Here is a 72,089-nt window from a genome sequence, read left to right as displayed (position 1 = left end):
AAAACTGTGATGGGCATTAATGGAGGCTAGCTACTGCGTGGGGGCACTTTTTGGGGAATTAAAGGGGTACTCCGGCCCTAATACATCTTATGCCCTATCCAAAGGATAGGGGATAAGATGTATGATCGCGGGGGGTTCTGCCGCTGGGGACCACCACAATCTGTCATTGTCAGGCTCCAAGTGTGTAGCGTGACGACCACGGGGCCGGAATATCGTGACGTCAGGACTCTGCCCCCGCTGTGACATCACGATACTCCGGCCCCATGGTCGTCATGCTACACACTCATTGACTCCAGCGCTGCAGAGAGCTCACAAAGGTGGGTGCAATCATACATCTTATCCCCTATCCTTTGGATAGGGGATAAGATAAATTAGGGCAGGAGTACCCCTTTAACTACTTTATGGAGGCTAACTACAATATTAAAGGGGCCCAACTACTGTGTGGGTGCACTTTTGGGGGTATAACTACCATTTAGGGGCACTATTGGGGGGGGGTGACTACTGTGTCACGACGGAAGCGGTGTGCAGGTGTTCAGCTCACCTCCGTGTCCTGCTGCGCAAGGACTATTTCGGACTGCCCTAATATGTAAGCTAGGGACAAAGAACAAGGTCCAGCGCTGCTCACGTTAAAAGTAGCTTTTTATTGCATGATTCACCACAGGTACATAGTAAGTAGACGCAGGTGACGCGTTTCAGCTCGTCAAACAGCCTTAGTCATACAGAGTAGAAGAGACAGAATGAATCCTTTTATAGGGAGGGAAGGAGGAGCTCACCTTCCATTAGGGAGGTGCAATAGTATCCTATTCCTCCAAGGTTTCAACATGCAGGTGCAATGAGTATCCCTGCAGTGCGGAAACCTGCAGAATTCATTATATCCTCAAAAGAGACACATCAATGATTAAAAGAAAAAGCAGCACTGGACCTTGTTCTTTGTCCCCTACTGTGTCAAGACGTCCCGCCTCAGCCAGTGGTTGGTTAAGCGGCAATGTGATTGTACTGTTCGCAGCTCTGGGAAGTAAAGTGCGACATAGACCGGGCGCCATGATAATGGAGGCTTTGGGGGTCAAGGGAGGTAAGTAAAGGCTTTTTTTTATTTTATTTTTTATAAGACATCCTGAGCACAGTTCTTTAAATAAAAGATTTTCTGGATAACCCCATTTTATAGGCGTCTGCGTCGTTTAATACATTTTAGCACAGATCGCTATAACTATGCTAATTTGGGAAAATATAGGCCATGGCTGAGGCAGCTGTGTATGATATCTGTCTTTGGTGTACTTTAAATACCTGGGTCATGCTCCGCCCCTCAGGCCCTATATTTGTTTTCCCTGGAGTATTTCCTTAAACAATGACCCATTACTTTGCTACAGTAGCCTCAGTTTAAATTGCTTATTATATGTGAAACTTATGTACATATTCACATGGCTCTAAATAATCTCCAGATCTCTGGAGCTGCTATAAGCTGGTAGGAATTGGAGTGATGTCACATTAATACACACCTCTGTGTTGTGACTTTTAGAGGATCAGGGAGAGATGCTGGGGCCGTGGGAAGAGGAATCCTTATTGATTTTGGCAGCAGAAGGTTTGTATTGATGTGTCCTAGAGCCCGCAGTGGGTTATTTTAGAATAACAATAAACACATGCACGCCCATACACATAATTACCAGAAGTGTTGGTTTGGCCCGAGCTCCCGCTGTCAATGGGAACAAAGTGATCTGGAATTTAGACCATTTGGAAACACTATTGTTACTCCATAGGAAGATATTGCTACATAGTAAGGAAGGTGACAGAGCATTTCACATAGAGTGGACATCCATTGGTCAGTATGGAAAGATAGACCTGACCATGAGCTCGCCCCTCATTCATACCTGTAGTAATCACAATTGGGCCTTAGTGTCTCTAGAGGCCTACAGGCACCTGTACCACATAAACAGTATTATAAATGGAATATTATACGTGGGGCCTTGTTACAAAGTTTGCATTTGGTCCTAGTAGCACCTCTGTTTTTCTTTGTTTCTCTTTATTTCCTATTTTGCTTACTCACTTTTTGCTCTTAAAGGGGAACTCTGGTATACAAAATCTTATCCTCTATAGGGAATAAGATAGAGCATAGGGGATAAGTGTCTGATCGCAGGGGGGTATGAACACCAGCTATTCTCTTGTTTGGAGTGTCAGTGGTCTACACGCCCCCTCCATCTATCTCTATAGGAGAGCCGGAGATACAGCGCTCTTGTATCTCCCATAGAAATACATGGAGAGGGCGTGTTGACCCGTGCATGTGGAGAGCCAGGGCACCGGGCAGTAGATCGAAGGGGGATCCACAGGATAGGGGATAGGATGTTGTGTACCGGAGTTCCCCTTTAATCTTTTACCTACTCTGTTTCTTTCACCTTTTCTCTCCTCCTATGCTTTTCCTACTCCATCACTCTCTCTTTCTTGTCTTTTTTCCCCCTCCCTTGCTCTTCTCCTTCCCTCTTTCTTTGCCCTTTCTTCTATCTGTTTTTCCGTCTGCATCTCACTCTCTTGTCCCATTTCTAAAATTTTTGAAAGTGATAGAGATCATCCCCACACTGACAAGAAATAAACGGATTACATGGCTGGAATTTCACATGAATTTGCACTTGCTTTACAGCAGTTGGCATTAACGTACCATGGCCACAGCAGATCTACCCTAGGGGTTTTAAAATCTGATCTTTTGGTGGAATTGTGACATTGGCAGCAAGGTGATCTCGCCCAGGTGAACACATAGATAGACCACTGGTGCTGGATTATTCTTATTGCAGGCAGAAGATTTGCTGTAATTCACATGGTTGTTTCCAGTCAAGCAGCAAGGAAGATGAAGGTCACTCGCTGCCTTCGGGGTGGTCACATCGGAGCCGATAGTGTGTGCTTATATGACCTCATTAGTTTCCATGTGGCTGGACGCAGAGACTTGTAGTATTTTTTATAGACAGAATATGTACTGTAGCAATGCTAATCTATGCCATGGAGATCTTTTCACTAGGGAAATATAGTAACATGTAGAAATAAAAACATCTATTTATCCATTTAAAGAGGTACTCTAGTGTTATACTTCTTATTCCCTAGATAGAAGATATGTAGCTGAGTATGGTGAGTCGCAGCACTCAGATCTCCTGGATGACACCTTGACTATCCTCGTGCACGAAGCGAGTTGACACGCCCCTTCCATGCATTTCTATGGGAAAGATGGAAATACATGAGTGCTGTACCCAAAACTCCCATAGAGATGCATGGAAAGAGAACATCAGCCCCGTGGGGGGGTTGAAGTGGTTGGACCTCCTGGGATCAGACATTTATCCATTGCCCTGCAGATGGGGGATAAGAAGCAAAATGCTGGAGAACCCCTTTTAATGCTAAAGGCAAAATTAGTTAGCACCTCCTAACAATGAGAAATAACTGATCAGGTGCAAATCTACTGTGAGTGCGGAAAAGCAAAAACACACCAAGATGCACCCTGGGGAGCGCTAAGGCTCTGTACACACTTCCATTAGAGGTTCAATCTGGAGCCTCCACTGGTACTTCCATCCAATTTGATGGGGGGGGGGGGGGGGAGACATCATGTCAAAATAATAGACATCACAATATGATCCAAAGGATCCCATAAGATCACTGTGGTTCTCCAGGCACAGTTGTTGTCCATTGTTTGACACATTCAACACTGCTCTTTCTTCTCTGTAATGAAAGCCATGATGGCAGTATGAACAGAGCCATATGCTCCCTTCACATCTGCAATGGAGCTCTGTCGAGGTTGGCTTTGTCACAGATTCCAGTTAAACAGTGTGACCTGGGTGGACAAAGAAATGCTGCAAATCCTGCTGAATAAACAGATGCCAGATGGAAGCCTGACAGACCCCATTTAAGTTTATGGGAATAATCAGGATCCATAGTTGACCTTTATGTAATGGATCATCTGTCTCTGCTTTCCAGCCTTGAATGGAATCTACAATGTAGGTGTTACGCCGAGCGCTCCGGGTCCCCGTTCCTCCCCGGAGCGCTCGCCTCATCCTCGTTGCTGCAGCGCCCCGGTCAGATCCACTGACCGGGTGCGCTGCGGTACCGCCTCCAGCCGGGATGCGATTCGCGATGCGGGTGGCGCCCGCTCGCGATGCGCACCCCGGTCCCCGTACCTGACTCGCTCTCCGTCGGTCCTGTCCCGGCGCGCGCGGCCCCGCTCCCTAGGGCGCGCGCGCGCCGGGTCTCTGCGATTTAAAGGGCCAGTGCACCAATGTTGGTGCCTGGCCCAATCTTCCCAATTAGCTTAATTAGTTTCCACCTGTGCACTCCCTACTTATACCTCACTTCCCCTGCACTCCCTTGCCGGATCTTGTTGCCTTAGTGCCTAGTGAAAGCGTTCCCTTGTCTGTTCCTAGCCCGTGTTCCTGACCTCCTGCCGTTGCCCCTGACTACGATCCTTGCTGCCTGCCTCGACCTTCTGCTACGTCCGACCTTGCTTCTGCCTACTCCCTTGTACCTCGCCTATCTTCAGCAGTCAGAGAGGTGAGCCGTTGCTAGTGGATACGACCTGGTCACTACCGCCGCAGCAAGACCATCCCGCTTTGCGGCGGGCTCTGGTGAAAACCTGTAGTGGCTTAGAACCGGTCCACTAGCGCGGTCCTCGCCATCCCTCTCTGGCACAGAGGATCCACTACCTGCCAGCCGGCATCGTGACAGTAGATCCGGCCATGGATCCCGCTGAAGATCCTACACTGGTCGCCCAGCTAGCCCTAAAGATCGCCCAACGAGATCAACAGCTGGCATACTTGACCTCCGAGGCACTGCGTCTTCAGTCACAGATACAGCAGCTGCAGCCGCAGATACAGCAACTTCAATCACAGCTACAGCTGCAACTACCATCTCCTCCGCCGGCTCCTGCAACTCCTCCGCAGCAACCGGCCGTTCCTAACCCCTGCTTGTCCCTGCCGGACAAATTTGGCGTAAAGATCGCCCAACGAGATCAACAGCTGGCATACTTGATCTCCGAGACACAGCGTCATCAGTCACAGATACAGCAGCTGCTGCCGCAGATACAGCAACTTCAGTCACAGCTACAGCTGCAACAACTATCTCCTCCGCCGGCTCCTGCAACTCCTCCGCAGCAACCGGCCGTTCTTAACCCCTGCTTGTCCCTGCCGGACAATTTTGATGGGGACCGCAATGATTCTGCCACAGCCACAGTCCAGTCCTTCTTCGCTGAGGTCCGTGGTGTCTTCGAGGAGCCTGCCCGAGCTTCTTCTGCCGAGATTGCCCTGCTGAACCTGGCCCAGGGTGTTTCTTCCGTTGGCGAGTACGCCATTCAGTTCCGTGCTCTTGCTTACGAGTTGTCCTGGAATAGTGAGGTTCTCTGCGCGACCTTTAAAAAAGGCCTATCCAGCAACATTAAAGATGTTCTGGCCGCACGAGAGACTCCTGCTGACCTACATGAACTCATTCATCTTGCCACTCGCATTGACATGCGTTCTTCCGGATGGCGTCTGGAGCTCCGCCTGGATATGGACTTTGTTCGCACGAAGCGTTTTTTCTCCCCGGCTCCTCTCTCCTCTGGTCCTCTGCAATCCGTTCCTGTGCTTCCCGCCGCGGAGGCTATGCAAGTTGACCGGTCTCGCTTGACACCTCAAGAGAGGACACGACGCCGCATGGAGAATCTTTGCCTGTACTATGCCGGTACCGAACACTTCCTGAAGGATTGTCCTATCCGTCCTCCCCGCCTGGAAAGACGTACGCTGACTCCGCACAAAGGTGACACAGTTCTTGATGTCAACTCTGCTTCTCCACGCCTTACTGTGCCTGTGCGGATATCTGCCTCTACCTTCTCCTTCTCTACTATGGTCTTCTTGGATTCCGGATCTGCAGGAAAATTTTTTTTGGTCTCTCTTATCAACAGGTTCTACGTCCCTGTGACCAGTCTCGCCAGACCCCTCTACATCTATTGTTTTTACAATAAAAGATTGGACTGTCTCGTGCGTTTCCGCACAGAACCCCTCCTAATGTGCATCGGACCTCATCACGGAAAAATTGAGTTTTTTTTCCTCAGGTTCTTTGGCCCCAAGAAGAGGGGGAGACCCAAGGGGGGGGGTACTGTTACGCCGAGCGCTCCGGGTCCCCGTTCCTCCCCGGAGCGCTCGCCTCATCCTCGTTGCTGCAGCGCCCCGGTCAGATCCACTGACCGGGTGCGCTGCGGTACCGCCTCCAGCCGGGATGCGATTCGCGATGCGGGTGGCGCCCGCTCGCGATGCGCACCCCGGTCCCCGTACCTGACTCGCTCTCCGTCGGTCCTGTCCCGGCGCGCGCGGCCCCGCTCCCTAGGGCGCGCGCGCGCCGGGTCTCTGCGATTTAAAGGGCCAGTGCACCAATGTTGGTGCCTGGCCCAATCTTCCCAATTAGCTTAATTAGTTTCCACCTGTGCACTCCCTACTTATACCTCACTTCCCCTGCACTCCCTTGCCGGATCTTGTTGCCTTAGTGCCTAGTGAAAGCGTTCCCTTGTCTGTTCCTAGCCCGTGTTCCTGACCTCCTGCCGTTGCCCCTGACTACGATCCTTGCTGCCTGCCTCGACCTTCTGCTACGTCCGACCTTGCTTCTGCCTACTCCCTTGTACCTCGCCTATCTTCAGCAGTCAGAGAGGTGAGCCGTTGCTAGTGGATACGACCTGGTCACTACCGCCGCAGCAAGACCATCCCGCTTTGCGGCGGGCTCTGCTGAAAACCTGTAGTGGCTTAGAACCGGTCCACTAGCGCGGTCCTCGCCATCCCTCTCTGGCACAGAGGATCCACTACCTGCCAGCCGGCATCGTGACAGTAGGCCCCAAACCGAAGCTCCGACAATTGTGTGAACAAGGTCTTAGATATGTGCAAGTTTAACATTTTTATTATTTTATCATTTTGAATGTTACTACTGCTACAGTGGCATCCTTTGGAATTAACTACTTTTGAATTGATTATTAATAAAACATGATCCAATTGTTATTCAAATTACAATTAAAGACAAACACAATCTTACAAAACTAATAACACGCAGACAATTGTTTAACTCATTTCTTTTGCTGAGAACCTTAAACATCCACAGTGCAGGGAGAAGTTATAAGAGAGAGTCAGAAGAAAACAGAAACTGAACAAGTTAACTGTAGTAGATTCACCCTATTACATTATTTGTAGCCTAGACTGCCCACTTCCGCTTGCAGTAATTGCTGACACACTTCAGCCACATGAGGTCTAGCATTGTCTTGCATTAAGAGGAACCCAGGGCCAACCGCACCAGGTAATGCCACCCCACACCATTACTGACCCACCACCAAACCGGACATGCTTGAGGATGTTGCAGGCAGCAGAACAATCTCCACGGCATCTCCAGACTCTGTCATGTCTGTCACATGTGCTCAGTGTGAACCTGCTTTCATCTGTGAAGAGCACAGGGCGCCAGTGGCAAATTTGTCAATCTTGGTGTTCTCTGGCAAAAGCCAAATGTCCTGCATGGTGTTGGGCTGTAAGCACAATCCCCACCTGTGGATGTCGGGCCCTCATACCACCTTCATGGAGTCTGTTTCTGACCATTTGAGTGGACACATGCACATTTGTGGCCTGCTGGAGGTAATTTTGCAGGGCTTTGGCAGTGCTCCTCCTGCTACTCCTTGCACAAAGGCAGAGATAACGGTCCTGCTGCTGAGTTGTTGCCCTCCTACGGCCCCCTCCACGTCTCCTGATGTACTGGCCTGTCTCCTGGTAGCGCCTCCATGCTTTGGACACTACCCTGACAGACACAGCAAACCTTCTTGCCACAGCTTGCATTCATGTGCCATCCTGAGCCACTAGGAGCTTCACTACCTGAGCCACTTGTGTGGGTTGTAGACTCCGTCTCATTCTACCACTAGAGTGAAAGCACCACCAGCATTCAAAAGTGACCAAAACATCAGCCAGAAAGCATAGGAACTGAGAAGTGGTGTGTGGTCATCCCCTGCAGAACCACTCCTTTATTGGTGGTCTTGATAATTGCCTATAATTTCCACCTGTTGTCTGTTCCATTTGCGCAACAGCATGTGAAATTGATTGTCAATCAGTGTTGCTTCCTGAGTGAACTTTGTGATTTCACAGAAGTGTCATTGACTTGGAGTTACATTGTGTTATTTAAGTGTTCCCTTTATTTTTTTGAGCAGTGTAAGATAAAGATAGGTATAAGGCAATCCTTCATATACGATAGAGATAGGCATAGGGCTATCCTTCATATAAGATAGAGATAGGTATAAGGCTATCCTTCATATAAGATAGAGATAGGTATAAGGCTATCCTTCATATAAGATAGAGATACGTATAAGGCTTTACTTCATATAAGATAGAGATAGGTATAAGGCTATCCTTCATATAAGATAGAGATAGGCATAGGGCTATCCTTCATATAAGATAGAGATAGGTATAAGGCTTTACTTCATATAAGATAAAGATAGGTATAAGGCTATCCTTCATATAAGATAAAGATAGGTATAAGGCTATCCTCCATATAAGGTAGAGATAGGTATGAGGCTATCCTTCATATAAGATAGAGATAGGTATAAGCCTATCCCTTCATTTACTATAGAGATAGGTATAAGGCTATCCTTCATATAAGATAGAGATAGGTATAAGGCTTTACTTCATATATGATAGAGATAGGTATAAGGCTATCCTTCATATAAGATAGAGATAGGTATAAGGCTATCCTTCATATAAGATAGAGATAGGTATAAGGCTTTACTTCATATATGATAGAGATAGGTATAAGGTTATCCTTCATATAAGATAGAGATAGGTATAAGGGTATCCTTTATATAAGATAGAGATAGGTATATGGCTATCCTTCATATAAGATAGAGCCAGGGACTATTGATAGGATTCAGATTATTGGGCAGACTAGATGGGCCAAATGGTTCTTATCTGCCGACACATTCTATGTTTTATTTCAGCCCCACTGTGACTTAGAGCTTGATGATTACCCCATCACTGTGGCCCTCACATACATCTTAAGAAATCCCTTTTCATCTTGACCTTTGCACAATGTAGAGCTGTGGCTGGGACTGACGGAGAATTACAAATACTCAAAACTGAAAACTAGATTAAAATTTAAATCCAGCTTGAATGTAAATCATCTAAATAGCAAGAGAGATTTAGGAACAAAGTATCTGTGGGCAACTGGCATGGAATTTCTTAACCAATAAAAAAGGGATTTTTTATTTATTTTTTGTTCCTACCTTAAGCAACATAGAGGAATTTATTAAGCTGTGTGTAGTATTAACTCCTTCAAGACTGATATACAATGGACAGCAGGATAGCCTGCAGAATTATTTTATTATCCACAGAGCTGCATTCACAATTCTGCTGGATGGTAATAGAAATAGTCAACAGGCATATTGTCACACACATCCCTTCCAACACCCCACTTAGGCTAAGTTTCCCCTTGTTTGTTTTTTTTTTTTTTGGCATTTTGCCCCAAAAAAACGCCAAAACGCCCCCATAGCGTTTTTCATTGCAGCCAGATGTAAGCTGTAAATCAATGAAAAAATGCTATATTCTTTATCCACTTTGCATTTTTCAGTTTGGCGTTTTTTAATCCCTTTGCCGTTTTTTCACTCTTTTTCAGCTCCTTGGCGGTTTTGCAAAGTTGCAGTGTTTTTTTTCCGGAAATTGTGCCGTTTTTCTCCAATAGAAGTCTATGGAATCATAAAAACACCAAGAAAAACGTGGGTTTTAACTTTGGCGTTTTTGCTGGTGATTATTATTCCTTTTTGGACTTTAGCGATCCAAAAAAGTGATGGAGAAACCTTTTTTAATAACATTTCGTAGGGTACCATAAAAAAATAAAAAAAATAAAAAAAATTCCGGTAGTGATGGAAAAATTGTATTTAACAAAATTTTTCTTTTTTATGACAAAAGTTTTATTAATTTTTAAAAAGGGATACATTTATGTGGGCAGGCAGGGAACTAAAAATGTAGGAAGATTGTCCGTGCTGAAGAAAACTGAATGTTTCCCTTATTTGGGAGTGAAAATAGCAGCCACAAATGATAAGTTTGTGAGTAATAATATATGCCCTCTATTAAATAGTTTAGAGAAGAGAGTGGAAGTATGGATTAAAATGCCCTTCTCGATGTCAGAAAGGATGGCGATAGTAAAAATGGTGGTCCTCCCACAGATCCTGTTCTTTCTTAGTGCCTCGCCAATGTGGATCGGTAAGGGGTGGTTCCGGAGGATTGAAGTGATACTGGGTAGACTTCTATGGGGAAGGAAAAGGGTTCGTTTGAAGTACAGATATTTTATGGCCCCTGGAGAGAGGGGGGGGGGGCTGGGGATGCCCAATTTTTTTGTTTATTTTTTGGGTGCGCAGTTAGCACGAGTCGTGAATTGGAGGGATTCTAGATATTTGGAAAAGATTGTAGTGGATAAGAAGAAAGATAACATATATGAGGTGTTGGAATTAGATGATTACGATGAGAATGGTCCAAATAGCACGTTGTTATTGCACAAATTTAGAAGAGTATGGGAAAAATTTAAGGAAGAATTACATATAGAAAATAGTTTTGGGTTTACACTTTTGTGGGGTAACAATAAATTTAAAGAACTTGTGGATTGTGAGTCAAGTTTTTGGGATAGTAAGGGTATAAAACAATTGGATCAAATATTTGATAAAGGACAACTTTTTTCCTTTAGTCACATAAAAAGGGTGTATAATATTAATGACAGTGATTGGCTGTATTATTGGCAGGTTAGCCATGCAGTCCATAACACGATAGACAAAGAGGTGTATGTAACACAGAAACACAATTTGATAGAAGCACTAATTCAAATAGAGCACTTAAAAAAAAAAAAGGAATATCAATTTTGTATAAGAAACTAAATAATGCTATTGGAATAAGGGGGACTGATAGAATTAAGGAAAGATGGTCTCGGATAGTGGGTACGGTGTCAGAGGATGATTGGGATATTATGGCCCAAAATACAAGCAAGGTATTTTAATAAAAAATAAAAATAAAAAATTTCTCCTTCCCTCTGTGCCCTCTGTGCCTGAAGGTGGGAGTGGGGTGGGGGTGGGGGGTGATAATAATGAATTGGTATACCTTTTAGATGTAAACAAGTATAAGTTGGTTATATGGTCTCTTTGACTGGTGCTGCTATGTATATCTGAATTGTATACTGTAGTTTTGGAAATTTTACTATCACAATAAAGTGTTAAAATGGGGAAAAAAAAATGTAGCCGACAATAATAAAAATTTTGAAAGGGGCCATTTAAATGTAAAAATAATATAGTTGTAATAATTAATTTGGTTAAACTTTTTATTAATAATTTATTTTAATAATGTGTTGAACAAAGTGTGTGTGTGTTTTTAACTTTTTTAACTTTTTTTCATTATTTTAACATTTTTTTAAGCAGTACTACTACTCCTAGCATGGAACACACTGTTTCATGATGGGATTAGTATATGTACTAATTGACAGATTGCCCCGGGTGTCACTTCTGACACCTGTTGCGATCGTCCTGCATAATGTATAGATGCAGCCGGCCGCTCTTCTATGCCGTATATATACACCTATTCACATTTCCCGCAGAGAGCTGTGATTGGCCAGATGGTTCCAGCCAATCACAACTCTCTGTTGGAAATATGAATATGTGGATATATACGTCAGTGCAGGGGACCATAGAAGAGTGGCCGGTCGCATCTATAAATGATATAGGAGGATTAGAGCGGGTGTCAGAAGTGACAACCGGACGATCTGTCAATTAGTACATGTACTACTACTCCCATCATGGAACAGTGTTTACCATGCTAGGAGTAGTAGTACATGTACTAATTGACAGGAGTAATAGTACATGTACTACTTAACTGCAGGTACTACTGCTCCCAACATGGAGCACACTCTGCTCCATCCTGGGAGCTGTAGTACCTGCATTAATAGACAGATAGCAACAGGTGTCAGAAGTGATATTCACTTCGATCTGTCTATTAATGCAGGTACAACAGCTCCCAGAATGGAGCAGAGTGTGCTCCATGTTGGGAGTAGTAGTACCTGCAGTTAAGGACAGATCACAATGGGTGTCACTCCTGACACCTGATGCGATCGTCCTATCTATTGCAGAGATGCGTAGCGGCTCTATACAGCGCTTGCATCTCTGCACTATACTCCTGCCGGCCAGTGATATGAATAGAACATCACTCATTCATATATCCCTTAGAGCTGTCATTGGCTGCAACCATCCGGCCGGAGTACAGAGCAGAGATGTGAACGCTGTATAGAGCCGCTCTGTATCTTTGCAATAGATAGGACAATCGCATCGTGTGATCTGTCTATTAGTACAGATACTACTCCCATCATGGAACAGTCTGTTCCATGCTGGGAGTAGTAGTACTACCTAAAAAATGTCAATAAAAATTGAGAAAAAAAGTGAAAACACACATACACATTATTAAAATGCATTACTATAAAAAAAAATAAAAAAAAAGAATTATTAAAAATATATTATTTTTCCATTTAAATGGCCCCTTTCTACATTTCTATTATTGTTGGCTACATTTTTAGTTCCCTGCCCGCCCACATAAATTGGTGCATGTTTAAAAAGTAATAAAAATTTTGTTATAAAAAAATACAAATTTTGTTAAATGTATTTTTACAATTTCCACCCAAATGCAAAAACGCCAGAAAAAACATCAGATGCAAGAAATTGCACTGGCATTTTTTTTCTGGTGTTTTTTTTCCACACAAATAAACGCAGGGAAAAAGAAAACAAGTGGAAACTTAGCCTTACAGCTTAGGTGAAATAAATGCAAGAGGTTATATCAAAGTATTGTCCACTGTAAACTCAGAAAGGATGCAATTCACCAGAGCAAGATCTGTGTAGACATTGAGCCAGCAACTCTAAAGCCTGCAGAATTGTAAAAGTAACATTGGAGTATTAGGGTAGGAATTCACATTGTAGATATGCTGCCGATTTTCGGCAACAGAAAATGTGCCAAAGGCAAAAGTATATCCAGCTTGATATTTCCCCTTCCAGCTGCATCCACTTCTGCATTTGGCCCCTTTTTACACTGCAGAAAATCTGTAGCATACAATGTGTGTTCCTAGCCCCATACAGGGTGTGATTGTATGGGAAACAAGGACAATTTGTATGGGCAACAAGGCATGCTGTGTGCAAATAATTCCCTCAATTTCATTTTCATTTCTATGTAACTGCATAGCCAGCAGCTCATAAATGCAGTCTACAGCTCAGATTCCATTGAAGTGAATAGGAGTTGAGCTGCAGATATCTGGCACCACCGCTATACAATGTATGGCACAGGGCTTCCGACCTCTTTCACTGTGTAGTGCGGGGCCTGGAACTGATCGGTGGAGGTGTCGGATGACAGCATCCTGACGATTAGCAACTGATGGACTATCCTGTGGATAGGCCATCAACCATCTAGTCCCGAAATACCCCTTTTAATTATCTAATATTGCCTCAGATAGGATTTGAGATTGATCCAGGATATGTGTCAGGCCACTTACTTATCTAGATTTCCATTAAAAGATTTTGTCTGTCTGATCTGGGGTTTATACTTCTATAGGGGTCTGGTCCAGAATCCATATTTAATTAGGGGATCCATTTGGTTTCTATATTTCTTAAAATAGTAATATTTGTAACATACATCTTATCAAATATGTATACTTGATATTGAATAAATAAATATATATATTTATATTTTCAGCCACTAGGGGTCCTCATTTCATCTGAACATTGTCCTGTCCTTGCTCACACGATTGTCCGTGTCTTGACTGTGCGGCGTGCCAGGACACAATGCTGGAGATGAGGGCAGAAAATGCAGGAGCCTTGCTGAGAAGAAGGGCAGAAGATTCCTAACGGAGGGAAGGGCAAATGTCACTCTTCTAAAAGGGGAGGCTCCTCCTCTTCAGTGAACTACAAGCAAGTGAGCACTGGAACAAAGGGGATACCAGAAAAAGGAAGATAAAAGAATATAATGTAAACATGGTGAGCTGACCTGGAGACTAGATTGGGTAAGATACGGAGAGGTATGCTGGTGTTGAGTCTGGCATTTGAATTAATTTTGGGGTTAGATGAAAAGAGTCATCTCACTACTTGATATTCTATTACCATAGGTCGGGGGCATGTCTTATATAAAATAACTTCATACATCACTTCTCAGAATCTCCTCTTACAGTACAAGTAAAATATTATCAATTATTATATCATTTTATGCATTTACACAGAATCTCCGTACAACAAAGGTGGCAGCCCCTGTGCATCATATTTATTGTTAACATATTGCTCAAAAGCAGATGGAGAAGGAAGAGGTGGAAATGTATATAAATATACATAAGACGATCACCATTACTTGGGTGTGGTAGGAAATCAAACCATTTCCTTTAACCAAATTCCACAGCTTCCAAAGTAATGGGTAAAACGTGCAGCTGAGATATCAGGTTCTCTGGCCAAGATGTGAGAATTTAGAAAAAAAAAAACAGAAATATTTGAGAAGGATCTTCAGACAGGACCTCTGAGCAATTTATTGATAATAGCAAAAACTTGACTGGAAGGGATTAAACAGGTTTTAAGGGATGCGAACATTGATAGTCTGTCCTTAAGATAAACTATTACCAGTATGTGATCAGTAGGTAAAGTCCCCTTCATTGTTTACCTCCAATTCAAGTAAATAAGACTGACCTGCAGTACTATGCTCAACCATAATCATATATATGGCGCCAAGCCTGGATAAAAAGTTTTAACTCATAGTCAACTGTCTCTCCTAGGGGGCTTGTAATGTCCCACAATGGGTAGTAGTCTTGGGTAGTGAATGAAGGCTGATGCCGTTATGTCAGAGAAAATATGTCTTTATTCTATGTTTAAGATTTATTGTATTTTGCTCAGTGTAGCAGTGATGCTGCAAGGTAAAACAAGGGTTAATTCCCCACCCACTTGCTGTAGAGACTGCACCTGCTGTAAAGTTTACTTACAAGTTACACAACGACTGGACCTCAATGGGGAGGGTGCAGCTTTGCTTGGGGAGAAGATGGCTAGAAGGGTGGAGGAGTGTTTAAACTAGGGACTTGGGGGGAGGGAACCTACAGCATAGAGGGGGAAGATAGTGTAGATAGAGAGGTGGGAATTATAAATGTACCTGGGGGTAGAGCGGAGGGAGGGGTTAGAATAGTTAATAGGAATAGGCTTCATAGGAAAATAAAACTTACACCCTTGAATCCCATGAACCCCAATAACATAAAGGATGGAAATGTAAAGTGTATGTTCACAAATGCCAGAAGCCTAGCAAATAAAATGGGGGAGCTTGATGCCTTGATACTGGAGGAACATATTGATATAGTTGGGGTCACTGAGACATGGCTGGACTCCTCGCATGACTGGGCTGTTAATCTGCAGGGGTTTACATTGTTTTGCAAGGATAGAATGAACAGAAAAGGTGGTGGAGTCTGTCTGTATGTAAGAAGTGGTATGAAAGCCAGTGTGAACGATGCCATAGTGTGTGATGATTCTGAGGATGTGGAATCACTGTGGGTAGAATTACAAAAGGAGGGAAATATTGAAAAAATAATATTTGGTGTAATCTACAGACCCCCCTAATATCACTGAAGAGATAGAATGTCGGCTGCATAAACAAATAGAGAGGGCCGCCCGGGCAGGTACAGTGGTAATAATAGGATATTTTAACTATCCAGATATAGATTGGGGTTCGGGGTTGGCTAGACTACAAAGGGGCGCCAATTCCTAAATTGTTTTTATGGGCCAGTTTGTGGAGGACCCAACAAGAAGTGATGCCTTGTTGGATCTGATCATTTCCAACAACGCAGAGCTCATTGGTAATGTAACTGTGCGGGAAAACCTTGGTAATAGCGACCACAATATAGTTACTTTTGACTTAAAATGTAGAAAACAAAGACAGGCGGGGAAGGCAAAAACATATAACTTTAAAAAGGCTAATTTCCCTGGGCTGAGAGCTGCATTACAGGACATAGACTGGGGGGAGGTGTTCTCAAATACTGATACAGAAGGTAAATGGGACATCTTTAAATCAACTCTAAATAACTATACAGCTAAATATATACCAAAGGGGAACAAATATAAACGATTAAAACTAAATCCTACATGGCTGACACATGATGTTAAAACAGCAATAAACAACAAAAAAATAGCTTTCAAAAAATACAAATCTGATGGGCCAGCTATAACATTTAACCCCTTAACGATGCAGGACGTATATTTACGTCCTGCGCCGACTCCCGCGATGCGTCGGTCCCGGCGCTCATCAACGGCCGGGACCCGCGGCTAATACCACACATCGCCGATCGTGGCAATGTGCGGTATTAACCCTTTAGAAGCGGTGGTCAAAGCTGACCGCAGCTTCTAAAGTGAAAGTATCCCGGCTAGTCAGTCGGGCTGTTCGGGACCGCCACGGTGAAATCGCGGCGTCCCGAACAGCTTACAGGACACCGGGAGGGCCCTTACCTGCCTCCTCGGTGTCCGATCGACGAATGAATGCTCCATGCCTGAGATCCAGGCAGGAGCAGTCAAGAGCCGATAGCACTGATCACAGGCGTGTTAATACACGCCAGTGATCAGCATAGGAGATCAGTGTGTGCAGTGTTATAGGTCCCTATGGGACCTATAACACTGCAAAAAAAAAGTAAAAAAAAAGTGTTAATAAAGGTCATTTAACCCCTTCCCTAATAAAAGTTTGAATCACCCCCCTTTTCCCATAAAAAAATAAAACAGTGTAAATAAAAAAAAACATATGTGGTATTGCCGCGTGCGTAAATGTCCGAAATATAAAAATATATTATTAATTAAACCGCACGGTCAATGGCGTACGCGCAAAAAAATTCCAACGTCCAAAAAAGCGTATTTTTGGTCACTTTTTATACCATTAAAAAATTTATAAAAAGTGATCAAAAAGTCTGATCAAAACAAAAATCGTACTGATAAAAACTTCAGATCACAGCGCAAAAAATGAGTCCTCATACCACCCTGTACGTGGAAAACTAAAAAAGTTATAGGGGTCAGAAGAGGACATTTTTAAACTTATACATTTTCCTGCATGTAGTTATGATTTTTTCCAGAAGTACGACAAAATCAAACCTATATAAGTAGGGTATCATTTTAACCGTATGGACCTACAGAATAATGATAATGTGTCATTTTTACTGAAATATGCACCGCGTAGAAACGGAATCCCCCAAAAGTTACAAAATGGCGTTTTTTCTTCGATTTTGTCTCACAATTATTTTTTTTTCCGTTTTGCCGTGAATTTTTGGGTAAAATGACTAATGTCACTGCAAAGTAGAAGTGGTGACGCAAAAAATAAGCCATAATATGGATTTTTAGGTGGAAAATTGAAAGGGTTATGATTTTTAAAAGGTAAGGAGGAAAAAACGAAAGTGCAAAAACTGAAAAACCCTGAGTCCTTAAGGGGTTAAACAGTACAAGGAGCTTAATAAAATCTGTAAAAATGTAATAAAAACAGCAAAAATAAAAAATTAGAGACAGGTGGCCAAAGAAAGCAAAACTAATCCTAAATATTTTTTTAGATATATAAATGCAAAAAAACCAAGGACAGAGCATGTAGGACCCCTTAACAATGATAATGGGGAGGTTGTCAAGAGCGATCAAGAGAAAGCAGAGCTGAATGGGTTCTTTAGTTCTGTATATACTAAGGAAGAAGGAGCTGACATTGGACAGGTCAGTGCTGGTAACACATCATGTAATGTACTGAACTGGCTTAATGTAGAGATGGTACAAGGTAAGTTAAGTAATAAAAATGTAAACAAATCTACAGGACCAGATGGACTACACCCAAGAGTTCTTAGAGAACTAAGTTCAGTAATATCTGTACCCCTGTTCATGATATTTAGAGATTCACTGGTGTCTGGTATTGTGCCAAGGGACTGGCGCAAGGCGAATGTGGTGCCAATCTTCAAAAAGGGCTCTAGGTCTTCCCCAGGAAACTATAGACCGGTAATTTTAACGTGCATTGTGGGTAAATTGTTTGAAGGACTTATAAGGGATTACATACAGGAATACATAGGGGATAATTGTATTATAAGTGATAACCAGCATGGGTTTACTAAGGATAGAAGTTGTCAAACCAATCTAATTTGCTTTTATGAAGAGGTGAGTAGAAGCCTTGACAGAGGAATGGCTGTGGATATAGGGGGGGGGGGGGGCTGTGTATATAGAGGGGGGCTGTGTATATAGAGGAATGGCTGTGGATATAGTGTTTCTGGATTTTGCTAAAGCGTTTGATACTGTCCCTCATAGACGTCTGACAGGTAAGTTAAGGTCCTTGGGCTTGGAAACTTTAGTTTGTAACTGGATTGAACACTGGCTCATGGATCGTACCCAGAGAGTGGTGGTCAATGATTCGTACTCTGATTGGTCCCCGGTTATTAGTGGTGTACCCCAAGGTTCAGTACTGGGCCCGCTGTTGTTTAATTTATTTATCAATGATATAGAGGATGGTATTAACAGCTCTGTTTCTATCTTTGCAGATGACACCAAGCTTTGTAGCACGGTACAGTCTATAGAGGATGTGCATAAGTTACAAGATGACTTGGATAGACTAAGTGTCTGGGCATCCACTTGGCAAATGAGGTTCACTGTGAATAAATGTAAAGTTATGCATCTGGGTACTAATAACCTGCATGGATCGTATGTCTTAGGGGGGATTAAACTGTCAGAGTCACTGGTAGAGAAGGATCTGGGTGTACTTGTAGATCACAGACTACAGAATAGCATGCAATGTCAGGCTGCTGCTTCCAAAGCCGGCAGGATATTGTCATGTATAGAAAGAGGCATGGACTCAAGGGACAGGGACATAATACACCCCCTTTATAAAGCATTGGTACGGCCTCACCTGGAATATGCTGTTCAGTTTTGGGCACCAGTCCATAAAAGGGACACTGTGGAGCTGGAAAGGGTTTAAAGACGCGCGACTAAACTAATATGGGGCATGGAACATCTTAGCTGTGAGGAGCGATTAAAGGAGTTACAATTGTTTAGTCTTGAGAAGAGACGTTTAAGGGGGGATATGATAAATGTATATAGGTATATTAATGGCCCATACAAAAAATATGGAGAAAAACTGTTCCAGGTCAAACCCCCCCAAAGGACGAGGGGGCACTCCCTCCGTCTGGAGAAGAAAAGGTTTAGTCTCAAGCCTTCTTTACCATAAGAACTGTGAACTTATGGAACAGTCTACCTCAGGAACTGGTCACAGCAGGAAAAATTAACAGCTTTAAAACAGGGTTAGATACATTCCTGGAACAAAATAACATTAATGCTTATGAAGAAATATAAAATCCCATCCCTTCCCCAATATCGCGCCACACCCCTACCCTTCAATTCCCTGGTTGAACTTGGTGGACGTATGCCTTTTTTCAACCGTACTAACTATGTAACTATGTAACGGCACAATCTATTGGCCAAAATATATAGCGGTATTTTCACTTATAGGTTTTAGTGTTTTTCAATAAGAAGTGCTGGGTTCCTTTAAGGGCTTCAGCACATTTCAGGAACATGTGCGGAAGAGCCTACGAAAGAAAGACAGAGAGAGGGAGAGAGAGAGAGACAAAGAGAGACATAGAGAGACAGAGAGCGAGAGAGAATGGGGTGACAGTAAACCAGCGAAATATATATATTGATGCTTTACTGTATATTCTTGCTGGGCAGGAGATATAAAATATCTGTGCAAAATTCTGCATGAATCTTCCGCACGGACATTCCGCAGCAGCAGAGTACCTCTGATTTCAATGGGATTCTGCTGCTCTGTTCAGATGGCACACATGTTGCTGCTGCGGAAATACTGATTCCGGCGTCTGCAAAGACATTGAACCTGTTTTAGTGGATCCCACTAGGAAATGCATTGCTGTCTATGAGAGAAATTCTGCTGTGTGAATGGGACAGCGGAATCACATTGAAGTGATTTGGCAATATATTCATGCAGAACTTTCATGCAGAATTCCGTGCAGAAATTCTGCCATGTGAACCCGGAGAGCCTCACCGGTCACTTCTTCTCATACTCTAGAGACAACATATGGAAATTTACTTGAGGGAACTGTGTCTGTCACACTCTTTATAACTCACTTCAACTGCATTTAGCTGGAGCATAATAGGTGTGCTGCCTACGATGTAGGACTAGGGGCCTAGGGAGTTCCTACCAAGCTTTTATCAGATTATAGGCTTTTGTAATAACCTTCCAGATGCAGAGCCGTTGTTAAACCTCCGAGCTTTGCTTTACCGCAGCAGCTGGCTCATGTTTGTAGTGTGTGGAAGAGATTTAATTACAGCGCACGTCATATTCCGCACCTGCTTTATATCACCTGCTCCCTGCAATGCAAAGTTCAGAGCTGACCCCAGTATAACTACTAGAGCAGTACCCTTGCTGGGGGAACTTATGAACGAAGTATGCCAGAAGCTGGCTTTGAAAAAGTCGAAACTTTTTGCAAAACTGGTTTTGCGCAAAAATTTGCAACTTCTTAACCACCTTACTCCTCGATTACAGAGGGAAAAGGGGCTCCCACACGCCCACCATATTCACTACATTTACGCCTGAAAGCAGATGTAAATTGTAGCTGAAATCTATGTTAGCACCTAACTGGTATAGATTTCACTGCAGCCCCATAGTACACTCACTGGGTATTTTATTAGGTACTCCTTGCTAGTACCTTGTTGGTCCACTTTTGCATTCTGGACTGCCTTCATTCTTTATGGCATACTTACTACACAGCGCTGTAAACATTATGCTGTAAGACATCACACATTTGCTGCACATTTGTCCACCACATCCCAAAGGTGCTCTATTGGATTGAGATCTGTGGAGGCCATTGGAGTACAGTGACCTCATTGTCATATATATAGGATGATGTTAGCTTTGTGACATGGTACACTGTGGTCATACAAGGATAGATATGGTCAGTAACAATGCTCAGGTAGGCTGTCACATTAAAACAATGCTCAGTTGGTGCTAAGAGGCCAAAAGAATGCCCCGCACACCATTACGCAACCACCAGCCTGAACCGCTGATACAAGGCAGGATGGATCAATCTGTGGTAGCCCTTGGGGGTGTATGGTAGTTGGGGTGTTGTTTTGGTAGATAAGGGGTTAATGTTAACCCTATAGTTTGTGACGCCAGGCTGAGGGCTAGTATGCTGAGGTGATTATCCCGCCTATCGCCGCCCTTCCCTGTAACGATAGGTGCATGCATAAAATGACTGAAGGTCCACAAGGTACTTGAACTTGAACTTGGATAACTTTACTTAAATGCTTGACACACTCACAATTTAGCAGATATCAGCCGTCGCCGCAAGGCTCAGGCCTAAACTCACTGATGACAGCAGCGCAGATCCTTCTCCATCAACAGCCCACGAGGAAAGAGAGTGAGCAATGGCCGCCACTCCCTTATATGGGCAGGGGCAGGGCTGTTTTTACTGGTCCAATTAACTGTCACTCACCGTTACAAGGAGTGATGGGAGATAAACGTCATAGGGACCTCCAAATGTCCTTAAGCATAAAACCATAGAGTTTACCTGATCACGTGACCCGCAGGTCCTGTTATGCTATGCATAGGTAGTTAATCATTTATTTACACTTGTACAATCCTATATATATATACAAATCCTAAAGAATTATTAGATAACTAATACATAGATGAGAGGTGACTAGGGGCAGGCTAGTTAAGAAGAACCCCGATGTCCTAGGGACTCTGGCTATGGGGACTTATATACACAGGTACCGGATAGGATGCGGTACCGGGACACCACAAATCCTTTCATCTTGTTTATGTCAAACTCTGACATCTATATGTCACAGCTGGAATCGAGACTCATCAGATAAGGCAACCTTTACAGTCTTCCATGATTTCATTTTAGTGAGCCTGTGTGAATTAAGGCCGCAGTTTCCGTTCTTAGCTGACAAGAGTGGCACCTGGTGTGGCGAGTGAGTGTATTTTGGTCAAATACTGACCAAAATACCACTTTTTCCCAGCTTTAGGATGAGACAACCACAGCCTGTGAAACTCAATTGCAAAATATAACTTCCTTTTTAGGCTTTTGTAAACCATGTAAAAAATGCCAGAAAAAACACATCAGAAATGTATAAACTATGCCATGTAATTCATGGCATTCACGCCAAAGTAAATGCTGCAAAAACAAACAAAAAAGCTTAACACCTGTAAAATGGAAAGCAACTTTCTGTATACTTTGCATTTCTATTCTTTTTTATTTTCAGGACCCTTTCTTAATGTCAAAGAATTGAATTCATTATTACATATAAAGGCTATGATATGACCCCACACAGAGACTGATGAAGTGTCCCACTACATGTGTTCCAGCTATGTGGCTGTGAGAACTTTCTACATGTATCTGTTTATAGCATACACAGAGGTAAAATGAAAGTGTAATGGTTAAAATGTGCATACTGTTGTAACTGATGGATGGTGCCTTGGTAACCCCTTAACCCCTTAACAACCAAGGACGCTATTAATAGTGCCGTGCGCTATTAACCCTTTAGACGCGGCATTCTAAACCGAAAGTAAAACCTTCCCGGCTGCTCAGCGGGGCTGATCGGGACCACCGCAGTGAAAATGCGGTGTCCCGATCAGCTGGGACATGAGCGGAGGTCCTCTTACCTGCCTCCGGCATGTCCCCTCAGCGATTGATTGCTCCAAGCCTGAGATTCAGGCTTGAGCAATTGACCGCCGATAACCCTGATCACTGCAAAGTTATGGCTTTGCAGTGAGCAGGGTATAAGATCAGTGTGTGCAGTGTTATAGCCCCCTATGGTGTAAAAAAAAAAGTTAATAAATGTGATTTAACTCTTTCCTTAATAAAAGTTCAAATCACCCCCCTTTTCCCATTAAAAAAACACCATGTAAATAAAAATAAATATAAACATATGTGGTATCGCCGCATGCGTAAATGTCCAAACTATAAAAATATATCATTAATTAAACTGCACAGTCAATGGCGTACGCGCAAAAAAAATCCAAAATAATGAATTTTTGGTTGCTTTTTATATCATGAAAAAGTGAATAAAAAACAATCAAAAAGTCCGATCAATACAAAAATCGTACCGCTAAAAACTTCAGATCACGGCGCAAAAAATGAGCCCTCATACCGCCCCATATGTGGAAAAATAAAAAATTTATAGGGGTCAGAAGATGACAATTTTAAACGTATAAAGTTTTCTGCATGTAGTTATGATTTTTTACAGAAGTACGACAAAATCAAACCTATATAAGTAGGGTATCATTTTAATCGTATGGACCTGCAGAATAAAGATAAGGTGTCATTTTTACCGAAAAATGTACTGCGTAGAAACGGAAGCCCCCAAAAGTTACAAAATGGCGTTTTTTCTTCAATTTCGTCCCACAATTATAATTTTTTCCCGTTTTGCTGTAGATTTTTGGGTAAAATGACTGATGTCACTGCAAAGTAGAATTGGTGGCGCAAAAAATAAGCCATCATATGAATTTTTAGGTGCAAAATTGAAAGGCTTATGATATTTAAAAGGTGACAAGGAAAAAACGAAAGTGCAAAAACGGAAAAACACGTGGTCCTTAAGGGGTTAAGGACCAACCCAAATAAACCTGTATGGCCCTGAAAGACCAGGCCTGTTTTTTCAAATCGGGGATGTCTGTCTTTATTAGAGAATAACTCAGGTAACGTTTTGCCAATCACGATAATTCTGACATTGTTTTTTTGTCACAAGTTGTCCTTCATGTACATAGTAAAAGTAAGCCGATATAATTTGTAGTTTTTTTTTTACAATGCAAAAAATCATGAAATTTTTTAAAAAATTTAGATTTTTTGCTATTTTAACACTAATAGGTTGCATATATTTATACATACCAATAGTTTATGAAATTTATACTTTCAGATGTCTACTTTATTTTGACAGAATTTTTTTTGTTTTTAATTAACATTTTAAATTAATTAGAAGCCTAACAATTTAACTTGAAATTTTGAAAATTTGAAAAGTACATCTTTTTTTTATGTGTTATGCAAGGTTTGCAGAAATTTGAAGATAGTTGAACATAGGAACACCCCCCCCCCAAATTACCCCATTTTAAAAACTAGACCCCTCAAGGTATTTGCTAGGGGGTACAGTGAGTATTGTAACACCATAGTTTTTTGGCAGGAATTATTACAAAGTCAGTGTTAAAAATTCGAAATTTGCATTTTTTCACAAATGCATCATTTGTGGGGCATATTTTTTGTAGATCACTTCTGATATTGCAAGAAATGCACCCTATATTTTATTAAGCTGCTCGGCCCGTGTTTGGAAATACCCCCACTTAGGCCATATTTGGTTCTTGGCCGTGTGGTAGGACCCTGAAGGAGAAGAGTGCCATTTGGCTTTCAGGGCATCATTTTAGGCCGAATGGATTATAGCCCGCACGTCATGCCTGCAAAGGGTTTTAGCTGCCAGAATCATAAAGAACCCCCACAAGTGACCCCATTTTGGAAACTACACCTCCTAAAGTTTTTGTCTAGACCAAAAGTGAGTACTTTGAGTCCTTTTTGTGTGGCTGGAATGGATACAAAGTCAGCAAAAAAAATTTAATTTTCTTTTCTTTTCACAAATGCATCATTTGTGGGACCTATTTTTTGTACATTGCGTCTGAAAAGTAGAAAAATGCTGTTCGTCCCGTGTTCGGTAATACCCCGGCTTAGACCATATTTGGTTGCATGGCCACATGGTGGGACCCAAAAGGAGAGGAGCACCATTTGGCTTTTAGGATATTATTATACAAATTATAGGCCGCACTTCATCTTGCAAAGCATTCTAGCTGTCAGAACAATACTGCACCCCCAGATGTGACCCTATTTTCAAAACTACACCCCTAAAGTATTCACCTAGGGCAAAAATGAGTACGTTGAGCCCTTATTGTGTGGCTAGAATCATTTCAAAGTCAGTGGAAAAAATAGAAATTAGCTTTTTTTCCCCACACATTCTTTATTTGTGGGACATCATTTTGGTAAGTTACTTCTGAAATGGAGGAAATACGCACCATATTTTATCACCCTGTTCGTCCCGGGCTGGGCAGTACCCCTACTTACGCCATATCTGGTTGCCTGATCGCCTGGTAGGACCAAGAAGGAGAGAAGCCCCCTTTGGCTTTCAGGGCATCATTACATGGATAGCCCCCATTCATACTGCATTTCTGCAGTATTGGTGTCCGTTGTCAAAAAAGTGATGCCAATGTATACTGTAGCAGTCAGAAATGACTGGAGCTGCTACAGTATACGTCAGCATCACTCTTTTTGACGTGATGCTGACGGATACCTCTAACACTGCGGAAACGCAGTATGAATGGGTCACATAGAGCGCATTCGTAGAATATTTCACACCACAGATGCCCCCCAGCAGTCACAAGGGCGAGATCACTGCTGCGGCTGGGTAGCTCAGTGTGTCCGCTCATGACTGCTGGCGGGAAATCCGCCGATATTAGTGGACACACAAAGCTACCAAGCCGCAGCAGGGAGCTCATTTTTGTGACTGTTGGCGGGCATCCGCAGCATGTAATATTCTGCGGATGCGCGCCGTGTGATCCTACACATTATACATTTTTATTTTTTATTATATTTATTTAATAAATGTGTTTTTATTTTATTTTTTACACTTTTTACACTTTTTTTTACTTTTTACACTTTTTTTTACTTTTTTTACACTGTTTTTATTTAATTTTTTACACTTTTTACACTTTTTTTTACTTTTTACACTTTTTTTTACATTTTTTTTTTATACTTATTGTTTTTATACACTTATTGATTTTATATTTTTTTCACTCCCTCTGTCAAAACTCCTAACTCCTAACAGCTGTAAGGGTTAAACTGCCGGGACCACAACAGCACCCCACGATCGCGCTGCGGGGTGCTGCAGGGGTGACAGAGGGAGCTCCCTCCCTCTGTCATTACACTTACAGTCAGCTGTCACTTCCGACCGTGGCTGTAAGGGTTAAACTGCCGGGAACAAAGTTTACTTCGGTCCCGGCATTGCGGCAGGATCCCGGTTGTGTGTTACAACCGAGTCCCTGCCGCGATCTCGTGGGTGCACTGGACAGCACCCACGAGAAGCATGGACGAGTATACACGTCCTAATGGAGGAACGTACATCCTGCCTGGACGTGTATACACGTCCATGGTCCTTAAGGGGTTAAGAGTTATTCCACGTAATATGTCATGTGATTGTTACCCAGGAGGTACCAGTGACCAGGTGATCCCAAGAGTGACCTATGGGCTCCCTGCTATTCTTCCCCATATAAGCCCTGGGTGGAGGTAGCTTCTCTCTCTTTGAGATCTGCTCTTCTGCTAAGCTGAGGTCCAGTGCAGTCATGCCTAGTGTGTGTGTCCAGAGTGTTGGAGACTTCAAAGTCAAGTCCTGCAGCCACAAGCAATTCAAGTAAGCTAACGTCACAGCTTTATGAGTCAAGTCAAGTCAATCCCTGTGGCCTGCATTCAATTGTCCAATCCTACTACAAGTCCCAGCAAGCCCTTAAGGTATTTGCGTCACTGGTCACCTCTGTGGGCCCTGGCTAAACTGTATAGACTTTACCAACTGTCTACCCTCAGTAAAGCTACCGTTGTAGGTAACTTGGCGTCGGAGTCTTTATTGCACCCGTGCCTAGCCCAGGATCCAGCGGTATACCTTTGGGTGGTTATAGGCTAAACCACGTTCTGGCGTCACAAATACAAGGGGTTAATGCCATCTGCCCCTAGGGTAATAGCATCTGCCCTGCACCACACACCCCGCCACCACAACCTTTGGCATCACAAAGAGGATACGGGTGTGCGCCCTATGCCACAAGTCCCCCCCTAGTCTGAACTGTGTCCAAGAATGTGGCGATGCGATTTAAGTCTGCGCCAAAAAGTGTATGGGACTTTGCAAGTGAAAAGTGTTTTACTAGTGGTGCTTGTGAAACAGAGAGGGAGGTGAAGAAAAGACTGTTATTTGCCATCATGGATTGTAGAGAGAATCGTTACCTGAAAGGGTTAATTGGGTCCTGTGTTTCCTGCGCGCATGAGCGGACGCAGCGCCGCCCCATCAGTCCCCAGCAGTGACGCCTCTCCAGCACAGCGAGGAGGAACCAAAGAGCCTCCCTGTGTTGCACAGGGGAAGACTTTGCCGACTGGACCAAAACAGGAAGTTCCCTGGGCGCAGTCATATTGGAGGTTCCGGGTACTACGTCTGGCTCCGCTGTCTTCTATCAAGCACCTGCTGCAGCGCAGACTCTGCAAATACCAACATTCACCAGTATCTAGTCTCAGGTGCCGGTAACTATCAGCATTAACCAATTAGTGTCCGCAAGTCTGGTCGCAAGACAAATTACTACAGGGTACCTGCAAAATAGAGGGGGAGTATTCATTATAGTACTCCCACTAGTCGAGTCTAAGCTGCTGCAGCACTTCAGCAATTATCTTAAAGGGGAAAGCACCTTATTCTTCTTAAAGCGACAGCACACTCAAAATTCAACAAGATATCAGAACCCAACTCTCCAGATCAACCAAGCGACAGTGCCCCTCCATCTCCAGCAGCGGGATCATCACCTGCCCCAGCGGCCGGAATGTTGCCAGTCCTGCCTGCAGTCCACATGAACAACCCTGGTGTTCCAGCATCTGCACCGGTATTCATTGGGAACCCTGTATTCCCTACCTACAATGGAGACCCCTTCCCCCTGAGGGATTTCAAAGAGAGAATCCAGAGCTTTTGTCTTTTACTCTTTCCCTCCATATCAACAGGTGCAATTGCTCACAGGACAACTACTGGGACCAGCATTAGAGGAAGTCCGCACCTGGCCAGCCTCCGAGAAGGCAACTGTAGAGCAGATCTTTGAATGACTGTATCAGGTATTTGAGTCCCATTGTCCATCAGTGGTACGTCTCTGGCTGTATGAAAGGCAACAGAAGCCAGGTGAGACCTTGAAAGAATATGCAGTAGCCCTAGAGAATGTCCTAGAGACCGTTCAAAAACTAGATGGTAGAAGATTTATTGATGGGGCTCATAATAAGTGGGACAAAGCCCAGCTGCGAATTTTAGCGGGCCATAACCCCAACTTGTCATTCCCTGCTTTCAAGAGACTGGCTATCCAAGTGATTGAGTCTGGGACTGAGTTAGAGGAAGCTTGTCCACCTGTCCAAGAGCCATTAGGGGTGGTAGGTAGACCTATATTACCACCATCACCAGCCCCTGCCCCAGTGTCACCTGCTTTGCCAGTCACCGCAGCCACAGATTTACAGAGTGTTAGGCAGGACATTGAACAACTAAGGTTGTGAAGGAGCTTGCCACCCGGTCCGCCCCACCTTACCCTGAACCTCCCCTACCCAGAAAACCTGCTCCTGCTCCCTGCAATTTCAACCCCTGCAACCCTCCGCCTAATAGACCCTCAGGGACTCAAAGACCCTTTTGTACCTATTGTAATAAACCAGGACATTGGAAAATACAGTGTTGGGATTTAAATGGATTTCCCTTGAGGTCGTGGACCGGCTCTCAGAAAAACAGTTATCAGGTCCAATCCCCGAACGACCTCAGTCAGGACTCTCACTTCATGTCACCTCCTGCCCCTATGTAAAATTTATTGTAGAAGGTGTACCATTGGAGGCATTAATAGATACAGGGTCACAAGTGTCTACTATCCCTAAGAACGTTTTCTATCAGCATTGGGATGCTAGTTTATTGTGTGAACCGGAGGATGTTAACTTCAGAGTAGTTGTGGGTAATAGGCAACCAGTCCCCAGACATGGATACTGGGAGCCAACCATTCAGTTGGGAGAGCATGTACTTAGTCGGTAGGGAGTGATTGTAACTAATGTGACAAATAAGGGGTCTGCTGAATTTATACTGGGGATGACCATTATGAAAAACTGTTTTGTTGAAATAGTAGATGCCTTGCATGCCTCTCTTCCCCATATGTCCCCTTCAGGCCAGCTGGCTTCACAGTACCACTTGAAAGTTCTACAAATAGAGCAGAAGTTTGCCAACAAGCAAGGTGAAATCTACAGAGTTCGAGTACAAAACATCCGGTCGGTGACCCAACCCAATACAGACACTATCATCTGGTGTCGTGCATGTCCTGGAGTCAAGAATAGAGAAGATCAAGCCCTGCTGGAGCCTCTGCAACTAGAAGACCACCCTCTTGTCCGAGCTGTGATAAGCCTTGTCACTGTTACCAACGGGAGAGTTCCAGTCCGGTTAGTCAACCTGCCTGATGGTGCTACTGTGTTACCCAAATACACCCCAATAGCCCAGTTGTATAAGTCAAAGGACATCTTAACAGAACATATGGTGGCCCGATAGTGTGTAGCCTAAGTGGCTGAAGGATCCAGTATGAGTCCTCCCAAGCCCTGGTGGGCAGAACTCCAAGTTGGAGACAACACTACCGCAAGGAACCAAGTCAAGAGAGTCATCAATGTCGCCAAAAGGTACCATGAAGCTTTTAGCAAACACCCTGCAGATTTCGTGCATACGTCCATGATCCAACACCGAATCCTCACAGGCGACAGCCCACCTATCAAGGACAGACACTGCCCGGTCACGCCAGGCATGTATCAGACTGTCAAGAAGATGCTGGCCGACATGAAAGAGGCAGACGTCCTCCAAGAAAGTCAGAGTCCCAGGGCGGCGCCACTTGTCCTGGTCAAGAAAAAAGATGGAATCATCTGCTTCTGTGTCGACTACAGGAAACTGAACAATGTCACACATAGGACGCTAATCCTCTGTCAAGGATCGAGATGTCACTCACAGCCCTCGGGTCTGCTGTTTACTTCTCCACCCTGGACTTAACCAGCGAATATTGGCAAGTGCCCATGGCCATGGAAGACTGGGAGAAGACTATTCAAGTTTAAAGTATGACGTTTGGGCTACTGTATGTACCGTATATGCCGGCGTATAAGACGACTTGGCGTATAAGATGACCCCCAACTTTTACAGTTAAAATATAGAGTTTGGGATACACTCGCCATATAAGACTACCCCTCCTACCGCGATGTACGGTACCTTGTAGTTCCCCCCACATTAGGTAGGCATCATGTTCCCCCACATTAGGTAGGCAGTATAGTTCCCCCACAATAGTAGGCAGCTCCCCCACAATAGGTCGGGAGTTACCCCACATTAGGTCAGCAGTTACCCCACATTAGTAGGCAGCTCCCCCACATTAGTAGCAGTTCCCCCACATTAGTAGGCAGCTCACCCACATTTGTAGGCAGCTCCCCCCTCATTTGTAGGCAGCTCCCCCCACATTAGGTCAGCAGTTCCCCCACAATAGTAGGCAGCTCCCCCACATTTGTAGGCAATTCCCCCACAATAGTAGGCAGTTCCCCCACAATAGTAGGCAGCTCCCCCCACATTTGTAGGCAGCTCCCCTACATTTGTAGGCAGCTCTCCCCACATTTGTAGGCAGCTCCCCCAAAGTAGTAGGCAGCCCCCCCCCACACATTTGTAGGCAGCTCCCCCCACATTTGTAGGCAGCTCCTCCCACATTAGGTCAGCAGTTCCCCCACAATAGTAGGCAGCTCCCCCCACATTTGTAGGCAATTCCCCCACATTAGGTCAGCATTTCCCCCACAATAGTAAGCAGTTCCCCCACAATAGTAGGCAGCTCCCCCCACATTTGTAGGCAGCTCCCCCAACAATAGTAGGCAGCTCCCCCCACATTTGTAGGCAGCTCCCCCCACATTTGTAGGCAGCTCCCCCCACATTTGTAGGCAGCTCCCCCCACATTAGGTCAGCAGTTCCCCCACAATAGTAGGCAGCTCCCCCCACATTAGATTGGCAGCTCCCCCCAACAGACATACAGCTTCCAGCCATATACAGTGTATGGCTGCAGGCTGTATGTCTGTACTGGTCTGCCCCCACAGTGTTCCGATCACCGCTCCTCCAGCCCGGGTCACCATCTACTGCTATGGCCTATGGATCATAGCAGTAGGTGCCGGGACCGGGGAGCGGTGACCGGAACACTTAAGATAGCACGGCCGGTCACTCACCAGGCCCCGGTTGGCGCGCGTCCTCCTGCGGTCCTCCTGGTCCTGCGCTCCTCTGCCTCTATGGTTGTAGGCACGTGACATCACTGACGTCCCGTGCGTACAACCATAGAGACGGAGGACCGGATCGCAGGAGGACCGAAGGAGGATCGCAGGAGGACGCCGGGGAATGGTAAGTGACCGGCGGACATCCTTATGTCCCAAAAAGATTTTTCGGGACACAGGGATGTCCGGCATAGGAATACCTATGATTATCTGCCCGGGCCGGCTCCCGTGTGTGGCTGCAGGCGGGGGCCGGCCAGAGCAAGTAAAAAGTAATACTGTATACTAAAAACCATGGGGCCTCCAGCTGTTGTAAAACTACAGCTCCCAGCATGCCCGGACAGCCTTTGCCGTGCTGGGAGTTTAACAACAGCTGGAGGCACCCTGGTTTTTAGTATACAGTATTAGTTTTTACTTGCTCTGGCCGGCCCCCGCCTGCAGCCACACACGGGAGCCGGCCTGGGCAGATAATCAGAAGTTTTCCTATCCCGGACCTCAATACCCGGCGTATAAGATGGCCCCCGACTTTTCAGAAGAAAATTTGGGGTTAAAAAGTCGTCTTATACGCCGGGATATACGGTAATGCCCCTGCTACAATTCAGCATTTGATGGAAAGGTGCCTGGGCCATCTAAATTTTTAAAGTGTCCTATTGTACCTAGACAATGTCATTGTGTATTCCAAATCCAACCAGGAACACCTAATTCATCTGTCAGACATCTTCCAAGTCCTGATCAAGCATGGGCTGAAGATCAAGCGGTCAAAGTGTCACTTGCTCTAACCTCAGGTGCACTACCTGGGTCATTTTGTCAATGCTAAGGGAGTCCCAATCCTGAAAAGGTGGAAGTTGTCAAAAACTGGCCTACCTCGTGCACGGTGAAAGATGTCAAGAAACTCCTGGGATTTGCCAGCTGCTACCGCCGCTTCATTCCCCACTTCGCCCAGATTGCAGAACCCCTCACAGCTCTCTTACGGGGTACGGAGAAGGAGAACTACAATGGGAAAATACCTGTTGAATGGCCCGAAGAGCAAGAGACAGCGTTCCGAGCTCTTAAACGCCATCCTGGCGTACCCAGACTACAGTCAGCCGTTCCGGTTATATACCGATGCCAGTTTCGAAGGTCTGGGAGCTGTCCTGTCCCAAGTCCAGGAAGGGCAAGAGCGAGTAGTTGCCTATGCTAGTTGTAACCTGTGAGGAGCAGAGAAGAATGATGCAAACTACAGCTCATTCAAGTTAAAACTTCTTGCCCTAGTATGGGCCGTGACCGAAAAGTTAAAAAATTACTTGGCTGCCACGCCATTTACTGTCTACACGGATAATAACCCATTGGCCCACCTGAACACTGCCAAGTTGGGTGCCAACGAACAACGTTGGGCTTCAAGATTTGCCAATTACAGTTTCACCATCAAGTCAATGCCGATGTACTGTCTCGGATGACCCCCAGTGAAAAGCCACCTGTCGAAGACATGTGGGAGGATGTGGAGATGCCCCCATATTATTAACAGTTCATGAACCAGAGATGACCGCCCTGATGGATGGTGAACCCAGGTTTGAAAAGGTTAACCCCTTCCCGACCCATGACATACATGTACGTCATAACCGGGAAGGTTTTCCCGACCTATGACGTACATGTACATCATGCAGATACTGTCCGCTACTCGCGGCATCCCGCCGCACCCGGTAAGATGGTGGCTATCACTAATAGCCAGCCATCTTGTCTCAGGCGATCTTGTCCCTTTACAGCGATCGCTCCTATCAGCTAGTCAAATCTGACTAGCTGATGGCAGCGTTTCGCACATAAAAATCCTAAGCAGCCCATTGTGTGTGTCCTGATCACGGAGATCGGGACACACACACTGCTCTGCTAGGAGACCCCAGTTACCTGCCCCCCTTCCCCTGATGTCCCTTAACTGTCCCGAGCTGCCGACGCTGTGCCCGCCGGCATGCTTCACTTTCCCCTTCCCTTTTTTTTTTAAGGAGCTGTCTAGTTGTACAGAAGTAAAAAATAAACAAATAAAATAAATATATATATATATATATATATATATATATATATATATATATATATATGTATATATGTATATTATATATATATATATATATATATATATATATATATATATACATACATACATATATATCCTAGCACTGTTCCTGCTAGGCATACCTACACCTAAAAATGTTACTTCTAGGTTTAATCCTTTTTAAGACAGAATCTGCTACAAGCAAGATGCTGTACTATTCCAGTCCGGGCTGTGAATACCTCTATTCAGTGACCAAATGTCGGCATAAGTGCTGGATAACTATGACATCATCAATAGTTTGCTGCAACAATAGTTAAAGAAAGATAGAGTAAAGAAAATACAAGTATTACACCACAGTAAACCAACCTGTGCAGATCCTCATCAGTACAGAACTAGCTAATTGTGTAACACCTGTATCATGTGTAACATCTACATCTATATTAATCACTACGCTTACATGTGCTGACAGCACCTCTTAGTAAACCTGCTACAAAAGCAGACTTTAAAGGGACAGTGACTAAAGAATCATTGTAATGGATTTGCACAGAAGTTTCAGTAAAGTGTTCAAGTTGTTTCACTGAATCCCAGTGTCCAGAAGTCTCATTTCCACACTGTGGGGCAGCTTATTTGACAAAAGGATTTGTGGTGTCCCGGTACCGAACCTATTTCTGTACCATCCTTAAGTCCCATCAGGAAGAGTCCCTTAGGTCCACAGGGTCTCCTGCAGTGTTTCTCCCAGATCAATTGTATTGTATAAATGCCATGTGTATTTATTATGTTCTTTTAATGTTCATATGTATAAAGTTGTACAAAGTGTATAGAGTTTTGGTCATGTGATCTAGGCCAAAGCCTTAAGTCCAGCAGCCACTTCTAAACTGTGAGTTACAAATATCTCTGCAAATCAAGTGACTACTGCTCAGCTCAAGATATATATTAGTAGCACAGTGGTCTGCTGCATTTTCACCATAACTACAAGTCCAAGCAAGCCTGTGAGGTTCCCTGTGTCCCGGTTGCCTCTGAGGAAACTGCGTTATTGTAAAGACTGTTTCCTGCATATTGCAAGTAAAAGTTCCAGTTACTTTAAAACCCTTGCTGTTGACATTCCTTCATTGCATGCCGTTTTTGGGCTGGTTGTCGGCGGTCCACATACTGGCGTCACGAACACTAAGGGGTTAACAACATCTTGCCCCCAGGGTTAATACCACCAGACCCTGCTACATCCATTGCAACACCCCGTGGTCACCACAGATTGTTGGGCTCATAGGGGACCAACAGCTTAGTTTCACCACCCTGCCACACAACATATCATCAGTACTACTACTCCCAACTAGCCTGCAGCTTTACACATATCATCCCCATGGGTACCACACTGAAATGTAACTTCTACAAATGTTTCTCCATTCCTTTATAGTGTATCAGTGTAGTTAAAGGGGTTATCCAGGAAAAAACTTTTATATATATATATATATATATATATATATATCAACTAGCTCCAGAAAGTTAAACAGATTTGTAAATTACTTCTATTAAAAAATCTTAATCCTTTCAGTACTTATGAGTTTCTGAAGTTAAGGTTGTTCTTTGATGACAGTGCTCTCTGATGACACGTGTCTCGGGAACCGCCCAGTTTAGAAGCAAATCCCCATAGCAAACCTCTTCTAAACTGGGCGGTTCCCGAGACACGTGTCATCAGAGAGCACAAAGAGCCAGTTGATATATAAAAAAAAGTTTTTTTTCCTGGATAACCCCTTTAAGAGTGAGGCTATGTTCCCACAGTTCTTTTAGCCATTGTTTGTTTTTTAGCCTCAAAAAAGACTGGAAAAACAGACCAAAAGCAATGTGTTCCATCTTTTTCAGACTTTTTTTTTTGTTTTGGTCTGTTTTTCCCGCATTTTTTTTGAACCAGCCGTTTTATGACTCAAAAAAGGCCCAAAATAATGTGTATGGGGGAGATTTATCAAAACCTGTGTAAAGGAAGAGTGGTGCAGTTACACATGGCAAACAATCAGATCGCTTCTTTCATTTTTTGCAGATCTCTTTACAAATGAAAGAAGCAATCTGGTTGCCATGGGCAACTGCACCAGTCTTCCCCTGCATAGTTTTTGATAAATCTCCCCCTGTAAGGCTGGGTTCACACTACGTTTTCTCCCATACGGGAGCGCATACGGCAGGGGGGAGCTAAAACCTTGCGCTCCCGTATGTCACTGTATGCGCTCCCGTATGTCATTCATTTCAATGAGCCGGCCGGAGTGAAACGTTCGGTCCGGTCGGCTTATTTTTGCGCCGTATGCGCTTTTACAACCGGACCTAAAACTGTGGTCAACCACGGTTTTAGGTCCGGTTGTAAAAGCGCATACGGCGCAAAAATGAGCCGACCGGACCGAACATTTCACTCCGGCCGGCTCATTGAAATGAATGACATATGGGAGCGCATACGGTGACATACGGGAGCGCAAGGTTTTAGCTCCCCCCTGCCGTATGCGCTCCCGTATGGGAGAAAACGTAGTGTGAACCCACCCTAAGCTTGATTGACACCAAATTCGTAGCCTATATTCAGTAGTCTGTGTACATCTGGAGCTTACATTTTGTAGAAAGTGGTAGAATGGTCCCATGTATTGCAATTTATTACCTAAAACCAGCAGAAAACTAGCCACAAATCCTTATATCCTTATACCTTGCTACAAAATTGTATTCTATGTCCCAAAATAATATTCTAATAATAATATTCTGGTTTGTGTCACAGGATGTATCTTTGTTACATCTGGGTTTAATCTCATTCCATCTATTTAAAGACAAGTAAAAAAAAATAAAAACATTTTTTGCATAGTCTGTTACCCCAGTCCACTAAACGCATGTGGTTTTCTCACATAATCCCTTTCCTTGCTCATTTTTGTTTTTCGCTATTGTTTTGAATCCTATTTGTGTTTTTGTAGTCGTGACAAATGAATGGAAGACAAATTATCCCACACAATTCTTCAGTTTCCGCAACAGTATCAGATAAAAAACTATAAATCCAGACATACAGTAAATGAAACAAAGACAATTCTGCCTGGCCTGAGGAGTCTCTCTTCTTCTCTCTGTTGGCAGCATCTGGTGGCGAGTGGGTGGATGACTGCAAACAATATGACTATATTTTCAGTCCAACTGCGAGCTCTATACAAGACAATAAGGAGTTAACACATGGAAGTAATTTGCCTCTCATACCCTGGAACAGAAGTGGCGGTTAGTATTTTATTATGTTTGTATTTAGCTGTCATCTTAAAGATTTATCTACTTTTCCTTTATCCACACTATATGATAATAATCCGGCATGTATGTGAGTGAGTCTGTCTTTTGGCATGTAGGGGCAGATTTATCAAAACTAGTGCAAGTAAAATGGGAAGCACTTGCCTGAAGCAACCAATCAGGTCTCTGCTTTTATTTCCTTAAAGGGTAGCTCCCACCATCCATATTTTTTTTCTGTCCCTGCCTATTGCCAATCTATCCCTAACCCCCTCCCTGCTTTTAATTTTTATTTTTACTATATTAAAAATGCATTTTGTCTGCCTGGCTGTGTGCTCACTACCAGGCAGACTTCCCCAGCAGGCACCATGTCACTGATGCCTGCTGGGGGGGACTTCCGCCCTTAGTTCATCTACACAGGGTGCCTCCAGCTGTTTCACCACTACAACTCCCAGCTTGCCCTGACATCTATTGGCTGTCAGGGCATGCTGGAAGTTGTAGTATTGAAACAGCTGGAGGCACCCTGTGTAGATAAACTATTAGTTAGTTACAAGCGGCGCTGCGGCGCTAGCCCGTCACCCCCCCCCCCCGCTACGGCGCTAGCCCGTTCCCTCCTCCCCCCACCCCACATACCCCGTTCCCTCATTACACTTGCAGTTACTGCAGAGTCCGGCAGCGGACGTGCAGGGACGGCGGCGGCGATGTGCGGGAGTTGTGGCCTCCCAGCCAGTGGCCGGGGAGCCAATGCGCTCGCTCCCGCCTGTCTGATTGACAGGCAGGGAGCGAGTGCAGCCTAACTGAAAAAGGACTGGTTGCCACTCTAAAATCAGTCCTTTTTCAGGCGTGACGTCACGCCAGGCTGCAGCCGGCCACTAGGAGGGTGACCCTAAGTGGCCGGTTTTTAAATGTAAATTAAACCTTTTTAATGAAAAAATAATAATAACAAAAGTATATTAGAGATATATTGTAGTACATAAGTACTACAACATATCAAAAAAATAAAGTTGGTGACAGTGCCCATTTAAAGGCTTCTGAAATATGAGCGCTGCAATCTGACTGGTTGCTGTTTGTGAGTGCTCCTCTTTACGGTTAGGATGTGTGCACATGTGTTTTGGGGGTGAAAAATGACCAAAAAAGTCCCTTTTACATCCCCAAAATGTCTGACACACTGGACTGATCTCCATTGTACTCTGTGATAAAAAGTCTCTTACTTCACCTATTACTTTCACAGAGGTTTTAAAGATGTTTATTATGGGTTTTTTTAGGACAATATACAGTAGTCTTTGTAATTCAACTGTAAAAACTCTTTATTTAGTCATTGCTAACTTTACATGGGCCTTTTTGGGAGATGGAGTATACACACTAACCTATCGACAGTGTTGAATTCACATTGCTCCTCAGGACTTTGCACAACCAATAAATTACTCAGCTTCAACTTGAACTTAAAAAGACAATTTGCAGTCTGCATACTGAAAGGGCTCAATCTTATTTTGATCCAACTTCAATCAAGGATCCCTTTCACACCAGACCCACCTAGGTCATTCCCATTCAGGCCACTACACTTCAGTGCTAAACCAGCCAGACCACACCACAGGAGACCACACCACAGGCCTCTGGGCAGCCAACTTCACACTATACACTATTTACTAATCTCTCTTAGGCTTATGTCTCGTATGATCCTCCCCAGGTTTGAGTCTAATGCCATCCAACTCACTTTGGATTCCCCATAGGCTTGTGTCATTTACAGCCTTAGCAGAGTCCATTTAAACTGAATACTCTCTATGTTGACAAATGCACTAAGCAACACCACCACAGCTTCAGCCCACACAAGATTCTCGCTTACATGACCAGACTACACTAAGGCAACAATGTCCCACATCAGTTTAACATCTGCTTATGACTTTACAGGCTTCACTTAAAGGAGTACTCTGGTGAAAAACATCTTCTCCCCTATACAAAGCATAGGACCCCCGCGATCTCCGGCGCGGCACCCCAGTCCTCCCTGCACGGAGCAAACTCAGCTCTGTGCCGTGTTGTGCTTCTGACTCTCAGCTTGTATCCCGGTTTACCGCTTCTGTCTTTGTGATTTGGACCTTCACGTAGTCTTGACCCTTGGTCCTGATTCTAACTATCCCTCTGCTTGCTGGTTTGGACCTTGATGTGACATCCTTGTACTGATCCTGCTTTTTTGACTTTGAGCCTACTGTCTTCCCTATCCCTTTACCTTTGATCTTAGAAGAGGGATGGTCTCTCAGTTGGATACATGTTTACCCCCTAAGGCTAAGATTCCACTTTTTGTGTGGAAAAAAAACGGCATAAAAAAAACCAGTGTAATTTCTTGCGTCTGATGTTTTTTCTGGCGTTTTTGCATGGAAATTGCATTTTTAGCCCCTTTGGTAACATAGTAACATAGTTCATAAGGTTGAAAAAAATACCAGAGTCTATCAAGTTCAACCTATATCCCCAATGAGTCCCTACTGAGTTGATCCAGAGGAAGGCAAAAAACCCTCATACTCGAGGTAAAAATTAATTCCCGACTCCAAATATGGCATCAGAATAAATCTCTGGATCAACGTTCTGTCCCTATAGATCTAGTATACATAACCAGCGATGTTCTTACTCTCCAAAAATGCATCCAGACCCCTTTTGAACTCTTTTACAGAGTTCACCATGACCACCTCCTCAGGCAGAGAATTCCATAGTCTCACTGCTCTTACAGTAAAGAACCCCCGTCTGTGCTGGTGTAGAAACCTTCTTTCCTCTAAACCTAGAGGATGCCCCCTTGTTATAAATACAGTCCTGGGTATAAATAGATCATGGGAGAGATCTCTGTACGATCCCCTAATATATTTATACATAGTTATTAGGTCTCCCTAAGCCTTCTTTTTTCTAAACTAAATAATCCCAATTCTGCTAATCTTTCTGGGTACTGTAGTCCTCCCATTCCCCGTATTACCCTGGTTGCCCGTCTTTGAACCCTCTCCAGCTCCACTATATCTTTCTTGTACACTGGTGCCCAGTACTGTACACAGTATTCCATGTGTGGTCTGACTAGTGATTTGTACAGTGGTAGAATTATTTCCTTGTCGTGGGCATCTATGCCCCTATTGATGCACCCCATGATCTTATTGGCCTTGGCAGCAGCTGCCATACACTGGTCACTACAGCTAAATTTACTGTTAACTAAGACTCCTAAGTCCTTTTCCACATCAGTCGTCCCAATTGTTCACCCATTTAATAAATAATCCCAGCTCAGATTTTTCCTCCCCATGTGCAGTACCCTATATTTATCAGTGTTGAACCTCATCTGCCACTTTCCATCCCAAACCTCCAACCTATACAGATCCATTTGTAACAGTGCACTGTCCTCTATAGTGTTTACAGCTTTACATCTGCAAAGATTGCTACTTTACTATACAACCCCTGTACAAGGTCATTAATGAATATATTAAATAGAATAGGACCCAAGACTGACAAATTTTTTTCAAAATTTGTTGGGTATAAAAAAAAAATTAAAAAAAAGGATGCAGTAGTGATTTTATATTTTTTGGAACAAAATTTGAATACATTTTTAAACAGGGATCTATTTATGTGGTCAGGTAGGGCACTAAAATGTAGCCGACAATAATAAAAATGTAGTGCGTGTGTGTTTTTCACTTTTTTTTCTTTTTTTAAAATATAGTTTAGGTAGTACTACTACTCCCAGCATGGAACACAATGTTCCTGACACCCGATGCGATCGTCCATAATATAGCAGAGATGCAGAGCAGCTCTATACAGTGCTCGCATCTCTGCCCTATACTCCGGGCCGGCCAGTGATGTGAATAGAAATTCACATCACTCATTCATATTTTCTGCCCAGAGTAGGGATTGGCCGGATGGTGGCAGCCAATCACAGCTCTCAGCGAGAAATATGAATGGTGAGTGGCCGGTCGGAGTACAGAGCAGAGATGCGAGCGCAGGAGAAAGCCGCTCCGCATCTCAGGGATGAAGGATGATCGCAGCAGGTGTCAGGAGTGACACCCACTGTGATCTGTCCTTAACTGCAGGTACTACTGCTCCCAACATGGAGCACAATTTGCTCAATGCTGGGAGCTGTAGTACCTGCATTAATAGACAGATTGCAGCGAGTGTCACTCCAGACACCCTCTGTGATCCTCCTGTATAATGTATAGATGCGGGTGGCCGGCCGCTCTTCTATGGCCCCCTGCACGGCCGTATATATACACCTATTCATATTTCCCACAGAGAGTTGTGATTGGCTGGAACCATCTGGCCAATCACAGCTCTCTGTGGGAAATATGAATAGGTGTAAATATACCGCAGTGCAGGGCACCATAGAAGAGTGGCCAGCCGCATCTATAAATTATACAGGAGGATCGCAACAGGTGGGTGTCAGAAGTGACACGGGCAATCTGTCAATTAGTACAGGTACTACTACTCCCATCATGGAACATTGTGTTCATGCTGGGAGTAGTTGTACTATCTACAAAATGTAAAAAAAAAAAAAGGGAAAAACATACACACACCACATTTTAATTATTGTCTGCTACATTTTTAGTGCCCTGCCTGCTCACATAAATTTATCTCTGTCTAAAAATTTATTAAAATTTAATTACAATCAAATTAAATTTCGTTAAATACAATTTTTTCCATCACTACTGTATCTTTTTAATTTTTTTTGTTAATGGTACCCTACGAAATTTTATTAAAAAAGGTATCTCCATCACTTTTTTGGATCGCTAAAGTCCAAAAAAGAATAAAAACCACCTGCAAAAACGCCAAAGATAAAACCCACATGTTGTTTTTCTTAGTGTTTTTATACTCCCATAGACTTCTATGGGAGAAAAACGCCACGATTTCAGGGGGAAAAACGCCATAGGCTCAACATGCTGCAACTTTGCAAAACCGCCAAGGAGCTGAAAAACGCCAAAAAAGAGTGAAAAAACGCCAAAAGGATAAAAAATAAATGCCAAACTGAAAAACGCAAAGTGGAATTTTGCGATTTCTCATTGATTTACAGCTTACATCTGGCCACAGCATTTTTTGGCCGAAAAAACACCATGCAACAGAATTGGCGGTTTTCTTGGTGTTTTTCCAAAAACAAGTGGAAACTTAGCCTACTACTTACATCTTTGTCTCTAGATACATTCGACAGCCCTTAAAAACTGCCATTTTTTATGCAAAAATGGCTGAAAATGTTGCCATGAAAGTCACATGACAGTAGTATTTGCATGCAGAGCATGGGACTAAACATTATCACATTGTATAGCTGGGCCTGTCATTTCATTCTATTGGTTTCAGCAGCAGGAAACAGAAGTTCCCGGTTAGGAAACCATTGCAATCATTTACAATGGGACAATTTTAATTGGAGTTTTCCTTTAGGATAATGCAGAGAGAGATTATTGTATTAATCCACTGATATTATAATATTTGCTCTAAATGAGCAACACAGCTTGTCTACATGTATATTATACATACGTGAAGTTACAGTGCGAGCAGCTGAGCATACTGAAATTTGTAGTCCTATACTACTTGAGAGATATTGGCCCTGCTATTGGCAGAAATAGAAGAACAATTAATAGGAAATGAGTAGGTCATTCCGACCATGGACATTTATAATGTATACATTGACATATCTCATAAACTTTTGTATTCCCTTTTTGCAGGACATTTTTGAGCCTCAATTGGCCTAGAATCTTCCTCAAAACCCCTAGAAACACGGGAACAGAGCCCCCACCCATAAACCAAAAGAACAGTAAAAGTAAACCAGGAGACTAGATTGGAAAAAATAGGCCACGGTTTATTATCATATTATTATTTATAATTAGATCATAATAAATTAATAACATACTGTAACAGTAGCCGATCAAATAAAAAACCGTGACAGTGAAATAAAAAAGAGGAGGGGGCAGGACGCTGATCCATCTTGTTGCCACGATGATCAAAGAGGACAGGAGCACGGAACCGACCTAAATAGACTCCCAGTCCCCACACTAGACAGCGGGACCAATCCCGAACCTGATGAACAGCAGCTTGACCTGGTAAGTTAATCAGCAGAACAGAGCAGACAAGAAAATGTAGTGCTCGGGGATGAGGGGTGAACAGGGGTGTTGCAGTGTAGTGTTGCTGGGTATAGGATTAACCCTTGATTGTCGTGACACCAGGGTGCGGGTTCCTCTGCATATATATATCCTACCGCCACCTGTCCCAGGAACGATAGGGAGGAATAAAGGATTGTCCACAGCCGGAATTGTATTGAACTTGAAATAACTTTACTGCAGATTTTATGCAGGATGCAATTAACAACTGTCTTTACAAGAGGACCGGAATTTAGGCTCCTCACAGGTTGGCTGGGACCTTGTAGGGAATAAGCTTTGAATCCTTGCTTTACGCTGTTCCACTGAATTTAGGGGTATATTTTAGGTTCAGTGATCACGTAGGATTTTAGGATGGAGTTGGATAAACTCACGGTTTAGTATGCGGCTGAAATTGGTAGGCTTCAGGCCTAATTTGCTTGTAGAATTGTACAGAGCTCCGCTCGCTGTGATATCCCAGAGGAAAGAGAGGGATCATTGGATACAGCGCCCTTATATCTGAAGGGGCAGGCTCAAAGCTTATTGGTTCCCCAAACCTGTCAGTCCTAGTACAAAGGATTGTGGCTATAACACATGACCTAGTCACATGACCCAAAGGTCCTTAACCTCCAATACAACACAAATATTATTGATCACGTGACCTAAGGTCCTGTACATTACTTACACTACATTATAATATATTAAATATATACAATTTTAAGAACACTAGGAGGCAACTAGGGACTATCCCACCAGGAGAGCCCTATCAGCATGAGGAACTCTGACTATGGGGGCTTACAACCAAAGGTACGGGACACCCAGTACCGGGACACCACAAAAATGAGGAGAAGAATAGTGGAATCCTGGTTCCACGAAGAAGCGGTGCTTAAGTAGCGCTCGTTTCCAGCGGGAGACGAAAGATTGTAGTCCACGAAATTTAGTGTATTTTGTCCTGTTATTGTCGGTGTCCATACATCTTCTTATCCACATAGACACCTACAGTCACCGTCCTCTGACATCATTTATCTCTACACTGAGCAGCTCAGTGTAGAGATAAATGATGTCAGAGGACGGTGACTGTAGGTGTCTATGTGGATAAGAAGATGTATGGACACCGACAATAACAGGACAAAATACACTAAATTTCGTGGACTACAATCTTTCGTCTCCCGCTGGAAACGAGCGCTACTTAAGCACCGCTTCTTCGTGCCAGGATTCCACTATTCTTCTCCTCATATCAGACGTCCAGGACCAGTTCCCGAGACGAACGGGTGCCCAGCAGCTCTTCCACCGCTACCTCCCAGGGATCTGGGGAATAAGCCTTCAACGGTGTTGTGTCTGTAACACAACACCCCCAGGTGAGCGCAGCAGTCCTTGTTTACCTGTGTATCTCCTATACATACAGAATCATGGCACATTAGTGCGCTCTCTTTTCTGTTTCTTTTTTTTTACATATCACTTGAGTCACCACAAAAATGAGAGAAGGGGGTCCTGTTCCCGTGTTCCCACGTATTCAGTGTATGGGGTTACTGGCATGGGAACAGAGCCCCCACCCATAAACCAAAAGAACAATAAAAGTAAACCAGGAGGCTAGATTGGAAAAAATAGGCCACGGTTTATTATCACGGGTAACTAAAGATTGGTTAAACAGATTAGATCATAACAAATTAATAACAAACTGTAACAGTAGCCGATCAGAAACAGTAATTCACCCAGAATGCTCTCTGAGCAACAAAATTCCCCCACAAGGCCATGTCCCTAAAGACAAGGCCCCCCCCCCAAAAAAAAAAAAAACAAGCCCAACCTCAATCACAGTTTCCAGTCCTAAATTAAAAATGTCTAGGACAATTGTAGATAAATGAACCCAATGCAAGTGATACAGGCCCTGGATGAAACCCTCCAAGTCCCTATGACGGAAGGAAAAGCTAGACACAGCTGGCAAAAATTTCTCCAATTGCCTATTAACACGCCTGCAAATTTAAACTAAATGAAAACTCTCGGGGGATGCCCAAATCAAGTGAGACACAATTTCAGAATGAATTAATACAAAATTAGGAACAATACATTTTAATTTGGCAAAATCTTGCCTCATCTCATGGGTTAACCCCTTAAGGACATAGGGTGTATCCATATGCCCCCGTTTCCAAGTCCTTAAGGACCGTGGGCGTATGGATACGCCCTGATTATTTCTGGCCCCCGCCGCTAGCCGGAGGGGAGACGGGGACGGATGCCTGCTGAAATTGTTCAGCAGGCATCCCGGCATATCGCCCAGGGGGGTCATTATGTCCCCCCATGTTGGCGATTGCCGCAGATCGCTGGACAATTCAGTCCAGCGATCTGCGGCGGATTCCGGGTCAATCGGGTCTCCAGTGACCCGGTGACCCGGAATTACTGGCTGATTGAGGCCGTCAGAGACGGCCCTGAACAGCCATTGCCAGCAGGGGTGAGGTGGCACTGGTGCCACCTCACGATCGCCCTGATTCGTCGGCCGGTTTCCCGGCCGACCAATCAGGGCGCCTGCTGCGGGTGTCACTCCCGCAACCCGCTCCGCCCCTCTTCCGGAGGACGTGAGCGGGCAGAAGACCCCGGGTGCTGGGGACCCCGATCCCCGGCGTCCCTGTTGGGATCGGGGCCCCAGGAGCGATGGCGGCGGCATCGTGGAGCAGCAGCAGGAGGTGAGTGACAGCATCCTGCTGTTGCTTAGCAACAGCTCCCAGCATGCAAAAAGTGCATGCTGGGAGCTGTAGTTATGCAACAGCAGGAGGCAGACCACCACAACTCCCAGCATGCATTTATGGGCATGCTGGGACTTGTAGTTTTGCAACAGCTGGAGGCACATTTTTCTATGGAAAAGTGTACCTTCAGCTGTTGTATAACTACAACTCCCAGCTTGCACAATCAGCTAAAGTGCATGCTGGGAGTTGTAGTGGTATATCTGGTGGTTGCATAACTACAACTCCCAGCATGCCCGTTGGCTGTCGGTGACTGCTGAGAGTTGTAGTTTTGCAACAGCTGAAGGCACACTGAGTTAAGTAGCAAACCAGTGTGTCTCCAGCTGTTGCATAACTACAATCCCCAGCATCCCCAGCCAAAATAGTATGCCTCCGGCTGTTGCATATCTACAAGACCCAGCATGCCCTTCCGCTGTCCGTACATGCTGGGGGTTGTAGCTTTTGCAACAGCTGAAGGCACACTGGTTGCAAAACACTGAGTTTGTTACCAAACTCGGTGTTTCACAACCTGTGTGTCTCCAGCTGTTGCAAAACTACAACTCCCAGCATGCACTGATAGACCGTACATGCTGGGAGTTGTAGTTTTGCAACAGCTGGATGTTTCTCTCCCCCCCCCCCCCCAATGTGAATGTACAGGGTACACTCACATGGGCGGAGGATTACAGTAAGTATCTGGCTGCAAGTTTGAGCTGCGGCAAATTTTCTGCCGCAGCTCAAACTGCCAGCGAGAAACTACTGTGAACCCCCGCCCGTGCGACTGTACCCTAAAAACACTACACTACACTAACATAAAATAAAAAGTAAAAAATACTACATATGCACATACCCCTACACAGCCCCCCTCCCCATCCCAATAAAAATGAAAAACGTCTGGTACGTCACTGTTTCCAAAATGGAGCCTCCAGCGGTTGCAAAACTACAACTCCCAGCATGCACTGACAGACCGTACATGCTGGGAGTTGTAGTTTTGCAACAGCTGGATGCCCCCCCCCCCCCAATGTGAACGTACAGGGTACACTCACATGGGCGAAGGTTTACAGTAAGTATCCGGCTGCAAGTTTGAGCTGCGGCAAATTTTCTGCCGCAGCTCAAGCTGCCAGCGAGAAACTACTGTGAACCCCCGCCCATGTGACTGTATCCTAAAAACATTACACTACACTAACACAAAATAAAATAAAAAGTAAAAAACACTACATATACACATACCCCTACACAGCCCCCCTCCCCTCCCCAATAAAAATGAAAAACGTCTGGTACGCCACTGTTTCCAGAACGGAGCCTCCAGCTGTTGCAAAACAACTACTCCCAGTATTGCCAGATAGCCACTGACTGTCTAGGCATGCTGGGAGTTTTACAACAGCTGGAGGCACCCTGTTTGGGAATCACTGGCGTAGAATACCACTATGTCCACCCCTATGCAAGTCCCTAATTTAGGCCTCAAATGCGCATGGCGCTCTCACTTTGGAGCCCTGTCGTATTTCAAGGCAACAGTTTAGGGCCACATATGGGGTATCGCCGTACTCGGGAGAAATTGTGTTACAAATTTTGGGGGGTATTTTCTGCTATAACCCTTTTTAAAAATGTAAAATTTTTGGGAAAACAAGCATTTTAGGTAAAAAAAAAATATTTGTTTTTACACATACAAAAGTCATGAAACACCTGTGGGGTATAAAGGTTCACTTAACCCCTTGTTACGTTCCCCGAGGGGTCTAGTTTCCAAAATGGTATGCCATGTGTTTTTTTTTTTTCTTTTTTTTTTGCTGTTCTGGCACCATAGGGGCTTCCTAAATGCGGCATGCCCCCAGAGCAAAATTTGCTTTCAAAAAGCCAAATGTGACTCCTTCTCTTCTGAGACTTGTAGTGCGCCAGCAGAGCACTTTTCACCCCCATATGGGGTGTTTTCTGAATCAGGAGAAATTGGGCTTCAAATTTTGGGGGGTGTTTTCTGCTATTACCCTTTTTAAAAATGTAAAAATTTTGGGAAACCAAGCATTTTAGGTAAAAAAAAAATGTTTTTTTCACATATGCAAAAGTCGTGAAACACCTGTAGAGTATTAAGGTTCACATTACCCCTTTTTACGTCCCCAGAGGGGTCTAGTTTCCAAAATGGTATGCCATGTGTTTTTTTTTTTTTTGCTGTTCTGGCACCATAGGGGCTTCCTAAATGCGGCATGCCCCCAGAGCAAAATTTGCTTTCAAAAAGCCAAATGTGACTCCTTCTCTTCTGAGACCTGTAGTGTGCCAGCAGAGCACTTTTCACCCCCATATGGGGTGTTTTCTGAATCGGGAGAAATTGGGCTTCAAATTTTGGTGGGGGTTTTCTGCTATTACCCTTTTTAAAAATGTAAAAATTTTGGGAAACCAAGCATTTTAGGTAAAAAAAAATTTTTTTTTACATATGCAAAAGTCGTGAAACACCTGTAGGGTATTAAGGTTCACATTACCCCTTGTTACGTTCCCCGAGGGGTCTAGTTTCCAAAATGGTATACCATGTGTTTTTTTTTTTGCTGTTCTGGCACCATAGGGGCTTCCTAAAGGTGACATGCCCCCCAAAAACCATTTGTCGCTCCTTCCGTTCTGAGCCCTCTACTGCGCCCACTGAACAATTAACATAGACATATGAGGTATGTGCTTACTCGAGAGAAATTGGGTTTCAAATACAAGTAAAAATTTTCTCCTTTTTACCCTTTGCAAAAATTCAAAAATTGGGTCTACAAGAACATGCAAGTGTAAAAAATGAAGATTTTGAATTTTCTCCTTCACTTTGCTGCTATTCCTGTGAAACACCTAAAGGCTTAATACACTTACTGGATGTCATTTTGTATACTTTGAGGGGTGCAGTTTTTATAATGGAGTAATTTGTGGGGTATTTCTAATATAAAGACTCTTCAAATCCACTTCAAAACTGAACTGGTCCCTGAAAGATAGTGAGTTTGAAAATTTTGTGAAAAATTTCTAAATTGCTGCTGAACTTTGAAGCCCTCTGGTGTCTTCCAAAAGTAAAAACTCATAAATTTTATGATGCAAACATAAAGTAGACATATTGTATATGTGAACCCCAAAAAAATTATTTTAAATATCCATTTTCCTTACAAGCAGAGAGCTTCAAAGTTAGAAAAATGCTAAATTTTCATTTTTTTCATCAAATTTGGGGATTTTTCACCAAGAAAGGATGCAAGTTACCATAAAAGTTTACCACTAAGTTAAAGTAGAATATGTCACGAAAAAACTGTCTCAGAATCAGAATGATAACTAAAAGCATTCCAGAGTTATTACTGTTTAAAGTGACAGTGGTCAGATGTTCAAAAAATGCTCTGGTCCTTAAGGTGAAAAAGGGCTCGGTCCTTAAGGGGTTAAAGGGGTATTCCAGGCAAAAACTTTTTTATATATATCAACTGGCTCCAGAAAGTTAAACAGATTTGTAAATTACTTCTATTAAAAAATCTTAATCCTTTCAATACTTATGAGCTTCTGAAGTTAAGGTTGTTCTTTTCTGTCTAAGTCCTCTCTGATGACACCTGTCTCGGGAAACGACCAGTTTAGAAGCAAATCCCCATAGCAAACCTCTTCTAAACTGGGCGTTTCCCGAGACAGGTGTCATCAGAGAGCACTTAGACAGAAAAGAACAACCTTAACTTCAGAAGCTCATAAGTACTGAAAGGATTAAGATTTTTTATTAGAAGTAATTTAGAAATCTTATTATTGAATTGGCAAGCGCTGTATCAGACACATATCAATTAAAGCTAGGTGGTGGGGACTAACCTGATGCTGCTGTAGGAGGAGGGAAGGATCCTGATGGTATGGAAGAAACTGTAGGTGGTGTGAGGAAGTGCTCACCTGATGACCGAAAAATGGGAATACAGTGACTGGATTACATAAAGATATGCATATCAATTTGAATGAGCTCTATCTATAAAACATGGTCTACCTTTAAATGATCGGTCGCGCTGATTCAGAAACACCAGCAGCTCTATCCAGAACAGGAACAGACCCAGAGTGCCCCCCAGAAGTACTAACATCATTAACAGAAGCAGAAGGAACAGGAAAGACCCCCGCCACATTAACATTAGACCCAGCCTATGACATTAAACTTGGTCTGGGTAGTTCCTTTACAGGCGGGGGGGGGGGGGGGGGGGGCACACACACATTAAAACCTGTACTAGGCCCAGGATTGGCCCCACTCCCCTGAGAACCTGTCCATACACTACCCAGGGAAGACCCGGCCTGTGACTGTGTGGTAGCCCTTGGGGGGTGTATGGTAGTGGTGATATGGTATCGGTATATGAAGGGTTAATGTTAACCCTATAGTTCGTGACGCCAGGCTGAGGGCTGGTATGCTGAGTTAATTGCTCCGGCCTATCGCCACCCTTCCCAGTAACTATAGGTGCATGAAATGACTGAAGGTCCACAAGGAGATTTAACTTGAACTTGAACAACTTTACTGAAGTGCTTGCAATATCCACGGCACAGTAACAGTCTCATATAAACAGTACTAAGGTTGCTTAGTGACTGACAGTTGTTACGGACCTTGAGCTAGTTATACAGTCTCTGAATTTAGGGAGAGATTTGCAGATCCGTCCGAATTTAGGGGTATTATTAGGTCCGGTGATGCTGCAGGGTGTCTGTGAATTGATACACTCTATAATTAGGTTTGTTCAGCCATTGCCGCAAGGCTCGGGCCTAACTCACTGCGATAATTGCTGCGCAGATCTTTCCACGTCAGGAGTACAGGAACAAGAGAGAGAAAACATGGCCGCCGCTCCCTTATATGGGTAGGGGGCGTGGCGAATCTGATTGGTCCGAACATCTGCCATTCACCATTACATGGTGTAATGGGATTGCTTACGTCACAGGGCCTCCAAATGTCCTTAAGCTTAATACCATAGAGTTCACCTAGTCACATGACCCGCAGGTCCTGCAACGCTATGAAAACAAGTAATTAACCATTTATTTACATATATGTTATCCTATTTACATTAACCTTATATAAATTACTGATCTATAAACTGGAATAGAGGTGAATAGGGGTAGACTGGATGACAGGGATCCCTACGTCCTAGGGACTCTGGCTATGGGGACCCATACATAAATAGGTACCGTATAGAATGCGGTACTGGGACACCACAAACCCCCTTACTAAAGATAAGTCGGCCTCGACGTCTGTCCCCTGAGACAGAGGGACTAGGACTAGAACAGGATGCTATAGAACAGGATGATCTGTACATTTGTTATACATCCTAGGTAGACTAAACACATTTTAATGCTATCTAGACATTTGAATACTATCTAGACATTTAAATACTATCTAGACATTTGAATGCTATCTAGACATTTGAAGAAGCTATCCATCCTTTAGTTTCTAGCTTCCTATACAACTTTATTAAACTTATGATACATTTTGAAGCTTACTGGACAGTTAGGCAGCTATCTGACATGTAGTTGCTAGCTCTTAAGACATTTTATTAGCTCTCTATACATTTTGATGAGGCTAAACTGAATATTAGCACATATTTCTATACAGAAGGCTAACTAGACATTAGTACAGTTCTCTATACAGTTAGCTTCAAGCTGACTAGACAATTTTTTTATCTCACACATTTTATTCGCCAACAATAAGTTACCTGTTAGTTAGTACACGAAAGGTATACTGGCTAGCCTGAAGCTAGGTCACAGTAAGGGTGGCTGCTAGGGTCTATCGACTACATGCTACTTACCCCTAGAGCACTTTCAAAACAACCTAAGTAGGTTATTCTTAGAATTACGTGTTTATTTTTGTATTTGCAAGAGCACCTACTGGCCAGGCAGAGCATCTCACACACACGCAATGAATAAAGAAAAGAAGAAGTGTACCTAACAGTGGCAGGAATTGGGTATCAATATGCTACAATTCCTTAAGTGTTTTCTTAAGTGAGATATTTATTTTGTTTTGGTGTATGTACTAGAGAAATGTGAAGTAGTACATTAAGTGAGTAATCTAGAGTACTATGTGCAAGTACTATTTGAAAGGGAATCCTCCCTATTCTTTTTGGTTGAGACAGGTGCTAGTGATGGGCGACAGCAATAATACTACCCTCGGAGGAGGAGGTGTCCCCTGTTGAGTTACTTACTAAACACCTTTTGTTTATTATACATTTGTATTACAAGAATTATATATATTTTTAGTGTTGAGTGTACACGTGCAGTACGTCGATATTTTCTGTGTACAACTCTGAGTTATTTTTGTGTACATAGACATATGACTATATTTTCTATGTACAAACCTTACTTACTATTTATGTACACAGACACAAGGATATCTTTCTTTGTACAGAACCATAAACATATTTACTATACATTTATCAACACTCCAACATATTTCAGGTGCAATCACCCGATAAGTGCAACATTTATCATAAGAGTTCTTATGAAGCTGGTGGTATATACATGAAGCAGGCGTGTAAGGATCAGCAGTCCACCTACACTAGGAGTCCAAAGAAAATATACAAATTGCCGTGTAAGGATCAGCAGTCCACCTACACTAGGAGTTCAATTGAAAAAGTGAACACGGCCTTAACCACAAATCAGCCGGGTTCAGTCCTTGATGAATCTCCTACAGGCTAGGAGTCTCTTGACTTATTAGTCAGGCACAAGCTTAATGGTTACGTTGCTGAACTTTAAACTGGAACAACTTAGCACAGTCCCGCTAGGCACTTTTCTTGAACTTGGTTACTGTAAGGCAAAAATGGTTAGACAGAAAACAATATGACATTACTTTAGTGTCTCTTTAGAAAATGTTCTTCTTCCCTCTTGTAGTGCCTCTCTTGGTTCCCCTATATCTGCCAACATCAGGGACAGGATCAGACTTGACATAGCTTTGCCACACCACATTGGTGAGGATAGAGTGGTGGAAAGCAGCTTGAGAAGGGGTTATAGGCTTACTAGCCGGGATCACAGTGGGACAATAGGGCTTGAGCACCATCTCCAAATTAGGAGCAACCCATGACCCTTTCGTTGGTACCTTAGGAATTGGCAAACTCTCACTGCTCCGAGAGGGCTTTGGTACATTGTTGGATACCCCAGGGTTAGACAAACTTTCACTGCTCTGAGAGGGTCTAGGTACCGACTTGGGTGGCCGCAACTTTGGCCTGTTTTCTTTACCCTGTGTAGAACTTGACTCTCGACTGTATGAAGAAGATGAAGAACTTGACACTTTACTGTACATAGAAGATGATGAACTTGACTCTTTGCTGTACATAGAAGATGATGCACTTGACTCTTGAAGCTCCTCCTCCTTGGGTGCGCTGGTGGACGCTTTAGGAGCAGACCTTTTCGGCCTCAAGTTGAAGGCATCAGACTCCCAATCCGTTGCCGGGAAATATTTGAAAGGAAGCTGTGTTGGGGCTGTTGGTCTGGTGACCGCTGCAGCCCATTCTCCACGAAGGCTCTGGACGGGGGTGTACTCCACAATTTCACCCACCTCCAAGGTGTTGAACTTCTTATGGAGATATGGCCTTTGCACTGCTCGTCGGTTTACGAGGATGGTCTGCCCAGTGTGGCAGTCAAGGAGTGTCCCATAACCTCTGACCTTGTCGAACTTGGCCACAGTTGCTCTTCTCATTTCTAATGGCTCCTCCCCTTCTCGGGGGTGATCCCATTTATGGATGTACAATGCCTCCATTTCTTTGGTATTTTCTTGATACCGCACTCTTTCTTCGTAAGGCAAATGTACGTGCTTTGGAGCATAGAGTTCTTTGTGTCGGGCCTTTAACTTTTCCATCAATTCCGCCAGCTCGGCTTCTTGGCGGGCCTTTTCCCTTTCTGCAGTTGGGATTGGTGGGAGTGTCTTCCCAAGTTATGGTTGAAGTACTCTGTGCATGTACTCGATCAGCTCCGGCTCATCTCCGAACACCCATTGCGGCAATTTTGGTGAGCACGGTTGTGCACTTGGCAAACTTGATCGAGGAATAACCTCAGGGCTGGAGGAGGAAGAATAGGCCGCCTCTGGCGGGGTACTCACAGCAGATTCCTCCGACGGGATCTCGGCCCACGAGCCCCAGGTCCAGTGGTGAGGGGACAATCTTACCGGTGACGCACCTCCAGGTGTCCCTGCACTGTTCGCTGGAGGTGTCTCTGGCCAATCGTCGTCATCATCAGGCAGTGGGGGAAGATTACAGGCCCCCTCTTTGTCTAATGACAACCGCTGCAGATGGTCAGCAAGCTCTTGAAAAAGTTGGGCTGCGACTGCCACAACTTTCCGTGTTTCCGGCGCCATTTTGCCAACTTGACCACGTGGAATGCTGCTCTCCGCCATGTCTGTACTCTCCAGCTCTCTCTGCAGACTGAAGAGGTTGCTCTGCGTGGCGTCTTTTATAGTAGGCTTCTCCAAAATGGCGCTGGGCAGGAAGGACGCTATCGGTGCAGCCCCGACTTCCGGTCCCTCCAGAAACTACTCCTGCATCTATGAGTTCCCTTTCGGCTGGGATACAGCAACTTGGCATCCACGCCCAGGGGCGGGGCGTGGCGCAGTGCGGGCTTTCTTCGCACGCTTTTCAGGCAGCAGTTCGGCTCCGCCTGTACTGACCGGACCAGAGGTTCGCAGCATGAACTCATTGTGCAGTTTACACATTTCAATTGTAGATAAATCTTCGCCTCCCCCCTTACTTTTCTCTTGGCCCCCTTGTATGGTGCACCACAAGCACCGTTCCTGTACACAGCAACACATAAATAAAGCTTGTTTTCTGGTGGGGAGTACACTTTCACTAGTAGCAATGGTAGGCGCACACCCGAATTCTGTTCGCGCAACGCCAAAAAGGCTTTGTGGTAGCCCTTGGGGGGTGTATGGTAGTGGTGATATGGTATCGGTATATGAGGGGTTAATGTTAACCCTATAGTTCGTGACGCCAGGCTGAGGGCTGGTATGCTGAGTTAATTGCTACGGCCTATCGCCGCCCTTCCCAGTAACGATAGGTGCATGAAATGACTGAAGGTCCACAAGGAGATTTAACTTGAACAACTTTACTGAAGTGCTTACAATATCCACGGCACAGTAACAGTCTCATATAAACAGTCCTTAGGTTGTTTAGTGACTGACAGTTGTTACGGACCTTGAGCTATGTTACGCCGAGCGCTCCGGGTCCCCGCTCCTCCCCGGAGCGCTCGCTTCACTCTCCCCGCGGCAGCGCTCCGGTCACGTCCTCTGACCCGGGGCGCTGCGATTCCGCTGCCAGCCGGGATGCGATTCGCGATGCGGGTAGCGCCCGCTCGCGATGCGCACCCCGGCTCCCCTACCTGACTCGCTCTCCGTCTGTTCTGTCCCGGCGCGCGCGGCCCCGCTCCCTAGGGCGCGCGCGCGCCGGGTCTCTGCGATTTAAAGGGCCACTGCGCCGCTGATTGGCGCAGTGGTTCCAATTAGTGTTTACCCCGCTGTGGATGAAATTTCTCGTGACCTTTCCATCATATGGAGAGAGACCCAAAATTCTCTCTTACAGGCTTCATCACGCATGAAGAAGTTCGCGGATAAGAAAAGAAGAGTTCCCCCCGTTTTTTCCCCTGGAGACAAGGTATGGCTCTCCGCTAAATATGTCCGCTTCCGTGTCCCTAGCTACAAGTTGGGACCACGCTATCTTGGTCCTTTCAAAATTTTGTGTCAAATTAATCCTGTCTCTTATAAACTTCTTCTTCCTCCCTCTCTTCGTATCCCTAATGCCTTTCACGTCTCTCTTCTCAAACCACTCATCCTCAACCGTTTTTCTCCCAAGTCTGTTCCTCCCACTCCTGTTTCCGGCTCCTCGGACATCTTCTCGGTCAAAGAAATTTTAGCTGCCAAAAAGGTCAGAGGGAGAAATTTTTTTTTTAGTGGACTGGGAGGGTTGTGGTCCTGAAGAGAGATCCTGGGAACCTGAGGACAACATCCTAGACAAAAGTCTGCTCCTCAGGTTCTCAGGCTCTAAGAAGAGGGGGAGACCCAAGGGGGGGGGTACTGTTACGCCGAGCGCTCCGGGTCCCCGCTCCTCCCCGGAGCGCTCGCTTCACTCTCCCCGCGGCAGCGCTCCGGTCACGTCCTCTGACCCGGGGCGCTGCGATTCCGCTGCCAGCCGGGATGCGATTCGCGATGCGGGTAGCGCCCGCTCGCGATGCGCACCCCGGCTCCCCTACCTGACTCGCTCTCCGTCTGTTCTGTCCCGGCGCGCGCGGCCCCGCTCCCTAGGGCGCGCGCGCGCCGGGTCTCTGCGATTTAAAGGGCCACTGCGCCGCTGATTGGCGCAGTGGTTCCAATTAGTGTTTACACCTGTGCACTTCCCTATATCACCTCACTTCCCCTTCACTCCCTCGCCGGATCTTGTTGCCTTAGTGCCAGTGAAAGCGTTCCTTGTGTGTTCCTTGCCTGTGTTTCCAGACCTTCTGCCGTTGCCCCTGACTACGATCCTTGCTGCCTGCCCCGACCTTCTGCTACGTCCGACCTTGCTTTTGCCTACTCCCTTGTACCGCGCCTATCTTCAGCAGCCAGAGAGGTGAGCCGTTGCTAGTGGATACGACCTGGTCACTACCGCCGCAGCAAGACCATCCCGCTTTGCGGCGGGCTCTGGTGAAAACCAGTAGTGGCTTAGAACCGGTCCACTAGCACGGTCCACGCCAATCCCTCTCTGGCACAGAGGATCCACTACCTGCCAGCCGGCATCGTGACAGTAGATCCGGCCATGGATCCCGCTGAAGTTCCTCTGCCAGTTGTCGCTGACCTCACCACGGTGGTCGCCCAGCAGTCACAACAGATAGCGCAACAAGGCCAACAGCTGTCTCAACTGACCGTTATGCTACAACAGTTACTACCACAGCTTCAGCAGTCATCTCCTCCGCCAGCTCCTGCACCTCCTCCGCAGCGAGTGGCCGCTCCTGGGATACGCTTATCCTTGCCGGATAAATTTGATGGGGACTCTAAGTTTTGCCGTGGCTTTCTTTCCCAATGTTCCCTGCATCTGGAGATGATGTCGGACCTGTTTCCCACTGAAAGGTCTAAGGTGGCTTTCGTAGTCAGCCTTCTGTCCGGAAAAGCCCTGTCATGGGCCACACCACTCTGGGACCGCAATGACCCCGTCACTGCCTCTGTACACTCCTTCTTCTCGGAAATCCGAAGTGTCTTTGAGGAACCTGCCCGAGCCTCTTCGGCTGAGACTGCCCTGTTGAACCTGGTCCAGGGTAATTCTTCCGTTGGCGAGTATGCCGTACAATTCCGTACTCTTGCTTCAGAATTGTCCTGGAATAATGAGGCCCTCTGCGCGACCTTCAAAAAAGGCCTATCCAGCAACATTAAAGATGTTCTGGCCGCACGAGAAATTCCTGCTAATCTACATGAACTTATTCACCTAGCCACTCGCATTGACATGCGTTTTTCCGAAAGGCGTCAGGAACTCTGCCAAGATATGGACTCTGTTCGCACGAGGCGTTTCTTCTCCTCGGCTCCTCTCTCCTCTGGTCCCCTGCAATCTGTTCCTGTGCCTCCCGCCGTGGAGGCTATGCAGGTCGACCGGTCTCGCCTGACTCCTCAAGAGAGGACACGACGCCGTATGGAGAACCTCTGCCTGTACTGTGCTAGTACCGAACACTTCCTGAGAGATTGTCCTATCCGTCCTCCCCGCCTGGAAAGACGTACGCTGACTCCGCACAAAGGTGAGACAGTCCTTGATGTCTACTCAGCTTCTCCACGTCTTACTGTGCCTGTGCGGATGTCTGCCTCTGCCTTCTCCTTCTCTACAGTGGCCTTCTTGGACTCTGGATCTGCAGGAAATTTTATTTTGGCCTCTCTCGTCAACAGGTTCAACATCCCGGTGACCAGTCTCGCCAGACCCCTCTACATCAATTGTGTAAATAATGAAAGATTGGACTGTACCATACGTTTCCGCACGGAGCCCCTTCTTATGAGCATCGGATCTCATCATGAGAGGATTGAACTTTTGGTCCTCCCCAATTGCACCTCGGAAATTCTCCTTGGACTTCCCTGGCTTCAACTTCATTCCCCTACCCTGGATTGGTCCACTGGGGAGATCAAGAGTTGGGGGTCCTCTTGTTCCAAGAACTGTCTAAAACCGGTTCCCAGTAACCCTTGCCGTAACTCTGTGGTTCCTCCAGTAACCGGTCTCCCTAAGGCCTATATGGACTTCGCGGATGTTTTCTGCAAAAAACAAGCTGAGACTCTACCTCCTCACAGGCCTTATGATTGCCCTATCGACCTCCTCCCGGGCACTACTCCACCCCGGGGCAGAATTTATCCTCTCTCTGCCCCAGAGACTCTTGCCATGTCCGAATACGTCCAGGAGAATCTAAAAAAGGGCTTTATCCGTAAATCCTCCTCTCCTGCCGGAGCCGGATTTTTCTTTGTGTCCAAAAAGGATGGCTCCCTACGTCCTTGCATTGACTACCGCGGTCTTAATAAAATCACGGTTAAGAACCGCTACCCCTTACCCCTCATCTCTGAACTCTTTGATCGCCTCCAAGGTGCCCACATCTTCACTAAATTGGACTTAAGAGGCGCCTATAACCTCATCCGCATCAGAGAGGGGGACGAGTGGAAAACGGCATTTAACACCAGAGATGGACACTTTGAGTATCTGGTCATGCCCTTTGGACTGTGCAACGCCCCTGCCGTCTTCCAAGACTTTGTCAATGAAATTTTTCGTGATCTGTTATACTCCTGTGTTGTTGTATATCTGGACGATATCCTAATTTTTTCTGCCAATCTAGAAGAACACCGCCAGCATGTCCGTATGGTTCTTCAGAGACTTCGTGACAACCAACTCTATGCCAAAATTGAGAAATGTCTGTTTGAATGCCAATCTCTTCCTTTTCTAGGATATTTGGTCTCTGGCCAGGGACTACAGATGGATCCAGACAAACTCTCTGCCGTCTTAGATTGGCCACGCCCCTCCGGACTCCGTGCTATCCAACGCTTTTTGGGGTTCGCCAATTATTACAGGCAATTTATTCCACATTTTTCTACCATTGTGGCTCCTATCGTGGCTTTAACCAAAAAAAATGCTGATCCCAAGTCCTGGCCTCCTCAAGCAGAAGACGCCTTTAAACGACTCAAGTCTGCCTTTTCTTCGGCTCCCGTCCTCTCCAGACCTGACCCTTCCAAACCCTTCCTATTGGAGGTTGATGCCTCCTCAGTGGGAGCTGGAGCTGTTCTTCTACAAAAAAATTCTTCCGGGCATGCTGTCACTTGTGGTTTTTTCTCTAGGACCTTCTCTCCAGCGGAGAGGAACTACTCCATCGGGGATCGAGAGCTTCTAGCCATTAAATTAGCACTTGAGGAATGGAGGCATCTGCTGGAGGGATCAAGTTCTCCTGTTATTATCTACACAGACCACAAGAACCTCTCCTACCTCCAGTCTGCCCAACGGCTGAATCCTCGCCAGGCCCGGTGGTCTCTGTTCTTTGCCCGATTTAATTTTGAGATTCACTTTCGTCCTGCCGATAAGAACATTAGGGCCGATGCTCTCTCTCGTTCCTCGGATGCCTCAGAAGTTGAACTCTCTCCGCAACACATCATTCCACCTGACTGCCTGATCTCCACTTCTCCTGCCTCCATCAGGCAGACTCCTCCAGGAAAGACCTTTGTTTCTCCTCGCCAACGCCTCGGAATCCTCAAATGGGGTCACTCCTCCCATCTCGCAGGTCATGCGGGTATCAAGAAATCTGTGCAACTCATCTCCCGCTTCTATTGGTGGCCGACTCTGGAGACGGATGTTGTGGACTTTGTGCGAGCCTGCACTATCTGTGCCCGGGATAAGACTCCTCGCCAGAAGCCCGCTGGTTTTCTTCATCCTCTGCCTGTCCCCGAACAGCCTTGGTCTCTGATTGGTATGGATTTTATTACTGATTTACCCCCTTCCCGTGGCAACACTGTTATTTGGGTGGTCGTTGATCGATTCTCCAAAATGGCACATTTCATCCCTCTTCCTGGTCTTCCTTCTGCGCCTCAGTTGGCTAAACAATTTTTTGTACACATTTTTCGTCTTCACGGATTGCCTACGCAGATTGTCTCGGATAGAGGCGTCCAATTCGTGTCTAAATTCTGGAGGGCTCTCTGTAAACAACTCAAGATTAAATTAAATTTTTCTTCTGCATATCATCCCCAGTCCAATGGACAAGTAGAAAGGATTAACCAGATCTTGGGTGATTATTTGCGACATTTTGTTTCCTCCCGCCAGGATGACTGGGCAGATCTCCTCCCATGGGCCTAATTCTCGTATAACTTTAGGGTCTCTGAGTCTTCCTCCAAATCCCCATTTTTCGTGGTGTACGGCCGTCACCCTCTTCCCCCCCTCCCTACTCCCTTGCCCTCTGGTCTGCCCGCTGTGGATGAAATTTCTCGTGACCTTTCCATCATATGGAGAGAGACCCAAAATTCTCTCTTACAGGCTTCATCACGCATGAAGAAGTTCGCGGATAAGAAAAGAAGAGTTCCCCCCGTTTTTTCCCCTGGAGACAAGGTATGGCTCTCCGCTAAATATGTCCGCTTCCGTGTCCCTAGCTACAAGTTGGGACCACGCTATCTTGGTCCTTTCAAAATTTTGTGTCAAATTAATCCTGTCTCTTATAAACTTCTTCTTCCTCCCTCTCTTCGTATCCCTAATGCCTTTCACGTCTCTCTTCTCAAACCACTCATCCTCAACCGTTTTTCTCCCAAGTCTGTTCCTCCCACTCCTGTTTCCGGCTCCTCGGACATCTTCTCGGTCAAAGAAATTTTAGCTGCCAAAAAGGTCAGAGGGAGAAATTTTTTTTTTAGTGGACTGGGAGGGTTGTGGTCCTGAAGAGAGATCCTGGGAACCTGAGGACAACATCCTAGACAAAAGTCTGCTCCTCAGGTTCTCAGGCTCTAAGAAGAGGGGGAGACCCAATGGGGGGGGTACTGTTACGCCGAGCGCTCCGGGTCCCCGCTCCTCCCCGGAGCGCTCGCTTCACTCTCCCCGCGGCAGCGCTCCGGTCACGTCCTCTGACCCGGGGCGCTGCGATTCCGCTGCCAGCCGGGATGCGATTCGCGATGCGGGTAGCGCCCGCTCGCGATGCGCACCCCGGCTCCCCTACCTGACTCGCTCTCCGTCTGTTCTGTCCCGGCGCGCGCGGCCCCGCTCCCTAGGGCGCGCGCGCGCCGGGTCTCTGCGATTTAAAGGGCCACTGCGCCGCTGATTGGCGCAGTGGTTCCAATTAGTGTTTACACCTGTGCACTTCCCTATATCACCTCACTTCCCCTTCACTCCCTCGCCGGATCTTGTTGCCTTAGTGCCAGTGAAAGCGTTCCTTGTGTGTTCCTTGCCTGTGTTTCCAGACCTTCTGCCGTTGCCCCTGACTACGATCCTTGCTGCCTGCCCCGACCTTCTGCTACGTCCGACCTTGCTTTTGCCTACTCCCTTGTACCGCGCCTATCTTCAGCAGCCAGAGAGGTGAGCCGTTGCTAGTGGATACGACCTGGTCACTACCGCCGCAGCAAGACCATCCTGCTTTGCGGCGGGCTCTGGTGAAAACCAGTAGTGGCTTAGAACCGGTCCACTAGCACGGTCCACGCCAATCCCTCTCTGGCACAGAGGATCCACTACCTGCCAGCCGGCATCGTGACAAGCTAGTTATACAGTCTCTGAATTTAGGGAGAGATTTGCAGATCCGTCCGGATTTAGGGATATTATTAGGTCCGGTGATGCTGCAGAGTGTCTGGGAATTGATACACTCTATAATTAGGTTTGTTCAGCCGTTGCCGCAAGGCTCGGGCCTAACTCACTGTGATAATTGCTGCGCAGATCTTTCCACGTCAGGAGTACAGGAGCAAGAGCTGTTGCTAGGTTGCTTGAACAGGAACAAGAGAGAGAAAACATGGCCGCCGCTCCCTTATATGGGTAGGGGGCGTGGCGAATCTGATTGGTCCGAACATCTGCCATTCACCATTACATGGTGTAATGGGATTGCTTACGTCACAGGGCCTCCAAAGGTCCTTAAGCTTAATACCATAGAGTTCACCTAGTCACATGACCTGCAGGTCCTGCAACTCTATGGAAACAAGTAATTAACCATTTATTTACATATATGTTATCCTATTTACATTAACCTTATATAAATTACTGATCTATAAACTGGAATAGATTCGACTAGGGGTAGACTGGATGACAGGGATCCCTACGTCCTAGGGACTCTGGCTATGGGGACCCATACATAAATAGGTACCGTATAGAATGCGGTACTGGGACACCACAACTGCAAAATACTCAAAAACAACTACTGCATAAAATCATTAAACAAAATTGGTGAAAAAACAGGAGGGACAGACAAGGCAGGCTGACTGCCAACATTAATGCTCTCACCCACAACAGGACCAGCTGATGGCACGTCAGGCTGAGGTGAAGACACAGGAACTGCGCTGGAGGTTGCACCAGATTCCTAGCAGTGGTATTCCTAGCTGCCTTGTTTCTCCTCGCCGGATGACTCCACGCCTAGTTCCCGGCAGGCTGAGGGGGCAGAGCCGAAGGCGCCGGTCTCTTCCTGGAACTCCTCCTAGATGGGATCGGAGCAGGGGGATTAGACACCATGGGGGAAGGTCCAGGGAAAGCCTCCACATCGCTGACCGATGGCTGCTCCAGCAGCAAACGCTCCTCCTCCAAAGCCTCAGCTTGCTGGCTGGACTCCAGGGGAGAAGACACAGGATTAAGCGCAGGTTGAACGCTCTGCTCAGGGGGAGAATCAGCAGACGCCAGACATGAACAGAGCCATGCTTCACCACCCGGACCACTGGTTCTCTCCAACAGCGGCTGCAAGAGGGAGTCCACACGCTGATCCATCTTGTTGCCGCGACAATCAAAGAGGACAGGAGCAGCACGGAACCGATCTAAATAGACTCCCAGTTTCCACCCTAGACAGCGGGACAATCCTGAACCAAACCTGATGAACAGCAGATGGACCTGGCGCGGAGCTGTTAATCAGCAGAACAGAGCAGATAAGAAAATGAAAGAAGGGGGAGGTGGTCCTGTTCCCGTGTTCCCCCATCCCTATTCAGAGTATGGGGTCACTGGCAGTCACTGTATACATACTTACGCAAACTCTGACCCTTTTAAGGCCTGGAATGTTTGTGAGGTATATCGTAGATTATATCATAATTGTCTCTTATGTGGTGCCCCCTCAACCTTCTGGAAGAAGGGGATCCCCATCTTGCCAATCAAAAAGGGGTAACACAGGCAGAAACAGTTATAAAGAAAATGGGACCTAGGCAACAAGCAAAGTACCAGAATCTATCCTATCCACCACACACACAGTTTTAGATAAGCTTTTTAGCATCCCATTGTCAGAAGATTTTTGGATGCACAAGATTTATCCAGATTACAGGGCACAATGGGAAATAACATTGAAGGCTCACTAGTAAATTCTAAAAGATGAGTAATAATACAACGGAGGTAAATGAGTGGGGATGAAAGAGTGAAGTAATAAGCTTCCATCTTGTTTTGCAGAACATATAATGATGGTGATTTACATTAAGTGTTTTCCTCTTCAAAGTGATATACTTTATACAACAAGGTCAGGATACAGGATATGGTGGTGCATGTGTTTTGTGAAAAAGATCTGAAGTTCTGTAATATAAGAAATGCTGGTAAAATAACCTCAATAGGGGAAGAAGTGAAATCTCCAAAGAAATCTGTCAAGTTGACAAAGATTAAAAGCGGTCATTAGAATGTTTTTTGTGTAGCAATTGCTCATTCCCTCGTTCCCGCAAAAAAAATAAAAAATGTTTCTGAAAAAGGTGGGTTACAACCTATAAGGCGGAAGACACACGGGAGCTGGATATTTCATTGCACAACTATGTTGGTGCTAGAAAAGATAGGTGATCCCTATTGGAGCAGTAATAGTGGCCAAATAGGTGATCGTCAAACTTTACTCCCAAATAAAGAGATAAAAAAGTAAGATGTAGTTTAAAAACATGACAAAGTTACATGGTTACAGTACAGGAATTTAGGTGCACTACTGTGGCAGATGTATACAGTGACATTGGCTATCCCTCAACACTGATGTTAAAATTGAGACATTCGCCAGTATATCCTTATATGAAGGACATACCAGAGCCGGCACACCAACGCCAAGGTTTCTCAAATGGCACGGGACCTAGCGCTAAACCTACCTGTGCGTGATAAGCAAAACAGGGGCCAGTGGGTAATTACGGCAGCATTAGGTCGACTCACAGAGTCCTCCCAGTTACTCTCCAGCGTGGCTAAGCACACATACAAGGTTACTTGGTTACTCAATATGTGGAATTTAGTGGACAGGACTTTAGTGGACAGGAGTGTCTGGACTTCCTGGCACTTCACTCACTTTTGCTATGGTTTTGCTATGGGGCCCAGTGAGACTTCTGTTCTCCTTAAAGCTTTAGACTTGACAGGACTGGTGACCTGGTCGGTAGGATCTTAGTGAATAGTGATGTAGCTCTGGAACAAGTATTGTTGCAACTGGGTCTTTGGGCCTGTCCTCATGTGGTGAGGAACAGGTCACACAGCAGAGGTCTTGCCAGGACCTCTTCCAACTCTAAACTGACTAACTAACTCCTCCTCATCTACACAGACCTGGGTGGGCATGTGATTCCCATGCATCCTCCTACAAAGATACAGTTAACTCTTGACATGACAGAGAAAAGAAAGTGCATTAAACAATGATAAATACATTAAGCATACATCACAAAAGGCATGACATTTAAACCTGGAGCTGTGGGCCAGAGCAGACACCATAAAGTGACATCCACCTGACAGTGCAGGTGGACAAGAGTGTTCAGCACCGGGACACCACATCCCCACTACCTTTCCATTTATAAGGGACACTTCTGGCCAGCTTTCCATAAGATTACTGTGTCTCCCCTGGATGCGCCTTTTCGAGTGTCATGTCACAGATGCCACCGCAGAGTGAGTAAAGGGATGTCTACATTTTGCCCCTTGCACCTCAGTTAACCAGCCTGTGAAGATCCTTCTTCAGCAGTTTCAGTAGTATTGGACTTGAGAAGTAGTGAACACTAACATCTACAGTAGACATTTCACCAATACGTGCTAGAGAAGCACATGAAGACAGCTAAATTAAGTAAATCTGTGGCATAAACATTAATTAAGGGGACAGTGACCAAATATCTGTTCTTCTGACTCCAATCTGTAACAAATCAACTGTATTCAAGCATCTGTGTTTCATTGGATTTGCAGTTAAGTTTTACAAGCTGTAGAATGGAATCCTAGCCTCCAGACCACTCATTTATATACGAAAAAAAAACTTGGCTGCACTTTTGTCAGCTTCACTGACAAAATGGTTGGGGTCGCTGAGGAACATTGGGTTAGTACACCACTTTGCCATGTGACATTTACATTAAGAATTACTACTCTCAACATAACCCTGAACATCTCCCCTAGTGGTTACCACACTTTTCCTCATTTCTCTTCTAAACGTCTTTAATTCTTTGATTTATTTCTTCCTTTTTGGTGAGAGAGGAGGTAAATTTTCAGTTGAAGGGCTAGTGGGGGTTTTCAGTATTTACTTTAGGCAGCCGAAGGGTTAGATACACCCTGGATCTAATAATAAATAATATGGAAATATTTGGTTAAAAAAAAAATAAAAAATCCTAACTTTTCCTCAACCATTGACTTTACAACAGGAAACACATGTCAAAACACAGCAAAACCCTGTCTTAAGGCCACAGCAGGAGACCTGGGCTCTGCGGTTATTCCTGGCCAGGTCATGGATGAACCCGGTGTGAAGTGCTTAAGGCCTGTCAAGCTGCATCCCACGTGGCCTCCTCGGTAATCCCTGCATGGAGAGGCTGACCCGTAACATTGCCAGAGGCTGACTTCATTCAATTAGGTGTCTCATTATCAGACGGCAAACCTCACTGGTGTACACATGACACAGCTCACCGCCGGATCTCAGAGCTTCCAGAGGACAGTATCCTGAGGAGATCCAGGACATCTGACGTAAGACCAACATACACTCCCGGGGCCATAGGTAAGACAGAGATATATTTTTCTTGCAAGTCTGTTGATATCTATAACTGATAGTTCACTACAATGCATAGGTAACAGATACAGTGGTCCCTCAACATACATTGGTAATCCGTTCCAAACGGACCATCGTTTGTTGAAACCATCGCATGTTGAGGGATCCGTGCAATGTAAAGTATAGGACAGTGGTCTACAACCTGCGGACCTCCAGATGTTGCAAAACTACAACACCCAGCATGCCCGGACAGCCGTTGGCTGTCCGGGCATGCTGGGTGTTGTAGTTTTGCAACATCAGGAGGTTCGCAGGTTGTAGACCACTGTTAGAGGAAGTTGTACTCACCTGGACCGTCACCGCTCGTCACCGCTGCCCGGGATGTCGCCGTCCATCGCTGTCGCCATGTCCCCGAGGTGTCTATGACGCTCCGGCAAGGCCACTGCTTCCCCGGCATCAGCGCTCTCCGTCACCGCCATCACGTCGCTACGCACGACGCTCCTATTGGATGACGGGACGGCGTGCGCAGCAACGTGATGACGACGATGGAGAGTGCCGACGATGCAGAGGATCCCAAAGAGGACGCACCGGAGCCCCGAGGACAGGTAGGTGATCGTCAGCACAGGGCACGGGGCACCGTAAACGGCTATCCGGCGGCAGCTGAAGCAGTCTGTTCTGCCGGATAGGCATTTATGCGATGGCCCCGACATACAAAAGAATGGTGTGTTGATGCTGCCTTCAACATGCGATGGCCTCTGAGAGGCCATCGCATGTTGAAATTATCGTATATCGGGGCCATCGTAGGTCGCGGGGGTCACTGTATAAGTCTAGACTGGGTACATTGTAGCAAACTCTAGCTGTAGCTATCAGGTTTGTATAGGTTTTAGCTTCTGGAAATAACATTTCCATTCACTTTTAGCAAACTGGTGAGTATGGCCATTTAAATGTATAGCATAAAATTTTCTACAAACAGCGCCACTCTTGTCCATGGGCTGGATTTAATATTGCAGTTCACTTGAATGGCGATGATCTGCAAATTTAGACACAGCCTATAAATAAGAATATGACATTTCAGTGGGGAAAAAGCAAACCATTTGTCATAACAGACAACCCCTTTATGTTGTATTTACCCCAGACTGAAAAAACTTCAGTAACAGAATTAAATAATGCTGCTTTTGTAAATTTCATCTAAATAAACAAATAAAACTAAAATAATTCTCTACTGTCGCTCTGTAAGTACCAAGAGGATCTCTCTGTTCTATCTTTGGCTTCTGGTCTTGTCAGATCTGAAATAACTGTATATAGGAGACTAGTGTTTTACCATTAAAAGTATGGACCAATAAAGGGGTATTCTGGGTTACAGTATATTTACTTATCCCCTATCCACAGGATAGGTAAAAGTGTTCAGCAGCCCTATGAAGCTGTCGAAGAGAACCGGGCCATGTACTAGGTACTCTTAAAGGGGTACTCCGCTGCTCAGCGTTTGGAACAAACTGTTCCGAATGCTGGAGCTGTGGGACTGGGAGCTTGTGATGTCATAGACCCGCCCCCTCATGACATCACGCTTCGCCCCGCCCCTCAATGCAAGTCTATGGGAGGGGGCGTGACGGCTGTCACGCCCCCTCCCATAGACTTGCATTGAGGGGGGGTGACGTCATGAGGGGGCGGGTCTATGACGTCACAAGCTCCTGGCACCAGCTGAGCAGCGGAGTACCCCTTTAAGTAGGTCCACTGACAACAAAACAAGTCAGGGCCCTAATTCTGGAGATCACGGAGGGATCCGACCATGTGGATAAGTATATTATACTCAGAATATCCCTTTTTTGGGTCTGCACATAGAATGGAAATGCTGCAGAGAAAATATTTTTGTATTGGATTGCTAATGTGTGGATTTGATGCAGATTTTAAAGCAAATTATGCAAATGTTAAAAAAGTTGCGGAGGCATGGCAGAATCCGCAACACTGCAGATTGATTACAGAAATTGTCCACCACATTAACACATTCTGCAGGTCAATTTCTGTGTACATTTTTTCCCCACATAGTACAGATGGGATGTCTTACCTTAATAAGCTATGTTTTCTGTAATAAACTGTGTTTTCTGCATACACATTTACTTTTCAACCACATCATATAACAAAAAAAATAAAAAATACTTTCAGTCAAGTGTACAAGGGGAACAAAGTGTCTTAAAGTGGACTGAGCAATTGTAGTAATTTCTTCCCTGCCCAACACAGCCCCTTCTATGAGTAATGCCACAATTGCTGTTATTAGTGATGCACAAAGCCAGTGAGTAATGTTGTGTCAGAGGTGATGGCTTCTGCAGCTGTGCCCACTGATACCACTGGAGCGTGCGCTCAGCCATCTTCTCCTACAATCCATAGGATACTTAGAATTCCAGAGCTTCGCATACAATGGAGCGATTTATCAAAGAGGATAAGGGACGAAAACAGCAGAAAAGGGGACGCCCTTTACAGATTGGCCATATATCTAAACTCATATGTAAAACATATATAAAACAAGCTTCTGCTATAGGTGAAGGGACACTCCCCTTAATAAGGGTCTATTCACTTGTACAGTATTCTGCGCTGATTTGATGCAGGATTTCAAGCTGTGTTCAGTCATTCAGTTTATATTGAAATCTGCAGCAGAAAATCCTGCGCATCAAATCTGCACAGAATACTGTACGTGTGAATAGATCATGAATTAAAGGGTACCTCTCATCAAAAAAACGTTTGATATATTATAGATTAATGTATGCAGAATAACTTCACAATTGCATGTTATTAAAAAATATGCTTCTTTCTACTTAATTTTCCACTTTGAAGAAGTAACCACTAGGGGTCTCCCTACCAGTCCTGGCAGCAAGCATTTCAGACTCATGCTGGAGTCCTAAACACTACGAGCTGCCAGTCTGCTTTGTTCACAAAGGAGAACACTCAGAGGTGCCAGCCTGCTTTGTTCACAGCCTGTTTGGCTGTGAACAAAGCAGGCTGGCAGCTCTGAGTGTTTAGTACTCCAGCATGAGTCAGAAATGCTTGCTGACAGGACTGATCGGGAAAAATACAATAGAAAGAAGCATATTTTTCATTAACATGCTATTGGAAAGTTATTCAACATTCATTAATCTAAAATATATCAAAAGTTTATTTGATGAGAGGTACCCTTTAAGGGGGGAAAAAAAGTCATTGGGGGGAGATTTATGAAAACCTGTGCAAAGGAAAAGTTGCCCAGTTGCCCATAGCAACCAATCAGATTGTTTCTTTCATTTTGCAGAGGCCTTGTTAAAAATGAAAGATTGGTTGCTATGGGCAACTGGGCAACTTTTCCTCTGGACAGGTTTTGATACGTCTCCCCTATTGACCTTGAGTTGTCTTCTTCTACTTAGTGACATCTGCTTCTGGACAAGTTGGCTGACCAAAAAAAGTTGCCTAAAGGGCACATGTTCTTGGTTATGTATGTATTTATCTGAGGGCACAGGCAGCATCTTCATACAAAGCAGATTTGTTACTCAGGAATCGTTGAAAGTTGCGTGACAGTCACATATATTACCATTTACATCCAACCCGATTGAAACCAAATTTAAATAAAGCTTTTGTACTTTTAAATAAAGCTTTTGTGGAATAGTCTGACTAAATATGGCTATATTCATTTATAAAGGACCTGTGGGGATGGCAGCTGGGATCAAACACCTTCTTGGTTGCCTCTCCATTGACTGGCATCTCAGACAGGGGTAGTGGCTAGGCGTCTTCTGAATTATATGGATAAATTATACTTGATATGCCCATGGGGCATAATCCTTCTTTGCCTCACTTTTCGCACGAGTTAGATCAGTGGTCTCAAACGGTGGCTCTCCAGATGTTGCAAAACTGCAACTCCCAGCATGCCCGGACAGCCAACGGCTGTCCGGGCATGCTGGGAGTTACAGTTTTGCAACATCTGAAGAGCCACAGTTTTAGACCACTGAGTTAGATCCTCAGTTTTGGACACATCACAAGGTGTGCACTCTTGGTGATGGATGCGATGATCAGAATTTCCAGGATTCTAAACATATCTCCAGGAGATCATTCTGTAAATTTCCCCAATAATACCATGCTTCACAAATACAGTTTCCTGACTCCTCTAGGTCATTCTCCCAACTTTCCTCTTATAGGAATCTGTAAGTCTCAGGGCCCAGGGCCAGGTTACAAGGGGACCCACTGTCTGTGGAGGCTAAGCTTTGTCAGATGAGGAAGGGATAAGGCACTATCCTCTCATTTGTATTTGTAAGTGTGGTGGCCCAGTACCGGAGTTGCACCCCTGTACCCTAGCTGCCCTGTCCGACAGACTCCATCCAGTAACCCCTGGTCCCCCTTCACCTATGTCTTGTATATATCACCGCCAGTGCCTATGTTATATAATGTATTGTACATATAAGCCCCATAAAAGCCCTGAGTGGAGCTAGCTCCCTCTCTTATGCTTAGTTCCTGCTTAGCTGAGTGCAGCAAGGTCAGGTCCTAGGTGTGTGTCTGAAGTCTAGAGGAGGCCTAAAGTCTACCACACAGCCACGGATCCACAAATCCACTATCCCTCAGGTCCAAGTCAAAGCCTGCTAAGCTACACATGGGGTAAAGTCTGTCATAGTCAGTCTCAGTCAAGTCAGTCCAAGTCAAGTCTGTATCAAGTCAGCGTGCCAATTATCAAATTGTCCAAGTCCACTATAGGTCCCAGAAAGCCCTGTGATATCTGAAGTCACTGGTCTCCTCCTTGGGCCTAGCCGAGCTGTATAGGCTGTTACACCTGTCTGACTCAGTAAAGCTGCTGTTTTTCCGTAACTTGGTGTCGGAGTCATTATTTGCCACTGTGCCTAGCCCAGGATCCAGCGGTATAATTTCGGGTGGTGTAGAGGATAAACCACGCCCTGGCGTCAGGAACACAAGGGGTTAATGCCATCTGCCCCTAGGGTAATTTCATCTGCCCTCATCACACCCTCACCACATAAGGACCGGTGGCCAGCCCCTAAAAATGTAGATTTTACTGTCAATAAATTTCTAACTGTGTTAAACACCTGTTAGGGTATTAAACACCTTTTTACAGTTTCATGATACACCCTTCCGCACCTGAGATTTGAGGGTTTCAGCCAGATGGGGTGAACTTAATTTTAATATTGGGCGTAAATATCAGGTGATGGGAGGGATTATACAGTCATGGCGTGTGAAATGTTGTACATTGAGAGACATGTATACCTAATACACACTCCTTGACTATATAATCCCACCCATTACCTGAAAGTCACCCATTTTAAAATTAAGATCACGCCCATCTGACTGATTCCCTGAATTGTCAGACAAATTATAAACCCTCATATCTCAGGGACTGAAGGGCATATCAAGAAGGTGTTTGATCAGGACATTCTAGGATATTTAATTATGAAGTTATCTATTTATTATTTTATTTTTTGCATTGGCCACAGTTCCTCTTTAAGCCTTTGAGGACCAAGGGAAGTACTGTATTTGTCCCATGTTTTTAATTGCCTGTCTCAGGCAATTAAAAACATGGGACAAATACGTCCCTTGGTCCTCAAAGGGTAAAAGGGGTACTCCACTGGAAAACATATTTTTTTTTAAATAACCTGTACCAGAAAGTTAAACTGATTTGTAAATTACTTATGTTTAAAAATCTTATTCCTTCCAGTACTTATCAGTTGCTATTTGCTCCACAGGAAGTTCTTTTCTTTTTGAAATTCCTTTCTGTCTGACCACAGTGCGCTCTGCTGACACCTCTGTCCATTTTAGAAACTGTCCAGAGTAGGATAAGTTTGCTATGGGGATTTTCTCCTACTCTGGATAGTTCCTAAAATGGACAAAGGTGGCAGCAGAGAGCACTGTGATCAGACAGAAAGGAACAGATAGGTTACCGATAACTGTCTTTACTAAGAAGGGTGCAGATGGTTATACACAAACAGCTGGCTTTAGGTGTGAGAGTGCAGCGTAACCCCTTGGGAGCCCTGTTGCCTTGCTGAGACTTGTGGTGCTGACACCAAACAGATTAATACTTACATGTGAGATGGAAGATTAAATCCTGGTTGCTAGGGTCCTGTCAAGGTACTAAAGACTCTTCCGCAGGGGCATGAATTTCCTCCTTGCGAGTAATCTTTGCATGATGACCAGTTGAGGGATTAGATTTGAAGTAGGCCTCTCCTCAGAGCACACGACACACAGCACAGACTACGCTCTTGCTTAGGAGCCTCACTAGGGTTAAACTGACTAACTCCTCCCCTGCACCACACTATAGGGGAGACTTTTGGGGTTCTCATTGGCAGGCAGGGTCACATGGGGGTTCACTGCTCTCAATTAAAGGTACAGTAACATATAAAAACATATACACATATCATTATAACAAAATTCATTTAGAAAAATAAATTTTCTGGCATTATATTACACATATAATTAATTCTAACTTTAGAACTCTGGATGGCCCAACACCTTGTGCTGCCAAGCTGCCCAAAACAGTCCAAAGCCACAGGACAGCTATTGGTGCTGGCACACCACACTACTATTAAGCATTCTATGAAATCTGGATCACAGTCCTGTCAGAGATGTATTGATGGGCATCAATGGGAAATGTCCACATGTAACACATATGCTGTTGAAGCTATTACCATAGCAACCAAACTCCGTTTTACATTTGCCTGCACCAGTTAGATGAGAGCTGAAGGCTGAGTGGTAACTGTGGCTCAAAGGCCATACGGTAAATAGTCCGTGACCAGATGACAGAGGAGGTTGCTGTATTGTAGGTAGAGGATAAGAACTGGCCGACATGTTACAAGGCCTAGTATGCACTTCTATATATGTGAAAAATATTGGATTTCCAAACCGCATCATGTCCTCTCCCTTCTGGTTGCATTTATTTTTGTGGAGAATTTTCCCTTTTGAAAATAAACAGCATGAAGGACAATTAATTTGACATGCTGTGATACAACTTCTATAGTAAATATGGTTAACTTTTGGACAAATAGTGATCTGCAACGCCCATAAAAA

General features: G+C 44.9%; 2 long non-coding RNA genes across 3 annotated transcripts; one reads left to right on the top strand and one right to left on the bottom strand.

Annotated features, from left to right (window-relative positions):
* Nucleotides 1-21,484: 21,484 nt before the first annotated feature.
* LOC130275979 (uncharacterized) lies at nucleotides 21,485-42,466 on the top strand. Its single transcript, XR_008844973.1, has 3 exons — nucleotides 21,485-21,598; nucleotides 36,007-36,295; nucleotides 41,965-42,466. It is a non-coding gene; the product is annotated as an uncharacterized LOC130275979 (long non-coding RNA).
* Nucleotides 36,131-71,132, bottom strand: LOC130275980 (uncharacterized). Of its 2 annotated transcripts, none has more exons than XR_008844975.1 (3): nucleotides 71,109-71,129; nucleotides 48,867-48,941; nucleotides 36,131-36,226 (listed from the first exon to the last, which is right to left on the bottom strand). It is a non-coding gene; the product is annotated as an uncharacterized LOC130275980 (long non-coding RNA). The 2 variants fall into 2 exon arrangements; XR_008844974.1 differs by lacking the exon at nucleotides 36,131-36,226 and adding an exon at nucleotides 42,384-42,500 and having other exon boundaries at nucleotides 71,109-71,132.
* Nucleotides 71,133-72,089: the final 957 nt, after the last annotated feature.

This window comes from Hyla sarda, chromosome 6, assembly GCF_029499605.1.
Source record: "Hyla sarda isolate aHylSar1 chromosome 6, aHylSar1.hap1, whole genome shotgun sequence".
NCBI classification, from domain to species: Eukaryota; Metazoa; Chordata; class Amphibia; order Anura; family Hylidae; genus Hyla; species Hyla sarda.
This window is presented reverse-complemented; position numbering and strand designations above follow the sequence as displayed.